Below are 69107 nucleotides of genomic sequence, written 5' to 3' on the forward strand. Positions count from 1 at the left end.
GTTCTGATGATGATGATGATTTTAGCATAATTATTACTAGTTGAGCGCGACTGCTGCGTGCCGATGAGCCTCTGTGAAGACAGCAGCACTCGCTCTTCGCTCGAGGCCAACTCCATGCAAGTGAAGAGGAGACTTGAGATGGTTCAGCAGGATCTTTATTTCCAAGGCAACTCACACCGTACTTCCACTCATCATCGAAAACCAACCCCGAACCCTCCAAATCCTCTCCCTTATATAGTCCCCCCCCACCCTTGTTTAACACTCATTCCCTTCTCGGGCTCTCCGTCCTTGTGAACCCTCCCGGGCTTCTCTCCCCTTGCCAATCCTTCTCGGGGTTTCCCCACTGCTAATTCTCCTGGGGCCAATCCGAACAGAGTGTCCCCCACTCAACAATCGGATTGCGTGTCGCACACGGCAGCGCTCCTGTGACCCTTGACCCGTGGTTGTGTGGTGTTTGTGTGTGAGGATGTCCCGAACATCCTCTACACAAGCAATGCGGTGGGGGTGCTCGGTGTCTCGTCCATCTCTTAACGCCGTCGTTCTCAGCTGTGTGAGACTGAGAGTCTCTGTGCGAGTCTACGGGTCTCTGTGCAAGTCTATGGGTCTCAGCGCGGGTCTATGGGTCTCTGTGCGAGTCTATGGGTCTCTGTGCGAGTTCATGGGTGTCTGTTCGAGTCTATGGCTGTCTATGCGAGTCTATGGGTCTCTGTGTGGGTATGTGGGTCTCTATATCAGTCTGTGTATCTTTCTGTAAGCCCATGGGTCTCTACGTAAGTCTGTTGTTGTTGGTGGTGGTGTTGGTAGCAGCCCTGTAGGAAACGGTCGTTGTAGCGTCTAGCGCGCTGCGCTACGAACCCGTGACGATTATCTGAACTGGTCCTGGGCCTCTCCTAGGTCGACTCAGCCTCAACTGAGTACCGAGTGCGATGCTTACAAAACGTTGCCACTAGGGATACAAAGGCGTTCGGACGTGGTGCTGGCCACCCACCCCCTCGTGTGCCATTCCGGCCTTCATAGGTGCTCGGTACCGGCACTTGCCCCAACAATCTGTTGAGGCTATATTGGGAGACCTTTGTCTTTGTCAGTCCTGCAAGTTCCCTCGACTGGAACAACGCCTCCCCAGTTTCTCCCGCTCGCCCCGTGACCCGGCTCCTCCTGTCCAGCCGCGTCTCGCCCCTCGGCCTCCTCCCCGAAACCCACTCCACAGTGGGTTTCGTCTCTCACCTCTCATCAGCTGTTCTCGCGACGCTTCCTGCACCGGTTACACTCGGTTCATTTTTGCTCGAACAATAACAGCAGCATCAGTGACTCTCTGCTCTTGAAAACGAATCTCTTGAGAACTGCTTTTGGTGTTTAGTTTATTGTCCTCCGATTAGCACGGTTGGCTACGTAGCGTGCGAAAGAAGTTCAACATACACACGTAGCGGCCTCATTTCTTCACACCATAAACCCGTCTCTTTCACGCGGGACGTGCTTAACAATCATCGGGCGCGTGCAGCGTGGGGACGAGTAACTTGGTAAACGTGGGAAGACGACGCGTGGTGGTGGTGGTGGTGGCTGGGAACGCCTGGACTCGAGACCGCTCTACCCCTGGCCCAAAGCTCGCACATCAACGCCTCTCCCACACTTTCTCTTCACTGGACGGCGTGGTGAAGTATGGACAGACAGTGGTTTGTTGGTCTCTGTGTTATTATTCTTTTAAAAAAAATATTTACCAAATGAGGCAATGTGTACGATCATTTTACAAAGTGTATTCTTCTCGTGGCCAAGGTGGCAATCGACGCGGCCTTGAGAGTATCGATAACGCGCGGTCTTACGATGCAATAATGCGCTTAAGTGGCCATCAGTGTGAGAAGCTTCAATTTGGCTGTGCCCTGACGGACGAGTTCGCTGTTACTTCGGGTATCCAGGCGTTGTAATTTAGCCTGAACCGTATCACCCAGTCCGATCTTCTCCACTCAATCTCTTGAGCGATGTTTATCATTTTACGGGCCTGCGATTATGGCCTTGTGCGTGTGGGGGTGTGGTGGCGCCGATGCCCTCTGAACCCTGAAAACTTAACTTTGACTGCTGACCCACGGGGATGGATACGTGTCCTGAGACGACCAGGAGAAGAAAGTGCATCGATGGGGATTCTTAAATCCATCTGTGTGAACATTTTTATATTAAACTATTTTTATTTGACCAGGTAAGGCCCACTGAGCTATGTGAAGCGACCTGGCCACAAATGATAACGCAACAAAGTGGCTTATCATCACGTGGACATTTATAGCAGCCAAATACTCCAAACGCGTGATGTTGATTCTAAATGTGGAGGGGAAAACCGGAGGGAATACCGTACTGCCACGCAAACTCCAAATCTACAGCAGGCATCAGGGTCGGGATGGAAGCCACAACCTCCTGTATACCAGGCGAGGGAGTTAACATTTTCGCCACACTTCCTCTCCTGAGTTGTCTACGTCATCATCGTGCAGGCCGTGAATGAGGAAAGTTCAAGTTCGAGTTGACAAGTGTGCGGTGTGGGGTGGCGACCATTTCGCTGGGCTGCCCTGATCCAACAGTGAGGAATTCCGCGTTCCCAAGGCGAGGGTCAGTCTCTCCTGATCCAAGAGTAGGGAATTCCACGTTCTCAGAACGAGTGCCAGTCTCTCCATGGCACGGCCACTCTTCACTTCCTGCAAAGGTAAAAAAAATAAGTAATATAAAAAACTTTTTTAAAAACACGCTTAAATGAAATGTACCGTACTAGTAATGGAAGAACTCCACGACTCCAGGAAGTGGCCCCGAGGCTTGCCATAACGTAAGGGACCGTTGTGATTTACAGCCAACGTGAGTTCACCGTGGACAATTAGACCTAAGGCGAAACATAACGTAAAACAAGATTTCGATTTAAAGCTTCCGTGACTGCAGGGATTCATCTTCTTGGTTCTTTCGGTAAAGTCACGTAGAGTGGAAATAAAATAATAATAATAAAAAACATAATAAAATTAAATTCTCACGACGTTTCGGCCACAACACAAGTAGCCTTCTTCAGGTGAAGAAACAGGTCTGTCCAGAAGACAGCGTTTGAGTGAACACTGCCAAGCAAGGACCGCGTCTTTTAAGCTGTGTGGGCGGAGTTAACATATGAATTAGCATGTTACCCAGCCCCACCCGAGCTATGAAGCTCTTTGTCACCGATGTCCAGTAGGTAGGCATACATCTTGTGAAGAGGTGGGTGCATTCACCTCTTCACCCCACCACGAACGACCTGCCGATCAGCTGGCCGCGGTGTGGACCGACCGGTGGTTCAATGTCCCAGGGGGTACGTGAGCTGATTTATAAACGTGCATGAAATTATATCAGACGTGAGAGTCATCGGTGAATAATCATGTATGCATCTGCCAATATAAAATAACTACGATAACTTTTAAATCTACATGGTAACCTGAAACGATACCTTTCTATACTCATTGATCGTAAACAAAGTGGTTTCCAAGAAATTATATTAAAACAAAAAACAATCACGACGTTTCGATCACAACGCAAGCGATCTTCATCAGGTGTCCAGAACAAATCACGGAGGTAAATACAACAAAAAGATGAGAGACGAAAATTCAACAAACCTGAAAAAGCATTATGTGAAGCACATCCAGTCAGGCCAACAACACAGTTAGACACTTCCTGGCGGACCACGAATTTCAGAAGAGTGTTAAATTTCGTGTTCAACCTTTGGATTGCACATACCAGCATAGATAGAATGAAAAATACGAGGTACACGGTCAGTAGAAATACATATACAAGTCCACCAAGAGGTAAGGAGGGAGGAAAGACGGACAGGGAGGCAGAGAGAGAGGGGGGGGGATGAACAGAAGCTTAAATAGGAAATACGGTTGGAGGGGGTGAGGGGCCATAGCGAGAGCGGCAGCTCAAACACGCACATCTTACACATACAAAACGGCAGCTCAAAAAAGGACCACCTTTTGTAAATACAAAACGGCAGCTCAAAAAAGGGCACATCTTACACATAATTACAACGGTAACTTCCCCGTAGAAGTGTGATAATAAATCTTCTTTGGTTCTTTCGGTAAAGTCACGTAGAATGAGAATAAAATAATAAATTGATAAAATTAAATAACACAATAATATTCTCACGACGTTTCGGCCACAACACAAGCGGCCTTCATCAGGTGAAGGGACGAGACTGTCTGGTAGGACAGCGCTGGAGCTGATTGTTTTTTGTTTTAATATGATTTTATTGTATTTCTACATACGTGACTTTACCGCTGGAGCGCTGTCCTACCAGACAGTCTCGTCCCTTCACCTGATGAAGGCCGCTTGTTTTGTGGCCGAAACGTCGTGAGAATATTATTGTGTTATTTTATTTTATCAATTTATTATTTTATTCTCATTCTACGTGACTTTACCGAAAGAACCAAAGAAGATTAATCATTGCAGTCACGAAAGCTTTAAATCGAAATGTGATAATAAAGTATTAAAGCGTTCGTGACTGCATAAAATTACTCATTGTTTTTTTCGGTAAAGTCACGTATGTAGAAATACAATAAAATTATATTAAAACAAAAAACAATCACGACGTTTCGATCACAACGCAAGCGAGCTTCACCTGATGAAGCGATCTTCACCTGATGAAGCGATCTTCACCTGATGAAGCGATCTTCACCTGATGAAGCGATCTTCACCTGATGAAGCGATCTTCACCTGATGAAGCGATCTTCACCTGATGAAGCGATCTTCACCTGATGAAGCGATCTTCACCTGATGAAGCGATCTTCACCTGATGAAGCGATCTTCACCTGATGAAGCGATCTTCACCTGATGAAGCGATCTTCACCTGATGAAGCGATCTTCACCTGATGAAGCGATCTTCACCTGATGAAGCGATCTTCACCTGATGAAGCGATCTTCACCTGATGAAGCGATCTTCACCTGATGAAGCGATCTTCACCTGATGAAGCGATCTTCACCTGATGAAGCGATCTTCACCTGATGAAGATCGCTTGCGTTGTGATCGAAACGTCGTGATTGTTTTTTGTTTTAATATAATTTTATTGTATTTCTACATACGTGACTTTACCGAAAAAAACAATGAGTAATTTTATGCAGTCACGAAAGCTTTAATACTTTATTGGTTTCCAAGAGTAACGAGCGAACGCGAACAAACGAGGGCACGCATGGAGAGCTTCCTTTGATTTGTTTTCATTCGCTTACGGTAACTGAGCCAGTTAGGATATCTCTCACAACGTGGACAACTGGTTAAAATATCGATGTTCATTGTTCATACATTTGTTTCTCAGAACCGCGTTGGGTCAGGCAAGAGAGTTGCTACTCGGTTGAAACAAAATTCAACAAAGGGGGGGTAACAGCATCCAAACAAGGTTGCGAATAGCCACTGCAGTGTAAACAATGTACACCCATTGCAGTGCCAACAGGGGGTGGCCCATTGCACCGTTACCACCTCCACTTACACAGCAGCACAGGGGCATGCCCAGGATGGCCGTACTGCCATCCTGGGCAGAGGTCCGCAACATGACATTGAACTTGCTCATATTCTTGGTTCTTTCGGTAAAGTCACGTAGATAGAAAACCAAAATCAAAATTAAAAGCAAAAAACCCACGACGTTTCGATCGCAACACAAGCGGCCTTCTGAACTTGTCCGCAGGCCGCAGGACAACTCACAGCTGACGCGCCGAGGTTGGGTCCGGCCGCAGTCCAACACGCGGCGGGGATGCGACGCGCGAGAATTCATTTTTGATGCTGGCAGCCTCCGCTCTCAGCGGCCCACGATTTGGAATCTAATAAGCGCTCGTTATTTGAGTTATTGCCGTGGGCGGCAGCTTGATGGAGCCTCTGTGAAGGCAGCATGGCAGCTGTTAAATCAAAGGCTTTGTGAGGTCGTTTCGTTGCGTTAGAGAGAGAGAGGTGGGGTGGGGAGCCGTGCTATCATTGTGATCTTGCCCATGTCTCGCCTTTTATCTTTAATGTGAACATCACGAACAGCGATTCAAAGGCGCTAACAACAGCATGCAGCAGCAGTAGCCAGTAAGTTCCAGATATCCACTCAGGACAGCATTATTACTGAAGTCGACTGACATGCGACGACGATTCAATAACATCTGGAGAAGCAAGCAAATCAGCCACAAGACCAAACGGAACACCTTAAGAAGATGCGTGTTCAGTAACATCTTCGTATGCCTGGACGTTAAAAAAAGACTGACAGAGATAAGATATTGGAACTCGAAATGTATTGCTACAGAGTGGTTTCTGCTGCTGCAGCATCTAAACTGGACCCAAGAAGTCACCGACGTAGAAGTCAGAAAAATGTTGGACGCATAAGAAGACGACTTCCTGACGATGATGAAGCAGGCAGTGGTGAGAAGGAACCTGTCACTATTTGGACACAAATATAGTAGGATGGACAACAGGACATTATGAGACCTCCTTTGCCAGAAACAAGATATAGGAATAGGTTTTACCCTTTTAACTGGCACAAAAACTGACACTTTTATTCAAGGCATCATGTTTGCAATAACCACAACACAAGCAGTCAAAATGCAAACAAAAAAGACAACTCTGATAATATTGGCACTGTCCTTAAATTTGATTGGTCCACACCCGAGACAGCTTTTCTTAGAGCCTAGTCTCCATTGGTGTTGGACCAGAAGACGCCAAAAGGCGTACAACTCAAAAACAGCGCACTATCAGAGTATTGAGGGCTCGGGGTGAGCATTTACATTATGAGACCTCCTTTGCCAGTAACAAATCGAAGGAAGCGGAGAGGAAGACTCAAACAGAGGATGTCTTGACGACAACATCGTAAGAGAACGGTGCCAGAAAGAAGTGGCCACTTCTTCAGCATGTTGGCACCACAGGACAGAGAGGAGAGTGGAAACAAAATGACGACAGTGGAGTGGGCACCGACTACGCGCTATCTGCCCCACGAATCGTGATGATGATGGATGGTTGTTAAAGTTTCTCGTGCTTATGAAGAGCGGCCTCCTGCAGTACCACTGGCGATCACAAGAGGGCATCTGTGCGCCGGCCGATGACCTCTCGCCCAGTCAAAAATAATAATTTGTTAATTAAATAAATAACACAATGCGGTAAATACGGCTCCTTCACATAGCCGTGTTTCCACGTGAAACAAATTAACAGCATTGCTAACACAACCCATCAGTTGTGAGTGCATCATTTCAGCCGGATTTGGTTCAAGACAAGCAAAATCTGCACCGGTTTCGATATTCAGTGTCTCATCAGCAGAGTCAGGCTGCCTTGAGTCACTGCAGGTGAACTGCCGATCTCACACGAAGTCCCAGTTCTACGCAAAATTCTAGAATGCGCAACTCAAATTAATAATTCGCAGCGTCGTGGAGAATATAAATAACAGAATAAATAATGGCGGCACTCTCCATGTCCTCTTCACATAACTGTCTTGTCCACGTAAAGATCACGCGCTCCCAAAAGGACGTTTGGGCTTAGTGGCTTGTGTAAGAAATACTTTAAAATAAAAAATATATATTTAGAAAGAGAGAGAGAGAGAGTGACGGAAATACGAGGAGGACATTCTCGTCCAGGGGGGCTTCAGTGCGCGGCGCATTCCTCGCATCCCTGCGAGCGAAATCAACAGAGGCAGGTCGCTGCTGCGGCACCAGGGACACGTTGCTCCCATGCAGGAGCAGCAGCAGCAGCAGCTCGCGTGCTTGCGAGCCATTAGCCCAACACTACCACCATCACCACCACCACCACTATCACCACTATCACCACCACCAACACCACCACCACCACCACCACCGACACCACTATCACCACTATCACCACCAACACCACCACCACCACCGACACCACTATCACCACTATCACCACCACCAACACCACCACCACCACCACCGACACCACTATCACCACTATCACCACCAACACCACCACCACCACCGACACCACTATCACCACTATCACCACTATCACCACCACCACCACCAACATCACCACTATCACCACCACCACCACCAACATCACCACTATCACCACTATCACCACCACCAACATCACCACTATCACCACTATCACCACCACCAACATCACCACTATCACCACCACCAACACCACCACCGAGACCACTATCACCACTATCACCACCACCAACATCACCACTATCACCACTATCACCACCACCAACATCACCACTATCACCACCACCAACACCACCACCGACACCACTATCACCACTATCACCACCACCAACATCACCACTATCACCACTATCACCACCACCCACCACCGACACCACCATCACCACCACCACCACCCACCACCGACACCACTATCACCACCACCACCACCACCCACCACCGACACCACCATCACCACCACCACCACCACCCACCACCGACACCACCATCACCACCACCACCACCCACCACCGACACCACTATCACCACCACCACCCACCACCGACACCACCATCACCACCACCACCACCACCACCCACCACCGACACCACCATCACCACCACCTACCACCACATGCGCACGCGGCACGGGGAAGTTTGCCAATTTGTTATTAGAATTGACCACCCACTTTATCCAGTGTGCTACTATTTATATACTCGTGGCCAGGTGGCTCGGTGGGGGCCGTGGGGGGGGCACTGGAAGGAGGGGGGTAGTGGGGGGCTATCCCAGCACATTGCTGAGATCACCCTGGCTGGGAATCGCCACTGCTGGTGGCAGGGCCCTCTGCTTTTGGGAGCTCCAGAGAGCAATAAGTTACACATGTCACATATTACCAACAATTAAGCATATATTTCAATAAATTTAAAGTTTCTACGTATGGATATTTGTGTAAATTAAACATTAAGGGGCAAACATAGCAACAAATGTCATGCCATAGCTGTGCCCCCGAGTTTGTGCGTGTGAACAGGGGGCTTTCAGTGTTATGGGGTCCAGAGATCATGCGTCTCAAGATCCAGCAGATGGCCAAGAATCCAAACAAAGCAGCAGCCATCGCTGACGCAACGATGGACACGGCCCAGCGCTGCCACTCGCCGCAACAGCAGCCAGCAGTGAAACACAGCGGCCTCGCATCCTCAGGCGCGTGTGGTGTGTCCAACGCCTTGGTTGTCTTATTGGTTTTGCGTGCGTTGTGTGTGTGGTGTGTGTGTGGTGGTGTGTGTGTGTGGTGTGTGTTGTGTGTGTGTGGTGCGTGTGTTGTGTGTGTGTGGTGGTGTGTGTGTGTGGTGTGTGTGTGGTGGTGTGTGTGTGATGTGTGTGTTATGTGTGTGTTGTGTGGTGTGTGTTGTGTGTGTATGGTGTGTGTGTTGTGTGTATGGTGTGTGTGTGTGGTGTGTGTTGTGTGTGTGGTGTGTGTGCTGTGTGGTGTGTGTGTGTGTTGTGCGTGTGTTGTGTGTGGTGGTGTGTGTGGCGTGTGTTGTGTGTGTGTGGTGTGTGTGTTGTGTGTGTGTGGTGTGTGTGTGTGTGTTGTGCGTGTGTTGTGTGTGTGTGTTGTGTGTGGTGGTGTGTGTGTGTGGTGTGTGTGTGTTGTGTGTGTGTGGTGGTGTGTGTGTGTGTTGTGTGTGTGGTGTGTGTGTAGTGTGTGTGGTGGTGTGTGTGTGTTGTGTGGTGTGTGTTGTGTGTGTGGTGTGTGTGTGGTGTGTGTGTTGTGTGGTGGTGTGTGTGGTGTGTGTGTGTTGTGCGTGTGTTGTGTTGTGTGTGGTGGTGTGTGTGTGTGGTGGTGTGTGTGGTGTGTGTGTTGTGTGTGTGATGTGTGTGTTGTGTGGTGTGTGTTGTGTGTGTTGTGTGGTGTGTGTGTGATGTGTGTGTTGTGTGTGTTATGTGTGTGTTGTGTGTGTGTTGTGTGTGTGTGGTGTATGTGTGTGGTGTGTGTGTTGTGTGTGTGTTGTGTGTGTGTTGTACGTGTGTTGTGTGTGTTGTGTGGTGTGTGTGTGTGTTGTGCGTGTGTGGTGTGTGTGTGTGTGTGTTGTGTGTGTTGTATGTGTGTGGTGTGTGTTGTGTGTGTTGTGGGGAGCGGTAGTGTAGCGATTAGACCGCCGCGCAAAGGGAGCTGGCGACCCAAGTTCGAGTCTCGCTCACGGCCACCAATACCAGTGACGATGATCTGAGCCGGTCTTGGGCCTCCTCAAGTAGGTCGACTCAGCCCCAAATGAGTACCTACTATGGAGACAAAGGCGGTCGAGCGTGGTGCTGGCCACCCACCCTCTCGTGTGCTGCGCTACTCGCTAACAGCACTTGCCCCAACAGTCTGTTGAAGGCTACACGGCGCAACCTTTGTCTTTGTGCACACTATTCAGCTCATGTGTCGATCCACTGCTGGACGAGGCTCTCCCCACGCCGTGTGGGGTTCCTGGCCATGACGGCCACTTCACCGCGAAGATCACAGCGTGGGTTTGGCAAATCCAGCGAACGGAGACGCGGGGCGGGGGGGGATGGAAGCCCAGCACAACTGTGGACGTCACTGGCTGGCGTCGCCACGTGCCGACCTGTGCCTTGTGCACAGGTGGCGCGTTCGAGGGACACGACAGCCCCCCACAGCCCCTGTTGAGCTCAACGAGACCGGGCGGGTCCAGGCGCATTCCGGCCCATTGGGCTCATCGGCGACACGATCTGCGATCGTCAAAAAACTAAAACTGTGAAATAATTTAAATAAGCGAGGTATGCGTCAGATCCAATGCCTGCTTTTAATAAAGAACTGAACCACCACGATCATTCTGTCATAATTAATTCGTGTTTGTAACTCGATATAGACCAACAAGGTATGCCAGCGGGTTTGTTTTTTCTCCCCTTAAATGGGCCGCTGTCATTAATCCCGGGTTCGTCGAGTGTCCCTGAGTTGTTGGGTTTCAGACCACTCACCAACGACCACCGCACACACAGCAACACAGTCGTGACAAACACTTGGCTCTGCGCCCGAGTTCGGATACAATTCCCGCTCTTGAGAATGTTAATGGGTTTGGTTTGACTGTCACGTGACGATGAACGTGAACACTTCCAACCAGCCCTGCTCATTGCTGCTGGCTGGAAGTTGGCCGCTTCCCTTTCACCTATTGAGTTCACCACGAGAAGAGATGAATCCCCTGAGACGCCTTCAACAACATCGCCTGTTGAATGCGTCGAGTTTATTCTCAAAATTGTGCTGCAGTTTCCTGCAGTAAAGTTCAACACCCGAACACAGCGCCAATTCCCAGAGTGTACTGGTCAAATATTGGACAGGTGGTACAGTGAGGGAAAAAAGTATTTGATCCCCTGCTGATTTTGTACGTTTGCCCACTGACAAAGAAATGATCGATCTATAATTTTAATGGTAGGTTTATTTGAACAGTGAGAGACAGAATAACAACCAAAAAAATCCAGAAAAAACGCACGTCAAAAATGTTATAAATTGATTTGCATTTTAATGAGGGAAATAAGTATTTGACCCCTCTGCAAAACATGACTTAGTACTTGGTGGCAAAACCCTTGTTGGGAATCACAGAGGTCAGACGTTTCTTGTAGTTGGCCACCAGGTTTGCACACATCTCAGGAGGGATTTTGTCCCACTCCTCTTTGCAGATCTTCTCCAAGTCATTAAGGTTTCGAGGCTGACGTTTGGCAACTCGAACCTTCAGCTCCCTCCACAGATGTTCTATGGGATTAAGGTCTGGAGACTGGCTAGGCCACTCCAAGACCTTAATGTGCTTCTTCTTGAGCCACTCCTTTGTTGCCTTGGCCGTGTGTTTTGGGTCATTGTCATGCTGGAATACCCATCCACGACCCATTTTCAATGCCCTGGCTGAGGGAAGGAGGTTCTCACCCAAGATTTGACGGTACATGGCCCCGTCCATCGTCCCTTTGATGCGGTGAAGTTGTCCTGTCCCCTTAGCAGAAAAACACCCCCAAAGCATAATGTTTCCACCTCCATGTTTGACGGTGGGGATGGTGTTCTTGGGGTCATAGGCAGCATTCCTCCTCCTCCAAACACGGCGAGTTGAGTTGATGCCAAAGAGCTCCATTTTGGTCTCATCTGACAACAGCACTTTCACCCAGTTGTCCTCTGAATCATTCAGATGTTCATTGGCAAACTTCAGACGGCCATGTATATGTGCTTTCTTGAGCAGGAGGACCTTGCGGGCGCTGCAGGATTTCAGTCCTTCACAGCGTAGTGTGTTACCAATTGTTTTCTTGGTGACTATGGTCCCAGCTGCCTTCAGATCATTAACAAGATCCTCCCGTGTAGTTATGGGCTGATTCCTCACCGTTCTCATGATCATTGCAACTCTACGAGGTGAGATCTTGCATGGAGCCCCAGGCCGAGGGAGATTGACAGATCTTTTGTGTTTCTTCCATTTGCGAATAATCGCACCAACTGTTGTCACCTTCTCACCAAGCTGCTTAGCAATGGTCTTGTAGCCCATTCCAGCCTTGTGTAGGCCTACAATCTTGTCCCTGACATCCTTGGAGAGCTCTTTGGTCTTGGCCATGGTGGAGAGTTTGGAATCTGATTGATTGATTGCTTCTGTGGACAGGTGTCTTTTATACAGGTAACAAGCTGAGATCAAGAGCACTCCCTTTAAGAGTGTGCTCCTAATCTCAGCTCGTTACCTGTATAAAGGACAACTGGCAGCCAGAAATCTTTCTGATTGAGAGGGGGTCAAATACTTATTTCCCTCATTAAAATGCAAATCAATCTATAACATTTTTGACATGCGTTTTTCGGGATTTTGTTGTTGTTATTCTGTCTCTCACTGTTCAAATTAACCTACCATTAAAATTATACACTGATCATTTCTATGTCAGTGGGCAAACGTACAAAATTAGCAGGGGATCAAATACTTTTTTCCCTCACTGTAACCCTAGTAGGTGGCGAGTGGGTGAGTGAGTGAGTAAGTGGGTGAATGGGTGAGTGAGTTGGTGAGTGAGTGGGTGAATGGGTGAGTGAGTAAGTGGGTGAGTGAGTGGGTGAGTGAGTGGGTGAATGGGTGAGTGAGTGGGTGAGTGAGTGGGTGAATAAGTGGATGAGTGAGTGGGTGAGTGAGTGGGTGAGTGAGTGGGTGAGTGAATGGATGAGTGAGTAAGTGGGTGAGTGAGTGAGTGGGTGAGTGAGTGAGTGGGTGAGTGAGTGGGTGAATGAGTGAGTGAGTTGGTGAGTGGATGAGTGAGTGAGTGGATGAGTGAGTGAGTGGGTGAGTGAGTGGGTGGGTGAGTAAGTGGATGAGTGAGTGGGTGAGTGAGTGGTTGAGTGAGTGGGTGAGTTACTGTCTTGGTAAATGAGTGAGTCAGCCTTAGGTATATTATCAGAAGTGTGCTGCGGTTTCCTGCAGTAAAGTTCAACACAGCAATGCCGGCACCAGATCTCGGTACAAATACATTCCTGTCACGCGATCACCGGTGCCAATTCTCCGAATGTCCGAGTCAAACCAGGACAGGTAGAACCTTATATTCTTGGGTCTTTCGGTAAATGAATTAATTAACCTCAGTTAATCGTTTTAAGTACACAGTAAATCTTACTCATAATACAACCATTTGAATACGGCTCAGTAAGGGAAGTATATTGCACCTTCAACTTCAAAACAGCCTCATGCCATTTCTGGAAAGGAAGGTGGCTCGATTTCGGTCGATAAGAGGAAATGAAGCAAGGTGGCACAAACACTGCGATGGAATGTAAACAAATTGGCTTCAGGGAAACCACATTGAACACAATCGCGCTCTGATTGACAACATGTGCGGGCGGAAAGTGACGGAAAAAAAACCCGACTCCAGGCCGCCGTGCTCTGGTGCTGCACTTGCAGCGGGCAGGAAACACGCTGGCAGGGCGGCGCGCGTGCAGCCCAGTGTTCCCGCGTGAAATCGGCTGAGCCATGCCAAGCGCAGGCTTGGCATGGGTCGGAGCAGCACGGCATTCCTCGCACGTTTGTGTTCACCAGGGGACGTTTAGTCCAAGCGGAGTTTTAAAATAAGCATTACTCGCTCGCCCCTCCGTCAAAATTGAAACGCCTGCTGTTGTTCATTTAAAATTTCCAATTTTTATCACAACACTGTTCTTGTCACTTTCTCTGGTTGTATGCGGATCGTGATCGCCGGCGTCACGCGGCGATCCTGCGACGAAGAATCCATTGGTGGATCTCCCGCAGTTCAATGCGGCTCCAGTCTGAGAGAGCGGCCCACGGAAGCGGACACCACTGAGCCGCCTCCGAGATTCCTGCACGTGACCTCTGGAAGCGCATGGTGAATGCGGGGAGCACTCTCCCGTCCACTGTGCGTACGAAAGCGATGCGTGTCGCATGAAGGTCAAACACGACGTTTAATTCTCACGAGTTGAAGAATTCGCCAAATCGCACTTGAGAGAAGTTCACGTGATGTTGTTTTTGTTGTTGTCTCTCTGTGTGTGTGTGAGAACCCGGTGGCTTAATCGCGGGCGACTGAGGCCTGGATCCGAACTCAGAGTCTCTCAGCGCTACCAGCTCAGCGCTGTGACCTCTGAGCCACTCGGGGGCGCCTTCGGGAATAACCTGAATTAGATTTCCCGACCACGACTAACATCAGTGGCGAGTGATATCTGAACCCGTTGTGTGACAACTGCCTTTTCACCGACCTACCGAGCCACACCACGGACCAGAATCCAGCAACGGAAGTGAGAAGAGGGCTGTAAATGATTACTTCAATCGGATTGCAGAATCATATTTTGGGTTTATGATAGACAGAGAGACAGCGAATCCTCAACTTTTATTTAACAATCTACCAACAGTGATTAATTTCAGCCACAACGCTCTGGAATGCTGTCCTGAGATTGTGGGCTATGCCACATCCAACAGAAGCGAAGTGGCTTATCGCGTGGCAATTAAAAGCAGCCAATACTTTAAACGCGTGATGTTGATTCTAAATATGGGGGGGGGGGGTGTTAACATCTCCTCGCCACCGTGACACGGGTCCATCATCCACGTCACAAATTAAATAAAACTTTTAAAAAATCCCTCCAAACAATGAATTATGTCCGGGTTAAATATAGGACAATGACCCATGCATTCCACACAGGTCACCGTTTGGCTGACATTTGCGTGTTGGAGCACGCGTGCGCATTGCGTATTGTTCGCGGAGTCATGCGTATGCATGACTCTGTAAGTTGAGCATGTGTTTGTATATTTGTGAGTCATTGCATTGTGCGTATGTGTACGTATATGCGTGGGATTATACATATGGAGAACGGTAGTGTAGCGGTTAGCGCGCTGCTCTAAGAATCCGACAACCCGAGTTTAATTCCCGCTCATGGCCAACGCCAGTGACGATTATCTAAACCGGTCCACAGGCTGCCCAAGGTAGACTCAGCCTTAATTTAGTAAATGGTGCGGTGTGTAAACATCGCCACTGGGGAAACAAAGGCGGCCGGGCGTGGTGCTGGCCACCCACCCCCTCATGTGCCGTTACGGCCTTCATAGGTGCTGCTCGTTATCAGCACTTGCCCCAACAGTCTGTTTACGCTCTACGGGGAAGATCTTTGTCTTTGTGCTGCTGTGAGCTGCAGTGTTGGTGCCAGGTAGACGGAGTCATCAACATGGATGGAGAAATGAATGAGTGAAGTTCAGTCACCACAGGAGTCGAACAGTAATCTGGGTATAGTAGCGACAGGAGGCGATTACAGAGTGTGTGCGTACGCAAGTTCCTATACTCACGTGTATTCAGTGTGTGTACCGTGCGCAGTATGACGCGTACATGTCGTGTCTGCGTAACTATCTAATTGTACGTGCATGTGCGAGCGAGCGAGTGAACGAGTGGAGTGCGACTCTGCGACTCTGCGCGTTATGCGACTTAGGAGGGAGGAGGCGCGCACACCACCACGCACCGCGCATTCCTTACACAAATTGAAGGCCGATCATTCCATTGCGCAATTACGACCGCCGCTCGCTCTGTAAACGCGAACGCTGACTGCGGGACAAGGAATGCTGCTAAAAGTGTTTTGACTCCATTGCTCCATCCATAATTATGACGTTCTGGCAACGACTGGCCACCCCCTCTTAGCGACCAGAGCCCTTCTATTTGACGACTATTTCACTACTATTTTACTACTATTTTACTACTATTTTACTACTATTTCACTACTATTTTACTACAATTTTACTGCTATTTTACTACAATTTTACTGCTATTTTACTACTATTTTACTACAATTTTACTACTATTTTACTACTATTTTACTACTATTTTACTACTATTTTACTACTATTTCACTACTATTTTACTACTATTTCACTACTATTTTACTACAATTTCACTACTGTTTTACTACAACTTTACTGCTATTTTACTACTATTTTACTACTATTTTACTGCTATTTTACTACTATTTTATTACAATTTTACTACTATTTCACTACTATTTTACTACTATTTTACTACAATTTTACTACTATTTTACTACTATTTTACTACTATTTTACTACTATTTTACTACTATTTTACTACTATTTTACTACTGTTTTACTGCTATTTCACTACTATTTTACTACTATTTTACTGCTATTTCACTGCTATTTTACTACTATTTTACTACTATTTTACTACTATTTTACTCTTCTTTGGTTCTTTTGGTAAAGTCACGTAGAATGAGAATAAAATAATGAATTAAAATAACACAATAAAATTCTCACGACGTTTCGACCACAACACAAGTGGCCTTTTTCAGGTGAAAAGAACAAACCTGTCGGGACGACAGAGCTTATTTTATTTTGTTATTTTATTCTTATTCTACGTGACTTTACCGAAAGAACCAAAGAAGATGAATCCTTGCAGTCACGAAAGCTTTAAATCAAAATGCAATTTTACTGCTATTTGACTACTATTTAACTACTATTTTACTGCTATTTGACTACGATTTTACTACTATTTTACTGCTATTTGACTACGATTTGGCTACTATTTTACTGCTATTTGACTACTAGTTTACCACAATTTTACTGCTATTTTACTACTATTTTACTACTATTTGACTACTATTTTACTGCTATTTGACTACTCTTTGACTACTATTTTTATTTTACCAGGAAAGGCCCACTGGGCTATGTAGCTCTTTTTCAGATGATAACCCAACGAAGTGGCTTATCATGTGGACATTTAAAGCAGCAGGCAAATACTCTAAAGGCGCGATGTCGATTATAAATGTGGAGAAAAAAACCGAAGGACCCTGAGAAAAATCCACGCGGGCAAAGGGAAGAGATCCATGCACACTTAAAATATACAACAGGCGTCGTCAGGGTCGGGATCGAACCCACGACCTCCTGTATACCAGGCGAGGTAGTTAACATCTCCGCGGCACCCGTTCTCTGCACACGAGGCCGAGTGCTGAAGCCAGCCTATCGTACGCGAACAATTAATGGTAAATATTCATGAAGAGTCATCATCTTAATGCTCAACGTTTCTAACGGGATTTATCGTCGAGTCGGTGTTCAGTGCGGTATTGTCAAATCGGGCTATGCACAACTCCATGACCCAAACGAAATGAGAGTTGTCACGTGGGACACATGTGCCGATTTGAGTTTTGTTCGTTCGCTTCTCAATCCGCTTGTCCTGGCGAGAGTCGCGGCGGCAGCATATTGAGTAGGGCGGTCGAGACCTCCCTTTCCCTGTCGACGGACCCTCACTCTTTCAGGGGAATTCCCAGGCGTTCTCAGGCCAGCCGAGTGACATCGTCCCGCCAGCGTTGCCTGGGCTGGCCCCGGGGTCTTTGCCCAGTGGGACGTGCTGCCCGGTAGAGTTCCAGGAGGAATCTACCGGGGGGCATCCTTACCAGGTGCCCGAACCACCTCAACTGGCTCCCCTCGATCTGGAGGAGCAGCGGCTCGACTCAGAGGCTCTCCCAGATTACCGAGCTCCTCGCCCCATCACAGGGAGTGAGCCCGACAACCCTGCGGAGAAATTTCATTTTGGCCCCTTGTCCCAGCGAACTCATCCTTTCGGTCATTACCCAAAGCTCATGACCATAGGTGAGGGTGGGAACGTAGATCGACGCGTAAACCGAGAGCTCTGTTCGAGAACATCGCCTCCCGCTTCACTACCACACTCTCCCGCTCCCACTCATCCATCACTCGCGAAAGAGATCCCGAGGTACTTAAACTCCTCCACTAAGGGCAGCAGTTACCCCTCACCTGTAGAGCACACTCCACCATCTCCCGGGAGTGAACCACGACCTCAGATTTGTAGGTGCTGATCCTCATCTCAGCCGCTTAACACTCCGCATCAAACCATTCAATTGCATGCTGGAGATTACAGATTGACGAGGCAAAGAGGGCAACGTCATTTGAAAAAAGCAGCGAAGCTATCTCCATGCCCCCGTACAGGATACTCTCCATACCTCGGCTGCACCTTGATATCCTGTCCATGGAAATCACAAACAGGAGTGGAGATAAGACGCACCCTTGGCGGAGTCCAACACCCACAGTGAACGACTTTAATTTAACACCAAGAATACTGGCACACCTCTCACTCCAGGAATAGAGGGACTGGATAGCACACAAAAGCAGCAGCGGTACATCCTACTACCACAGCACCTCCCACAAGACGTTCCGGGGAACACGGTCATATCCTTCTCCAAGTCTACAAAGCAGAGATAGACTGGAGAAGCATACTCACATGACCCCTCAAATATCTGTGAGAGGGAAAAGAGCTGGGCCATTGTTCCACGACCCTGATAGAATCTGCCTTGTTCCTCCTGAATCTGAGGCTCGACCACTGGGTGCAGCCTCCTCTCCAGCCCTCTGGCATTGGCTTTACCTGGGATGCTGAGGAGTGTGATCCCTTTGTAGTTGGAGCACACCCTCTGGTCCCCTTTATTAAAAATGGGGACCACGACTCCAGTTTGCCAATCCAGAGGTACTTGCAACATTAGAGAGACGCGTTAACCACGACACCCCTACACCGTCAAGTACTTTCAACAACTCTGGGCGAAGCTCGTCCACCGCCGCAACTTTGCCGGTACGACGGCCCTCAACCGCCACAGCGGCTTCAGCAGCTGTGATGGATCCGACCCCCCCCCCCCAGCTGTTTCCAGGGCTGCCTCCTGAGAGGAGGGCATGTCCAGCGGGTTGAGCTGCTGCTCAAAGTGTTCCTTCCACCCCTCAACTATCTCCTTAGTTGAGGTAAATGTTACGCCGCCCGTACTGAGAACAGCTTGGGCCATGTCCGGTCGACCGCTCCTCAGGCGTCGGATAGTTTGCCAGAACATATTTAAGGCTGCCCAGTAGTTCCTCTCCATGGCCTCTCCAAACTCCGCGCATGCCCCGGGGCTTTCGCTTCAGCAACTGCTCCGCTGCTGCCCTCTTAGCAAGCTGATACCTCTTAATTGAGTTGGGAGGTCGTTTTCCGAGCATATCTCGGAAAGCCTCCTTCTTCAACTTGACAGCTTCCCTCATCACTGGTGTCCACCAGCGGGTCCTGGGGTTGCTGCCGTGACAGGCACCAACTGCCTTCAGGCCACAGCTTCTTGCAGCTGCATCGACAAGCGGCGTCCTGGACATCGTCCACTCGGACTCAATGTCCATGACCTCCCCTAGAGTGTAGGAGACGTTTTCCTGGAGGTGGAAGTTGAAATATTTCTGCACTGAGTCTCCCACCAGACGTTCCCAGAAAACCCACAGCATTTGTTTGGGCCTTCCACGTCTATCTGGCCGGTGCCCCAAGCGTCGGATCCAACTTACCATCAGGTGGTGATCAGTTGACAGCTCTGCCCCTTTCTTCATCAGAACATATGGACTTAGATCCGATGATACAACTATAAAGCCAATCATTGACCTTCGGCCCAAGGTGCTCTGGCACCAAGTACACTTATGGGCATCATTGTGTTTGAACATGGTGTTTGTTTTTGACATTCCGTGACTGCAGGGATTCATATTCTTGGTTCTTTTGGTAAAGTCACGTGACTTTACCAAAAGAACCAAGAATTTGGTGTTTGTTATTGACATTCCATAACTCGTGCAGAATTCCAATAAAATCTCCCCATTTTGATTCAGATCAGGGGAACCATTCCTCCCAATCACGTCTCTCCAGGTTTCTCCATCGTTTCCCACGTGAGCATTGAAGTCGCCCAGTAAGACTGTGGAGTCGGTAGGTGGCACTTTGTCGAGCACTGCACCCACCGTCTTCAAGAAGGCTGGATACTCTGAATTGCTGTTTGGTGCATAAGCACAGACAACAGTTAGAGTTTTCTTTTCTGAGACCCGAAGTCTTATTGATGCGACCCTCTCATCCACTGGGACAAACTTCAACTGAACAGCACCCGACCGGGGGCCTGTGAGTATCCCCACACCCGCCCGGGGCCTCTCACTGGGGGTTACTCCAGAAGAGGAGAAAGACCACTCCCCGATGGAGAAGTTTGGTTCCAGTGCCAATGCTGTGTGTGGAGGTGAGAGCGATTATATCTAGTCGGTAAATTCCACCTCCTCCACCAACTCCGGCTCTTTCCCCCCCAGTGACGTGACATTCCACATCCCAATAGCGAGTGTCCATCGCCAAGGTCCAGCCCGTCCGAGACCATATCTCTCCCTGACATATTGGCATCGCAAACACCCCTCGCTCTTCGATCTGCGGTCAGTGGGCCCAAAGGACGGCGCCACGTAGCCATTTGGGGTTGGGCCCGACCGGGTTATGTGGGGATCACTCGGGCCACCAGGCGCTTGCCGGAGACACACCACCCCCAGGCCTGGCTCCAGGAGCGTGTCCCGATATCCCTTGTCCGGGCGAGGTTTTCTGATTTTACTATTTCTGAACCATTCAAAAGGGGCTTTTCTTTGGACTGTTATTTGTCTGGAACCTCGCCCCAAACCTGTTTGCCAAGGGAGACCCTGCCAGGAGTACAAAACTCCAGGTGACGTAGCTCTGAGGGTCATTGGAACACACAAACCCCACCACCACGGTAAGGTTATGATCTTTTGGTGGGGAATTGAGTTTTGTGTTACAGCAAATAGCCATAATCGGAGTTGCCTAATGATGAAGTCTGCTATACACACCGACGGATATGAACTGCGTGTACAGGGAATGAACAAATAATAATGCATTCAAGGTTTAGCTTAGGATCTGTGGCATAGTAACTACATTATCAGTGGCGTAGTAACGACTATCAGTGGCGTATTAACGACATTGTTATTGGTGTAGTAACTACATTTTCAGTGGCATAGTAACTACATTATCAGTGACGTAGTGACTACATTATCACTGGCGTAGTAACTACATTATCAGTGGTGTAGTGACTACATTATCAGTGGTATAGTCACTACATTATCAGTGGCATAGTAACTAAATTAAGAGATGCGTAGTGACTACATTATCAGTGGCATAGTGACTACATTATCAGTGGCGTAGTGACTACATTATCAGTGACGTAGTAACTACATTATCAGTGAAGTAGTAACTACATTATTAGTGGCGTAGTAACTACATTATCAGTGGCGTAGTGACTACATGATCAGTGGCGTAGTCACTACATTATCAGTGGTATAGTCACTGCATTATCAGTGGTATAGTCACTACGTTATCAGTGGTATAGTCACTACATTCTCAGTGGTATAGTCACTACATTCTCAGTGGTATAGTCACTACATTATCAGTGGTACAGTCACTACATTATCAGTGGTATAGTCACTACATTATCAGTGGTATAGTCACTACATTATCAGTGGTATAGTCACTACATTATCAGTGGTATAGTCACTACATTATCAGTGGTATAGTCACTACATTATCAGTGGTATAGTCACTACATTATCAGTGGCGTAGTAACGAGATAGATCGATGACAATTCCGGCAGGAAACTGGAGCACCCGGAGAAACCCCACGCGTGCTAGGGGGAAACGCTCGATCCCACACAAACTGAATAGATGGAGTCCCCATTCGCTGTGCCAAATTCTTCTGGCGAGGCCACGGGAAGGGAGTTTCACACCATCTGTGTAGTGATCCACCAACCCCCGCCTTTACGGCGCTGGATTGCAGGCCACGCGCGTCGCTACCACCCACCCGGCTACACTGAAGTCACGAGCCGTGTCCAGCCCACGGGCTCTTAGTTTCCTCTCCCCTGATCTCGATGAAGGCTCACTCCATGTGGCTTTGTATTCTAGAAAGAATGAATGAATGCATGCATGGGACATCCATAGGAAATGGCTTTTTGAAAAACAATTCTTTATCGCGAGATCAAAGGACACAGGCGAGCGCACACCCTGACTCTCTCCCCAGTGCTGGTGTCTCTCTCGCCACTGCGACTCATTTAAGGGCAAGCCGTGGCCAGTGATAGAACTGGGTTTGCAGGCTGAGTCCACCTCGAGAAGAGCGAAGACGTTCAGATACCACTCTCCACCGTCATTATTTATTCGCGCTGAGAAATTACAGCAGGCGTCAGGGTCGGAGTCGAACCCATGACCTCCTGTAAACCGGGCGAGGTAGTTAACATCTTGCTACAGTGACGAACAGTCCTATCGCTACGTTGGGGTTTTGTTATGTTGATACGTTTTCAGCCAATGCTAAAAATGAGGGGAGGCCCCGTGGGGAGCCGGTTCGGATATTGGTGGCCGTGAGCAGGAATCGAAGTCGGGTCGTTGGGTTCGTAACGCAAAACGCTAACCGCTGCGCCACCGCTCTCCAAGCACACACACACTCACACGCTCTCTCACACACACGGTGGTGTGTGTTGAGTAATTACCGCGCATTACTAATGACCTCACCCTGGGTGTGACGAGAAACAAAAGGCAGTGGCTTCGGCATTCCGCACTGAATTACCATTCTTATCAACTTCCTGCGAACCAGTCAATGCCTTCCTCTAAGTCCACTCACCATCAAAAGGGCACTTAGCGTCCCGCGGCTCCTGATTAGACGACCTCGCTCACAATGCGCGTCCTGGCCATTGTGAGCCTCGCACGTTTGTGTAATGTACGTGAGGGGCTACCCTTCGTCTTCTCCTCCTTCTTGTCGTTTGGCTGCTGCTGCTGCGGGGGGCAGAGCAACAGCTACAATGTCACGTTCACGCGGTCAAGCAGGCAACTGTGTCAGGGGCAAGCGGAGTCGTGTATCACCATCGCTGTGATGTCTTCTTCTTCTTCGTATTTGTGGTGTCGTATTTACGGTGTCTGTTCTGGATGACCACAGTCGCATCATCATCAGCTATCCGCACCATCTACTGCCATGGGTTGTGCAGTGGATGCGGTTGAGGGTGGACCATGAGCCGCTTTGTGGGACATCAAACACCGGGATCGTCCGCATTTGTCAATGCGCTGTTGCTTGGGTGAAGTGAGGCCTCCCCACGCCGTGAGCGTCGTGGGAGGGTAACATTGACCATACTTCACCACTCTGGTCGGCACTGTGGTTTGCTTGCAGGCTGTATGGGCACCACGGTGGCTATGAGATGTTAACTACCTCGCCTGGTATGCAGGAGGTCGTGGGTTCGATCCCGACCCTGACGCCTGCTGCTGCTGTATATCTTGAGTTTGCGTGTCTCTGTTACCCCGTGATCGCGTGGATTTTTCTCTGGCTCCTCCGAGTTTTCCCTCCACATTTAGAATCAACATCGCGCGTTTAGAGTATGTGGCTGCTGTACATTTCCACGCGATGATAAGCCGCTTCGTTGAGCTATCATTTGTGCAAGGTCGCTTCTGAAAAATAGCCACGTATCTCAGTGGGCCTTACCTGGTTATATAAACAATAAACAACAGTTTGTCGTTGTTTTGTTTTTAGTTTTCTTCTCCAAGGGGTGACATCTCTGGTTCTCGAGTGTTCGTGGTCGCAACCCGAGCATTCACAGGTGACTGGGTTTAGTTTAATCAATTTCAGATTTAAATCATTAAAGTAATCGACTGGTACATGCCGAGAAATGTTATGTCACACACAGCGAATGCAGTTTTGATCCCGGATTACCGGTTCCTGCATTTAGTAATCCGATTACATTCACACGTTACCTCCCCGTAAAATATGGATTTGGTTTAAAGCGAATTCATCACGACACGCGAAGCAATGGCAAAGACCCCCCGTATAGACTGCACGGGCTGTTGGGGCAAGTGCTGTGAGCCAGTAGCGCCTTTGAAGGCCGGGCATGGTGCAGCTATGAGCGGGGTGGTGTGGCAAAGCACCACGCCCGGTCGCCTTTGTCTTCCCCAGTGAGTGATGACACGTCCACACCGCACCAGGCACGCATTTAAGATTGAGTCGACCGTTACCACGAGGGGGTGGGTGGCCCAGTACCCAAACAATCACGAAGACAAAGATCCTTCGTATAGCCTTAACAGACTGTTGAGGCAAGTGCTGTTAGCGAGCACCTTTCAGGGCCGGCACGGCACACGAGGGGGTGGGTTACCAGCACCATGCCCGATCACCTTTGTCTCCCCAGTGGCGATGTTTACACACCGCACCATGCTCTCATTTGAGGCTGAGTCGACCTAGGGGAGGCCCAGGACCGATTCAGATAATCATCACTGGTGTTGGCCGTGAGCGGGAATTGAACTCACTCGCATACACATCACACGCGCACACACACAAAGAGATGCATACATCTTCACGATGCACTTCAAACAGAGCAATAATATTTGATTCCAAGTTATCTGACGTTGCTAATCTGATTGCTCCCTGACACTGCCCCCGTAACCCAAACCTAACCGGCCACAATTCCTCAATGACAATGAGGCCATCTGGCCAGCCCGCAGACTCCACCACATTCCAGTCCGCCTCGCCTCCTCTTGGCTGCGTTCGGGAACGACAGCTTAGATAATGGCCCTGGCGCTAGGGGGTAGACATCTGGTGGTGTCTTACGGGTGACTGGGAAACGCTGTTAAATAAATAATGAAGGACAGTGGCGCAGCTGCCTTCCTCTCGAGAGCCCGGTAAGTTATGATGATTATTTGTCTTTGTTGGAACACCTGTCCCATTGAGAGGGGGGGAGAGGCTGGCAGAGCCAGGACTTTAGCACACACACACACAATGGCCTGGAGCCAGCGGCGTCGCTCTCGAGGGAGGGTACAGGCGGTGCAACTGCGCTGGGGACCCACGGGCCACAATGGGGGTGGGGGGCTTCTTATTCCCGTGACAAACCACGCTACCCAGATGGCCTGCGAAGAGGAACAGAGACGTCGCCGAGACACTCAGAGACTCAGAGAATGGAATTGCGTAGCTCGGCACCCACAGTCTCACGTAGAGACCATCTACAGAAGAAGGGCCATTGCCCGAATCGTTGATTATTATATATTTATTTTAAGGCAGTGTTATTGACAAATGTGTTGGATTTTTTTCGTAGCAGAGACTCATAGTCTTACATAAACACCCATAACAGAAACTTACATAGAGACCCATAGACTTAGATGAAGACCCATAAACAGACTTACATGGAGACCCATAGACTTAGATGAAGACCCATAGACAGAGACTTACATAGAGACCCATAGACTTAGATGAAGACCCATAGACAGAGACTTACATAGAGACCCATAAACTTAGATGAAGACCCGTAGACTGAGACTTACATAGAGACCCATAGACTTAGATGAAGACCCATAGACAGAGACTTACATAGAGACCCATAGACTTAGATGAAGACCCATAAACTGAGACTTACATAGAGACCCATAAACTTAGATGAAGACCCATAAACTGAGACTTACATAGAGACCCATAGACTTAGATGAAGACCCATAGACTGAGACTTACATAGAGACCCATAGACTTAGATGAAGACCCATAGACTGAAACTTACATAGAGACCCATAGACTTAGATGAAGACCCATAAACAGACTTACATGGAGACCCATAGACTTAGATGAAGACCCATAGACAGAGACTTACATAGAGACCCATAGACTTAGATGAAGACCCATAGACAGAGACTTACATAGAGACCCATAGACTTAGATGAAGACCCGTAGACTGAGACTTACATAGAGACCCATAGACTTAGATGAAGACCCATAGACAGAGACTTACATAGAGACCCATAGACTTATATGAAGACCCATAAACTGAGACTTACATAGAGACCCATAAACTTAGATGAAGACCCATAAACTGAGACTTACATAGAGACCCATAGACTTAGATGAAGACCCATAGACTGAGACTTACATAGAGACCCATAGACTTAGATGAAGACCCATAGACTGAGACTTACATAGAGACCCATAGACTTAGATGAAGACCCATAGACTGAGACTTACATAGAGACCCATAGACTTAGATGAAGACCCATAGACAGAGACTTACATAGAGACTCATAGACTTAGATGAAGACCCATAGACTGAGACTTACATAGAGACCCATAGACTTATATGAAGACCCATAGACTGAGACTTACATAGAGACCCATAGACTTAGATGAAGACCCATAGACAGAGACTTACATAGAGACCCATAGACTTAGATGAAGACCTATAGACTGAGACTTACATAGAGACCCATAGACTTAGATGAAGACCCATAGACTGAGACTTACATAGAGACACATAGACTTAGATGAAGACCCATAGACTGAGACTTACATAGAGACCCATAGACTTAGATGAAGACCCATAGACAGAGACTTACATAGAGACCCATAGACTTAGATGAAGACCCATAGACAGAGACTTACATAGAGACCCATAGACTTAGATGAAGACCCATAGACTGAGACTTACATAGAGACCCATAGACAGAGACTTACATAGAGACCCATAGACTTACATAGAGACCCATAGACAGAGACTTACACAGAGACCCATAGACAGAGACTTACATAGAGACCCGTAAAAAAAAAGAAGACAACCTGATGATGATGATGCAGGCAGTGGTGAGAAGGAACCTGTCACTGTTTGATGTAGTAGGATGGACAACAAAAGGAACATTAAAAAGTGTGTTGTTGTTGTTCGGAAAAATGGAAGGAATCGGAAAGAGAGGAAGAATGAAACAGATAAATGCTTGACAACAGCGACATCGTAAGGGATTAGTGCCAGAGAGATGTCGCCACTTCTTGAGCACGTTGGCACTACAAGACAGAGGGAGAATGGAAACAAATTACGAAATGTGCAGGAGGTTACTACGGGCTACCTTCCCATGGACGGTGATGATTATGATCACTTGAGTTATCAAAATGCTGTTCTGTATTCACAAAGGAGTTGGCAAAATATCCCCGTGTAGCAGCACCCTCCTGAAGACTTTCCTGGAAACATGATTGACATTACTCTTTTGAATACAATTTCAGACGTTGTTTTTAATATTATATATATAGCTGGGTAGTGGTGGCTATGCACGTGACATATAACCCGGCACTGTGGAGGTAGATCACACAGAGATGCCGTAAAACTCCCTTGCCGTGGGGGGGGGGGGGGTCGAGAAGGTGCCGTACCCAGGCTCGCCAGCAAGTGTGGACCCCACCCGCTCCATCTGTGTAGGATAGAGCGTTTCCCCCTCGCACGTGTCAGGTTTGTTTTTTTCCGGGTGTTACCGGACTCAATAATTGGACGAAAGCATCTTAATCTATAGAGGAGCACAGAGCTTGGGGGAGGGGAAAATTGACGCAGGCTCAGTGCCGGGCTGCCGCTGCGTTCCCCCCCCCCCCCCCCCCACGTGCCGGTGGCTCATCGCGACCCCCTGCGAGTGAGCGAGCGAGCGAGCTCTGTGCGGCGCCAGCTGATGAACTATTTCACGTTCATCGATCATTTCGTGAAGTGGCACCCCGCTCTTTGCCCGCACCATGGATCGACCGTACGACCAGATTAATGTGTGTGCGTGTTAAGTTTGGTGTCCTTCCCCCGCACCTACGATTAGTACGGTTGGCTACTAACGGGGCAAAAAAGAAGTTCCGCTTTCATCCTTACATACAATAGCGGGGACACTCGAACACAATCTGAATTTTCACAAACGCCTTCGGGACTCCTGCGGGACGCAGGCTTTCTCAAATCACCGTCGGGAATGTTCCTTTCCAAACAGGGAAGAGTTTCGCAGCCATCCGCACAACGAAAACAACATTTGGAATGACGGCACGCGACTTCTCCGCTGCGGTTCTCGTGATGAATGCTACGGAATGCGCCGGATGATTGATCGGAGTGCCGTGTATCATCGCTGTGCACTCTCGAGCTGGCATTTGCTTTACAACATTTCTCTGCGCATGCATGGAGGATTGCCCTCTCTCTCTCTCGAATTTTTTTTTCAGCCACCACAGCGTTCGGTTCACGATGAACGCACACGGGGAATCTTGCCCCCGCACCCCCCCCAAATCTGATGATTCGTTTCTCAGCACCAGCACAGCTGACTGCTGCTGCTGCTGCCGCTGCGCCTTGCGAAAGTGGCCTCCTGCTTTCTAGCGACCGCAACGAACGGTTGGCAAAGAGCCCGGCGCAAGGGCAGAGCGCAGTTCCATTTCTTCCCCATCCAGCCCGACACCCACCCACCCAAAGACAAAGATCCTCAGTATAGCCTTAACAAACTGTTGGGGCAAGTGCTGTTAGCGAGCACCTATGAAGGCCGGAAGGGTACACGATGGGATGGGTGTCTAGGTACTCATATGAGGCTGAGTCGATCTAGGAGAGGCCCAGGACCGGTTCAAATAATTGTCACTGGTTTTGGCCGTGAGCAGGAATCAAACTCGGATCGTCGGGTTCATAGTGCAGCGCACTAACCACTACACTACCGCTCCCCCCCACCCCCCGCCTCCCCATCACCCCCAACCCCCCTCACCTCTTCAAATCCCGGAGCCTGGGCCCCTTTGGCTCATGGATCTGGGTGCAATTGCACCGCCTGCACACTCGACAGCTAAGCCACTTGCATACAAGGTAGAGATAATGACCATAATGAAATGAGAGACGGGGCAGGGTGGATGATGAAGAAGAAGAAGATGACACTAACGCTGGTTGGTGGTGATGATGTTGATATCTTTATGATGATGATGTTGTTGATGTTGATATGATTGACGATGATTGAGGACGGTGCCCTGAGTTGAACTCACGGACCAGGATATGAACTCCCACCCCTTGGTCACAACTGTGAGCCTACCACAGTGGCCAGTGGCACTAATATGGGCGTCGCTACAATGTTTCCCTTAGTATCCTAGTGGAGTGTTTTTGTTTAAACCACACCGATAATCCGGAGATTTAGATCGCCTAATTGAATCGGAATTTTGCTGTTTTCCTCGTGAAAGTAAGTATTATTATAGACGGAAATATCCCCCTCTCACCCTCCCCTCGACCCCGGGTAGGGACCGAACAAATGATTAAAGTAACACACAAAAAACTGGAACGCATAGTTCGTTCTATTTTTGGTGATGTTCTATGAACGAGAAAAAAATGCACTGTTTGGAATACCTTGCGGCTACAAATGGAGGGAAAAAAGCGGCACACGGACACACGTGCTGAGCACAAAGCCAAAGATCCCCCGTAGAGCCTGCGCGGGCTCTTGGGGCAAGTGCTGTTGACGAGTAGCGCCTTTGAACGCCGGGCGCGGGGGCACCTATGGAGCGGGGTGGTGTGGTCAGACACCACGCGCGGCCACCTTTGTCTCCCCGAGTGAGTGATGATACGTAGACACCGCATCGGGTACATACACTAAGAGTGAGTCGACCGAGAAGGAATCTCGGGACCGGTTCAGGTGTTCACCACCGATGTTGGGCCCTGAGCGGGAGGCGAACTCGGGTCGCCGGGTTCGTAGCTCAGTGCGCTAACGACTGCACCACCCCACCACCTAAACCTTACTGTGCACACGTCAAGGACAAAGGCGCAGCCCAGCAATTGCTTCCTCACGCCACTTATGACATATGGCCTCCAGCTAGAAGGTCTTTAGGTTTACTCCTCTATAAACTATTATTTATCTTACAAAGTAAGGTCCACTGAGCTGCATAGCGCTTTTTCAGAAGCAACCTGGCTAACACAAATAATAGCTCAACGAAGTGGCTTATCGTCAAGTGGACAATTATAGCAGCATACAAATATTCAAAACGCGTGATGTTGATTTTAAATGTGGAGGGGAAACCCGGAGGACCCGGAGAGAAATCCACGCGACCACGTGGGGAGAGACACGCAGACTCCAAATATACAGCAGCAGGCGTCAGGGTTGGGATCGATCCCAGAACCTTCTGTAAACCAAACGAGGTAGTTAACATCTCATAGCCACCGCGGCCCCCATACTGGCCACACCACTCCATCGCACTCACACTTTACCCCACCACACAGAGGGATGGACAGAGGGGTCGATTAAAAAAACTTGCCCCATTGGATCAACTGGCGCGCCAGAAAATCGAACCGAGAAGACAAATTAAGGAGTGCTCGCCATGAGCACTCTGTGCACTGTTGAGGCCATCGCGTTAAAAGTGTCGAAGGCGCGCTGCTGGAGGCCACGGGACAGACCCAGGTTGTATGGGTTCACCGAGTTTCATCTGCCCGGCGCTCTGCTCATTGTTGTGAGCGTCGCTCCTCTGCCCGTCGCTGTTGTTGTTGGAGGGCGACTGCCTCCAACTAACAATTACAAAGATCCCCCGTATAGTCGTGACAGACTGTTGGGGCAAGTGCTGTTAGCGAGCACCTACGAAGGCCAGCACGGCACACGAGGGAGTCGGTGGCCAGCACCACGCCCGGCCGCCTTTACACACCGCATTAGGTACTCATTTGAGGCTGAGTCGACTTAGGGGAGACCCAGGACCGGTTCAACTAATCATCACTGGTGTTGGCCGTGATCGGGAATCGAACTCCTCGCACACCGCGCTAACCGCTATACTAACCACACCCAACAAAGAAAAAGAGACACAAGCACACAGACACGCACACACAGAGAGACACGCACACACAGAGAGACACGCACACAGAGAGACACGCACACACAGACACGCACACACACGGAGATACGCACACACAGAGAGACACACACATATGCGCTCACCCACACAGACAGGCACACACACACACAGACACGCGCGCACATACACACAAACACACACACAGACACACACACGCCACGCGAGGTCACACGGGGAGGGACATAGGGATGGAGAGAGAGAGAGTGACGTGGTGTTTTGAAGACGACTCGGTTCCCCGGGAGACTCTCTGAAAGCAAAGCAGCCGCTAGGAATGCGCAGCATCGACGTGGCCAGACAGGAGGTCAGCGAGCAACGCGTGGGGAATTGTGCTGAAGGACATTAAGATGCGTGCCGTTGTCACGGGGCGGGAGCAACGAATCGCCACTACCCGGCACGGTCACTATCCACGGCGTGGTCCCCGTTTTAACTCTTGACATTTTTTATGAGTTTATTTTCCCCAAGATGTGAACCCAATTGCACTGCGAGTCTCGTGGACTATAATCAGATGCAGGATCTCGAGCAGGGGGTCGGCGACCTGCGGCTTTCTTAAGGAAATGCTTCGTGAGACGCGTTCTCTATCATGGACCACCACCGAAACGGTGGTGGTCCATGATACATTGCATTGAAATATTGATGGGGTTTATACAGAATGAGAAAAAAAATGTCTCTTCTTGTTATTTAGGTTGCCGAGCCCTGGTCTAGACTCTTCCCATGGGGGGTAGTTAAACTAAACTTTGAACTATTTTTTTTTATTTGAGCAATTAAGGCCCACTGAACTCTCCAGCTATTTTTTAGAACCGACCTGGCTATCGCAAATGATAGCCCAACGACGAAGTGTTGTACCGTCACGGTGGAAATTTATAGCAGCCAAATACTCTAAACGCGTGATGTTGATTCTTAATGTGGAGAGAAAAATCCACGCGACCACTGGGAGTGAGACACGCAAACTCCAAATACACAGCAGGCGTCAGGGTCGGGATCGAACCCACGACCTCCTTGTATACCAGGCGAGGTAGTTAACATATCCTAGCCACCGTGGCGCCCCCAGAACAGAGTGGCCCAAAGGTTATCCCTGTACGAGTATATTTGTTAAACTTTGGCCCTCTACTGCCGTCAATGGTTGTCATGGTTGACATAGGCACCGGTGTGAGGAATGGTGCCCCCCACCCCCCCCGTGTAACCCAGCACCTGGGCCTTCTGGTGCAGGTTGCCACCCGTCCCGGTTTTCCTAGTAGCGCCCCCTGATCGAGGCCGGAGCCACCGACATCCTGGGAAGTCTCTAAAGCTCCCATGGACATCAAAAAAATATCTCCGTTTAATGTCGGTTGCGTAAACGGACGACTGTAATAATGATGCACATCTCAAGACGGACGTTCTTCTTCTCCTCCTTCTTCCCACGATATTTCGGAGCGGTGAAATGGCTCATTGGCAACGTGCTGGCTGCTTGTTGCAGAGGTTCGCGGTTCGAATCCGGTCGCCTGCCCTGGTTAATGTACTGTATGTACAGTTTGTACGCGTGTGTGTATCATATGTATACATAACAGATGTTTTTTGGGTCAGATTACGTAAATATATAAAAGTGTCGTTATGTATGCACGTACGAAGGTTGAACTTCTTTCGCACCATACGTAGCCAACTGTGCCAATCGAGGTGTGGATGTATGAATACTGCGGGTGTATAACAAGTGGACGTTAACAATAACATCATTTTGAAGAAGAGTAGGCCATCGTGTGCCGGTGACATGGTTCAAATTTGCCAAAAATGTGAAAAATTTCCCTGCAATCGAGGCGATTTGGAAAGGCGCCGAGGCTCGCCACCCATCCCCTTCTGCCAACACGTGAAGGTGGACCCTCCAGAAAACGAGGAGTCTTGAGCCTGGGCGAAGCTCTCCTTGATACACAAGTGTAACGAAATATCACGGTGCTTTAATTCCTATAGAGGAGTTCATTAACCCCCCTTTCTCTCGGGTCCCTGGTACCCCCCCCCCCCCCCCCAGCAAAGCTGCACCGCCTGCACTCCCGACAGCGACTCCGCCCCTAAATGACTCCTTGTCCTCCCTGGCGGGACAGCAGCCGCTGGGGTGGTCTCGTGGAGACCATCGTCGTGATCATCATCGTCGTCGATGACGAGAACAATATCGTCATTGTCGTCGTCGATGATATTGTCGTTGCCATTGTCGTCATAATCGTCGTCATCATCATCGTCGTCGTCGTCATAATCGTCATCGTCGTCACACACACACACACGCGCGTTACAAGGGTGCATCAATCACACTTCACCTTGTTGTTTCTTCAATAATAAATAATTTATTGATAGCCGTAACGGACAAACGAACGGACGCCTCTGCCCCGTACAGCGGGGCCAGAGCGTGGCCACGCGGTTGGGGCCCGCGGCCACGAAGCAAGCGGACAGCGAATTAAATACTGCACTCGGAGAAGCCGACGGCTTCGACGCCGCGGTTCGCGACGCGACTTTCACGCACGAAGCACTCGCACGCTCGCGGGGCAATCGTGCGCGACGGACAGGGAGCCGTCACTCTCACGCACGGCAGCGGCGATTATTGCGACGCTTGCGACGAAGTGGCCCCTGAGCGTTCGTTCCCCGCTGCTGCCACGGTGAACCTGGCATGTCGCTGCAGCGGAGCGCGAGGACCGGCGCTGTGACCAGCCAAGTCGACTCGGCCCTGTGACGCAGCCCCTCGTTGTCCTCCCCCCCGCACGGTTGGCTACGTGCAGTGTGGTTGCGAAGCAAGTTCAACGTAGGCGCTGCAAGCACAGAGGCTACGTCGCAAAAGCCAAATACACGCGAGCATTGTCCAAGTTTGGTTGTAAATACGAAAGTTCAACTTGATGTGACTGCATGGCCAGCCTGAAAAACAATAAAACACATTGAAATGCTTTTTGTTCTTAGACTAAAACTTAGGACTATAAAATAGCGTTCCAATCATAACAAGGAGCAATAGATAAATAGGTTAAACATGATTACACGGTAAGATCAACAAGCTCGCACGTACAACACGAACATCAAAGTTTACTGCGATGGGTTTCTTTGAAGGAAACATTTATGAAGTGAAGTGCTGACGAAACACGCCAATCGTCTGGTCGTTTTCCCTCTCTCGTGCTGAACTCCCAACGACGACAGAAGGGCTCGCGGCTTCTGCACAGCGGAGATTTGACCGATGCTTTGGAACGTGGGCCATGGACTATTTAAATCACCACCCCCTCCCTATCACCACCACCACCACCCTTGCGTTATCATTGTTTAAAACACCGAGGAGGTACACATAACGACAGTGCGCTCGTTACGACGTTTTAAAACATTTGGAACGTTTCAATGTACGATGATGACGACGTGAGCCTCGCCTCTCGTATTCCCGATGTCGTTGACGAGAGGCAAAGAAGAGTAATTCGAAGTTGTCGGTTACTCCCACCTCGTCTTCCAAGACGCGGCCCGACCGGCGTGGAAGAGTAGACCAAGGACAACAGCCACGGGACGGGGCCCTTTTGCAGAGGGCCGCCTTCTCTCACTGGAGCCCCCCGTCTGCCAGCAGTGTGATGGCTGTCGAGCGACATAACCTAAACTACTCAACTCGTTGTATTTTACCAGCTAAGGTACGCTGAGCTATGTCGCTTGTTTGCAACCTGGCTACCACCACGAATGACAGCTCAACGAAGTGGCTTATCACTGTGTGGACATTTATAGCAGTAGTCAAATACTCTAAACGCGTGATGTTGATTCTAAATGTGAGGGAAAAACCGGAGTTCCCGGAGGAAAATTCACGCGACCGTGGGCAGAGAGAAACGCAAACTCCAAAAATACAGCAGAAGGTATTCAGTGTCGGGATCGAACCCGCGACCTCCTGTATACCAGGCGAGGTAGTGAACATCTCATAGCCACCCTGTGGCGTGAACCACGCGGGCCACACTCGCGAGCCATTTGAACCGCGCGTCGCCCCCGGCCGTCAATCCCCCGAGCCACGCGGTCGGCACACGACGACGGTGGTGGTAGAGACACCGCAGGGCCAACCCGGCCGTGCCGAGGCTCGCATGGTGGGGGTGGGGGGGGAGAGAAATGTTCGCGTTGTCAAGCTCGGAACAAGAGAAAGCGGTCGTGATTATCGGGCTGGCGGTGGGTGAGTGGTGGTGGTGGTGGGAGGCGGCGGTGGAGAAATAATCACTTGGAATACAAATACGGCACGTGTACATAAATATGCAAAAAACTAAAATTTGAATAGGAATACAAAATATATAGAGAGAATGCGACGCCGCTGTAAATATTACCGACACGGCCGCCTTAGGCTGTACAAGCGTTACGATAATCTATCGGCCACGCAATGGATTAGCCCCAACATCAATTACTAAATGACAAACACTTTTACATGTGACAAGTGAGCCAACAACAATAATTCCTAGTCTACTTAAAGCCTTCAAAACACAAGTTGGGATAGCGCCGCCACAAAAGCGTCGTCTCTTTGGTTCTCATAAATATGCCGTCGATTGGAAGCATCACCTCCAACACAACCTCATCGAAAGTGTCATCAGCAACGCACGCGCCCCCGCGCGCAGCAGAGCGTGACGCCTCGCAGGGCTCCCACCGGACACCGCACCCGCGGTCCCGTGGAACGAGTCGATGCGTTAAACCGACATTGATTAAGCGACAAATGCGTACATTAAACAATATAAATAACCTTGCTGAAATTGTAATGTTTTGTTTTTTTCTTCTTGGCCGAAACAACAAATAGGTGTCGCAAATCGTCTGGCCCACAATTCCCATTTTCGAGTTCCGGGCCGGGACGCTGAGGCTGAGTAACTCATCCAACTACCATCGTCAACCGACGGTACTTTACCCACTGCCGACGTCACCATCAGCTCCCCGTCCAGCGAGACTCGACCGCTCCCCTCTCACCATCTTCGTGCCATTTGACAAGTAGCAGTAAATCTGAGCAGATAATCGTGAAGCGTAATCGATTTCTGATACAAATCGGATATCGAGGCAATGAAAATATGATCAACAGACGGGCGTTCAACACCAAGCGGCGGCGACGTCACCATGGCACTTGGGCCAGGCCAGGTGCACTTTGGGGCCATGTGAAGCGTCGAAGGCTCGCTGACAGGTCTCGGAACAAACCCAGCAGGTGCCGTAGGTTGACCGACTGAGACGGCTGGTAGATGCACACCAGCTGTACCCCCTGACTGTGCCTACTTGCTGTGTTTGAGCCACTCGGTGCTCCGCTCGTTGTTGCGAGCGTCACTCCTCCGGCCTCCATTGCTGCTGGAGGGCGACTGCCTCCAATCGCTCAGCAGCAGCAGCGTCCTTCGCATTCACATATTGACACGTGCACGAGGGCGCTTTGAATTTCGAAAGCGCGGTCCACGCGCCCACAAACACACAGACGGATGCGATCCTTTTTTCATCAGGCCAGCTGAGGAATCGGGGTTGTTCGCAAATGTGAGCGACTGGCAAAGATATTTCTACAATGTTATGAATCTCTTTTAAACTCTCTTTGTGCGTGTTTTTTTGCGATGTAAATCAGGGATGTAAATCAGGGATGTAAATCAGGAACTTCCAAATGAGTTCAGTCCATGGTGTCTCCCTGCTTACACGAGCGCAGGCAAGTGCCCTTCTCCATTGGTGCGAAATTCCACATTCCTATGGTGAGACCCAGTCGATCCTCTGAACAAATACTGTTGACAAAACGCAGCAGATGAAACTCATGGTGTGGCTGCTGCTGCTGCTGCTGAAGATGTTAACAACCTAAGAAAGGTTGTGAACTCATCACTGGAGTCCGAATTGCGAAGTGGGCCATAATCCTGACATAAAACACATCCTCACGCAAGGCTAAAAACATTACGAGAGTTTAAATGCACACTAAAGTTCACATGGCGTCGATATATAAACGCAAGAAAACAAAACGCACAAACGGACCCAAATAATCTCTATAATCGTTCATCAGCCACATTTTCTTCCTCCCAAAATAATAATAATCATCATCATCATAATAATACATTCTGACCACGAGTCACCGGAGGACAGATTGAACATAAATAGTTAAATACGACGCAAATAACTGCAGCATCGAGGACAACTGCAACAAAGACATTGTTGTTGTTGTTATTGCCAACCGTGCGGTGTCATGACCCGGACTTTGTGGTCAACCATCGGTGCCGAGCGGCCTGGAGTCCTCTCACCGTTCTGCAACCTCCCGACGTGCTTCACGGTTTTTGGGCTCTGGCGCGGCCGTCCGACGTTTCGCTCCCAAGTGCTGGGAGCCTTCTTCAGGAAACCGAATATAGGTTCGGTCTCCCAGTTCAGGCGTTGGCGATGCTTATCCCCTCCCCCCCAAAGCACGTGGGGGGAAGGGAGACGAAACGTCGGACGCCGTTTCCACGCGGCACGGTCGAACGACACGCTGGAGAGGCTCGACGTTCAACTCGCAATGCTCAGCAAACTCATTCGGTGACCATTGCGTTGGTGCTGTTGGTTGGTTGGTGGTGGTGGTGGTGGTGAGCGGTGGCGTGGCGGTTAGCGCTACGCCGCGCTCTGAACCCGGCCGCCCGAGTTCGACTCCCGCCCATGGCCGCCGTCGCCCAGCGACGATTATCTGAACCGGTCCTGGGCCTCCCCTGGGTCGACTGGGCCTCAAATTAGCGCTGCACGTGGTGCGATGCGTAAACGTCGCGTGGCGCTGGCCACCCACCCCGTTCGTGCGCCGTGCCGGCCCTTCCTAGCTGCTCGCCGACGGCAACAGTGATCTTTGTCCTCTTTTTGTTTGATTAAACAGCGAGCGAAGTAAAAAGAGCCCCGACGTGCTTCCACACTCGGCCGAAAGGCAGAACAGGAGCGAGCTCTCCACGGCGGAGGCCCCTTTTCCACCAGCGGTGGCGTGACTCAAGCGACTCCAGGGATGCCCCTTCGCCTTCCACTGTTCACACATTTAGGCGGGAGAGAGGCCCCGTTCACACCACAGCCGTAGGTAGCAAAAATTAACAGTCGCTTATTCGTTCGGGTTTTAACGAGTTCAAATCCCCACCAGGAGGTCGACTCGACCCATCATCTTCTTCTTTCCTCCGGATCGGCTAAAATTAAGTACTGCTTAGAGTGAGAGGCCAGCAGCGGTCGTTCTTTTGGAAAGACCGGCGGGCCCCGCCCGCCCGCCCGTAGGAATGAGGAACTTCCGCTGCTGGCCGAGTGCCGTCAACGGCGACGGTTATGCACACCGCCGTGTTTATTTTGACCTTTGGCCTTCGCCTTTCCGAGGGCCCCCTAAGGCGGGGCGAAGCCGCTGGGTGCCTCAGATGAGGATTTCCACGGTGTCCGATGCACGAGCCTGAGGCCTGTCCTGCGCCACCCCCTTGTCCGTTTGCGTGCCGGCGTTTGACCGGTAGCGGGACTGCAGCGACGACAACGAAGACGATGACGACGACGACGACGACGACGTCATCGCAGCCGCCACACCTTGCGACCGCCCCTCGCTCTCGTCCACGTCGCCGTCACCGATCAGAATTCCCGAGTCGCGTGACGGCTCTCGACCAATCAGCATCTTGGGGCAGAGGGACGACGACGGTGATGGCGATGACGATGGCGACGACGATGATGGCGATGATGCGGATGGGGCCGAGGGCGCGAGTTCACTCCGCGTGCAGTGCTCCTGCCGTTCCCGGTTGAATCGCTCCATGGACAGATCCGCGAGGCAGTAGCCGGCCCATTCGGGCTCCTGGCCAATCAGGATTCCAGAATCTCGCGATGCTTCTCGGCCAATTGTGACTCCCATCATTCCGTCGTCGCGACCGCTCGGAGCTCCGGGTTCTTCGTGACCCCCTGGAATATGGAGAGTACACGCACACACGCACACAGTTATTAGAATTGATCGTCTCACGCGTTACGCCGCGCGGCCGTTCGTGGTGCTTCTGCGGCATGCCGATCGACACAGTGTCCGATGTTTCCTCAAGAACCCCCCTGGCACAGCACATGGAGCAAAAGGTCGGACCTCGTGCCGAACAACGCGGAGCAGGACGACCCGAATCCGTATCGACAGAGAGCCGTCATGTTTCATCCTCGCAGCAGCAGCGGCTTCTGACGAACCATCGTTGGAGGGGGGAAAATTTTATCCTAAATAATTTCCTGGCTCAATTGAGCATCTCCTGTTTACTGCCCTGCACAGAGCCAGTGGTGGAAATTCAACAGGATCATAGTTGAATTCCTCTCAAAGTAGTACTCATTTTATCGATGTTTATCGACCCCCAGAGGATGATGGGCTAAGTGATCTCCCAACCAGGATTTTGGAACCCGATTGCCAGCCGCCTCCTCAACCGGCGAGCCACCCGGCCGGATTTAACCGTGAACCAATCACCGCAGCTCTATCACAAACATGACTCTTGTGGAATTCCTGTCTGGTCGTTACATTTTGACCACCGACTTCCTGACTTAAAGCTTCCGTGACTGTAGGAATCCATATTCTTAGATTCAAAGAAAATAACTAAAACTGAGCAATCAATGGAAGGACGTTATCAACCAGTTTAAGTCATAACTGGCTGTGATGTTCCCATCCTACCACCTTTCGATTTTTGCTATTATTTTCGGCTTTCTGATTTTACATTAACAGGTTAAATTTCCCACACTAACACAGCCACCTCGCTCGCCTAGCTCGACATTGCTGCTCTGCGATCTCACATTAACATGCTCATCTCTCACATTAACATGCTCATCTCTCACATTAACATGCTCATCTCTCACATTAACATGCTCATCTCTCAAATTAACATGCTCATCTCTCACATTAACATGCTCATCTCTCACATTAACATGCTCATCTCTCACATTAACATGCTCATCTCTCACATTAACATGCTCATCTCTCACATTAACATGCTCATCTCTCACATTAACATACTCATCTCTCACATTAACATGCTCATCTCTCACATTAACATGCTCATGTCTCACATTAACATGCTCATCTCTCACGTTAACATGCTCATCTCTCACATTAACATGCTCATCTCTCACATTAACATGCTCATCTCTCACATTAACATGCTAATTTATCACATTAACATTACAAGCTCCGCCCACTTCTTTCGGTAAAGTGACGTAGGTAGAAATAAAATAAAATAAAACAAATCACGACGTTCCGATTGCAACAAGAGCAATCCTCATCAGGTCGGACAGCAAGAAAATGCTGAATCTTTAAAACAGTCTGCCTCAGCAGCTTTCCCCCTGTTTCGTCTTCCTAATGATGATGAACGCTTGTTGCGTTGCGATCGAAACGTCATAGTTTTATAATTTTTTGGATATTTTTTGTTATTTTCTTTGAACCTATCTACGTGACTTTACCGAAAGACCCAAAGAACAAAGCGACTTCCTGTCCGTTTGTAACGTCATCCGCCGAAGGGTTACCTGTGCCATTGAGTTGAGCTTGGCTGTGAGCTGTTGCCGCTGCTGATGGTGACGATGGTGACGATGGTGAGGAGGTTGGACGAGGGTTCGAGTCCAGGTCTCTTGCCGTGCCTGGACCCGTCGGCTCGGAGCAGACTCCGGCTCGCGAGTGCAGAACACGGATCACGGCATCACGCTCCAGCAGCTGGGAGTGAAGTCCTCGCAGCCTACGGTGCATCAACATCGTCATTAGTATCATCAACATCAACATCATCATTAGTATCATCATGAACATCATCAGTATCAACATTATCAGTATCATCATCAACATCATAACTATAATCATCATCAGTATCATCACCACCAGCAGCAGGATCAACATATACATCATCGTTTTCATCATCAGCAGCAACAGCATTATCATAATCAGCATCATGCTTATCATCAGCATCCTTATCATCACCGCCACCACCACCGTAATCACCATCGTCACGACCGCCACACACACATACATACACACACACACACACCACACACCACACCACACACACACACCACACACACCACACACACACACAAACCACACACACCACACACACACACCACACACATCGGGGGATGCGAGTGAAGGTGATGCATGCACACACGCCCCGTGCGTATGTTTGTATTTATAACTTTTTCTGGACTGTACGTAACCAACCGTGCTAATCGGTGGTGTGGGAGGACAACAAAATAAACACACAAAAAGCAGCGTTAAAAACATGAGTTGTTCAATCTAAATGATGATTTAAAAGTGTGTAGCTCGAGTAGCTTCATAATTTTGGAAGGAAGAGCATTCCAGACGGCTGCAAAATAGCATCCAAAAGCGCCACACGATGCCGTGACCATCTTTGTTGGACAGCCAGTCAAAAGCCGCTGCTGCTGCTCCTGCGAGAATGATGACGGTTTACGCCCCTTGCTGACGAGATGGGCGAGGAGGCATAGCTGTTCATTTGTGGCGAGCGCTTTGCCGAGCGTCGACCTTCCAACGTGATCGTTTCTCTTCACCTGTTCTCCATTTCGGCGCAGCGCCGTTGAGCCGCGTTGAAGTCGGCGCTGTTGTCGCTCACCGGGCTCGCCCGATCTTCCCACAGGATAGACGATGTGTCCCTGCGCGTCGAAGAGGCATAAAGGGAGGGAAGGGCAGAAGTGCTCAGGGTCATGGGGGGGTCACGGATCACGCGAGTGTGGAGTCGACTCGCCCGCGCGCTGCGAACGGCTCTCTCTCTCTCGAGTCGTGCCGTCGCGTCGATTCGGCACGACGCTGTCCCGACGTTTAGCTCCCACTTGCAGCATGCGCATCGATCGGCACCAGTCGCTCACCGGCGGTCGGTCGCCTCCTCGTCCCTCTACTATTGCTACCACCGTGGTCACTGTTTACGCGAACTTCACCCGCTAATTCCTCCACCTGAATTGCGGAAGGCTCCTCTCCCCCCTTCCCGCCACCCCCTCGGCCCCCCGTCCCCTCACCCCCCCGCCCGCCCGTGCGACACCCTGGCAACCCCGAACCCTCCGTCCCAACCCCACCGACGAAGTGGCCATAGGAGGGAGCCGCCGGCGCTCTCACCGGTGAGTGGCGGCGGTGGCGGCGGCCTCGGTGGTGAACTGGCGCAGCGCCCGCTCCTCCAGGTAGCGCTGCTCCCAGCGCGTCGACTCCGCCTGCAGCTGCAGCAGGCGCGACTCCTGCTCCTCCAGCGCTCGCCGCAGCCGGGGGAGGTCGTCCTCCGCAGGGCCCGGGGCGCCGGCTCCCTGCGCCGCCGAGGGCGACGACGGTGTCGCCGCCGTGGGGTCCGCTCCGGGCGCCGGGCGCTGGGCGGTGGGGAGGGACGGTGCGAGGACGTGAGTGGCGGTGTCGGCGGTTGGTGATCAGTCGGTTGGTCGGTCGCTCACTTGGTTAGTTGCTCGGTTGGTGAGTTAGTTGGTTAGTTGGTGAGTTAGTTGGTGAGTTAGTTGGTGAGTTAGTTGGTGAGTTAGTTGGTGAGTTGGTTAGTTGGTGAGTTAGTTGGTGAGTTAGTTGGTTAGTTGGTGAGTTAGTTGGTCGGTCGAGTGAACTCTGTGGCGAGGGACTGAGCTGAGGTGTTGTGTGACGCGGAAGGTGATGGGAGTTGTGTCTCGTTGTGACCGCAGGCACGCAACGCTCCTCGGAAGAACACCGGCGTGGTCTTAGTGGTAGCAGCGGCAGGAGAAACGAATTCTTTAGGTAGCGAGTGAGTGAGTGGGGCAGTTATTGAGTGAGTGAATAGGCCAGAGTGTTTGAGCAGCAAGAGAGCGAATCGTCAAGCGAGCGAATTCGCGCGGCTCATTGGGCGACCGAGCGAGTAGTGAGGAGCAGTCACACGCCGTACCTGCTGCAACTTGAGCCTCTGCACTTCCTTCTCCAGGTGGCTTCTGAGCCTCTGCTCCATGACGTCTCGTTTTCCCGCTGCTGCCTGCAGCTGAGCCAGGGCTGCCTGGAGAGTCTCCACCCTGTGCTCACAGGCAACCTTCCGCTGCAGCTGCAGGAGGGGCGACACAGACGCAAACATGGCACCCATTTAGCGGGCGGCTGTTGAGGTCGGCACGGCATACGAGCGAGTGAGGCGAGTGCAGTTAGGAACGAGTGAGTGGAGTGAGTGAGTAAGTGAGGAGTGAGTAAGAAGTGTGCGAGTGCCTTCGCCTTCCCGGCGCTGATGTTTTACGGAACGCGATGGCCGAATTTTTATGTATACTGGAGAAATCCGATGAGCTAGCCAGTTGACCTACGGCAGGAGTTCAGATTTGCCATTTGCCACCGATGTTAGGCACCAAAATGCATCACACGATTGGCAGGCGTCCGAAACGTCGTGCGTCTGACTTGAATGCGCACGGTACGATAGACGACCACTGGCGGGTGTGAAAGTGGCTCCAGATGCATCCGAGACGTGGTTTTGCTTTTGCTCCGATCTCTATTTTTGTTCCATTGCTGCGCTGCGTTTGTTGTTGCCTTCGTCATGTCGACGACCCAGGTGTTTCTTGCAACGAGTCATCACCCGGTTAAGCAAATTAAACTTTTTTACAACTTATTTTTCACTCCGGTTGGATCGTCAAAATATAAGAAGTGGGGGGCAAAACTAGGGGGGGGGTTCCTTCAAGTGAATTTTGTTGAACCAGGGTGAGAACCCAAGTGGTGAGGATAGAGTCTGAGTCGCAAGACTCACCCGGGTCACCAAAATAACAAAAGCAACAGTATCTAAACAATGTTCAAGTATGTTACTGTACATTGAACTTATTTGGCACTGTACGTAGCCAACCGTGCTAATCAGAGGTGCGGGAATGGACAACAAACTAAACACAACAACAAGCAGTTCTAAATAAATTAGTTTTGAATTTAGAATCACAATGAAGAAAATGGAAATCGAAGCAATCGCGTTACATGAGAAGTCAAATACACCCCAAAACCCGACATCAATATTTTAAAGAATTTATTTTATCGTGAAAAAGTTGGCTCAGACAATTTTTTTTGTTTAAACTTTGGGAGTAAAATTAAGTTACGCAAACGTCCGCATGGATGGTGGATGCAGGCGGGTGTAGACAGACGACTGTTTAGTGTCCAACAACGCAGTGCACAATGGGGAGGCCTCACCTCTTCCTGCAGCCGACTGTTCTTCTCCCGGGCCATGCCAAGAGCCTCCTCCAGATCCCTCACGCGGCCTTCAAACTCCGCGGCGCATCTATCGCTCGTGAGCGCCTCCCCACCTTCACGCACACGTACAGAGCACACACGACAAAAGGTTACCATATAGCTCTATGGATTATTGTCGGGGAATGTGCTGTTAGCAAGCGTCTATTAAGGTCGGCACGGCTGCGAGGCACGGAAGAGCGTTCCAGACGGCCCCAGAAGTACACCTGAAAGCGCAGCGCGATGCGGTGACCATCTTTGACCTTGGAGAGTCCCAGGAGCAGTTCTGAGATGTTGCTTGCCGCTGACGTTAGCCTTGGCTAAGAATCAAACTCAGGTTCGCTGGGTTCATGGCGTGGTACAATACCCGCCGAGCTACCGCTCTCCACACGCATGTACACACAGACAGGGACAAAGACCCCCCCGTATAGCTCTAACAGACTGTAGGGGCAAGTGCTGTTAGCGAGTGGCACCTAGGAGGCCGGAACGGTACGCACAGGGGGTGGGGTGGCTAGCATCAAGCCCGGCCGCCTTTGTCTCCCCAGTGGCGACGATGTTGAGTGAGCATTGTTCTATGAACCCGACGGACCGAGTTCGATTCCCGGTCACAGCTAAGCAACCTGCACCAGTGAAGAGCAACGATTGACGGAGGCCGGCACTTTGTTCTTCGTTTGTGTTGTTAACCAACTTCTCTACGGCAGGACTACACCGAGCGATTTGATGAAAACAAAACCCCCCCTTCAGCTGTGGGTAAATCCAAACGTGGCCCACCCCCTTTCTCCGCCAGAGTCGGCTGCGAGAGTCCATTCCATGCAACGTGGATTGGCGAGTCGCCGGAACGCCTTTCGCGCACGTAAACCGTTGTTCGTCCCGGCCATGCCGGGCCGTGCCAGGCCGTGCCGGCTATGCCGGGTTGGGAGGGTGTCCGAACGACAACACGAACCTCACCGGGCCATCGACGTGGTGGGCTAACCACCCTACGTTAAAAAATAAAACCCCACAAACACGAGTCGTGTTTTTTTCTTCCGCGATAGCCGATAGCCGCGCGTGGCGAGAACACTCACCCATCAGTTGGCGGTTGAGCTCAGATAGCCGCTTGATCTCCGCTTCCATCTTTCTGCGCATCGACTTCTCAAGCGCCTCCCGCTTGTTGGAGGACTCCACCATGGTGTGGTAGGCGGATGACAGCCGGCAAATCTCGCTCTCCAACTGCAGAGGGAGGGTGGGGGTGGGTGGATGGGGGGCAGAGAAGCGGTGAGGGGAGAGTGGTGATGGCAAAAGAGAGAGAGAGAGACATCGAGAGAGAGGGAGAAGTGCAAAAGATCGAGGTGAAGCCACCCTGTCTCTGTGGTGAAGGAAGCTTCTGTCTGCTCGAGGTGTCCGTGTGGCCAAGGAGCAGTAAGTTTATTAACCAGGTGACAACTCAAAAGATCAGGATGGGTCTCATTTGCATGAGAGACTCTGGACATCCGTCTACTGCTGCTGGCAGGGGCTGACGATTGCTGCTGTGTCATAATCCCAAGTGAGTAATTTGCGATGTCATTTTCGAGATTGGAAATATTTGGACCCCCCAATGCCGGTGCACGTTTTGCTCAAACCGCGCTATCGGGCGTCGCACGTCACCCTTCATTAAAGAACGGTCTGCGGAAGAAGATATCACCCAACTCTAAAACTATAGTCCACTGAGCTCTATGGCTCTTTTTCATAAGCAACCTGGCCACAAGCGATAGCTCAACAAAGTGGCTTATCACGCGGAAATGTATAGAAGCCAACCACTCTAAACGTGCGATGTTGATTCTACATGTGGAGGAAAAAACTGGAGAACCCGGCGGAAAATCCACGCGACCACAGGGAGAACAGGGAGAACATACAGTGGTCAGGGTTGGGATCGAACCCACAACCTCCTCCATACCAGGCGAGTTAGTTAACATCTTGCCACCATGGCACCCCAACTACTTCCGAGATCCCGTCAATTGACCACCAATTGACCACTGATCCATGTTAGGGGCGTTGCAGTTTCCCACGCTCCCTTTGCTGCAGAGGCGGTGATGTCCATCACGTGGTTTTTGCGTGTGTTAACTCCCAGAGCTGGAATTTTTCCAGATTACATCAGAAACCAAATGTATTTAACGCGATGGGGATTTTGGTGCGAGTCATCGGTTACCAGGCTGAGATCATCACCTCGCCTACACACTCAAGAAAGTCAGCTTAGTCACGTGCGCTTGAAACTCGGGACTCGAACTTCATCGCATCGGCTCAGTGGCTCTAACCCCGGCGCTCCGCGAGCCACCTGCGTGCCGACGCGTTCGTCCTTTAACTTTTGAGTTTGTATTAATGGGGGGGGGGGGGCGCTATATGATGGAAGAGACGACGGTCTGTAAGGGGCTCCTGAAAATTCACTAAAAAAAACTACGTGGTCACATTCCACGCTCCAGCTACGCTGCACCCATCCCATAACCACAGGAATGTCACATTGCAATAGAAGCCACGTCACCTCAGCCACCACCACGACGCTCCCTTTATTTAACCCTCTATTTAACCGTGTGAACACCCGTCGGTATCCATCGTCTCTCGCCGAGCAAAGACCCGTGCGAGCCTTGAGCAGCACAACTCTAAATGTAACCACGAATGAGAGGGATTTTAATAAAATATAAAGTAACCAGTTCCTGATTCCTGTAATCAGTTTCCTCATTGGGAGGTTTAGAAGTAACGTAATCCTGTCGTATTTTTCAAGTAACACAATCTGATAACACTGATGAAATGGAACCGTCCACCCATCCCGATGCGGAATGATCGTGATGTTGAATGTTGAGAGTTTGTGAAGAAGCCCTGTGGATAATTAAAGGGCAGGCGATGTTATGACTGCCGTAGTAAACTATTCCAGTTTTCATTGGCTGCTGCTCTCCTCACGTTTACCCAAGCTATTAACAATAATTTTCCTTTTGAAACTCAAATTTCGTCAGTAATTTTCTAACTTTTATAGAGCAAAATAAGCTCAAAAGCAATAGATTTAATTATGGAAATCTTTTAATGGTAATTGTAGCTGAAACTTATAATTACAGCCGCTTATAACCGTTTACTCGCCAACTCTGCCAAAAGTGAACCTAATTAAAACCGAAACCTTTGAAAATGTTTACAATGATTGTCTCTCTCTCTGTGCCACGTCCTTTGTCAAAGACTGTTGGCGAACACAGCCTTACTCACACTTAGCTCTGTCCGTGATATTTACTCAAGAGGTTGTGCATTGGAAACTTCCAGTTGTATCCAATTATTAGCATTGCTTACGTTGCAACTTGATCCCCCGTTTTCCTCAGATTTTTTTGTGGAACTTAAATCATTCATCTTGTTTTCTTATTGTATGTCCGTGCACCCTGCTGCTTTCCATCACACATTTGTGGTTCACCCATCTCATGTCTCTCCATGCAACGTTTAACGTCTTTCTTAAAACCCACTTCTCTGTTGCTTCTAGTATTTCACTGTAGGGTTGTTGTAATTGTCCAGATTTCACATCCATATAGGAGAACAGAACCGCATATTGAACATGACCATATTCTAAAACTTGTTGTCATTATTAATCTATTTTTTATAGATCCCACTTTCTGAAATATTTCTTTGGGCAGTGCTATTCAGTGATGTTCACTTCATTGTAAGGCCACCTTTTTTTTCCATTGCGACATACCTTTTCCAAGCGGCACATCTTATCTTTCTGCTCCTCCAACTGAGCTCGCAAAAGTCTGTTCTCCTGGGCCAAGGCTTCGCCTAGCCGCTGGGCCCGAACCTCCGCTAGGCCGAGGCTTGGCTGCTGCTGCTGCGGTGGAATTTGGGCCGGAGGTGCCTGGAAATTCTGGTGCAAGGTTGGCATCGACGCAGGCGTGGGCAGAGGCCTGTGGCGGAGAAACAAAGGACAATCGTGAAAATACATCAAACATTGACGAGTTTAGCAGCAATGCAAATAATTAAAAACAATAATGAATGCACGGTAGCCATCATTATAATGCACCCCAGCACTTGAATACGTGGAATGCTTCTGCGGTGTATCGGTTTCGCATACTGGACTTGTAATGGCAGGGGTCGACCCGTTCAATATCCTGGCGTGGCAGCTAAAGATAGATCTCACTCCTGTGGAGTCATTTCAACAGAGGCGTGAATCCGCTTACTTTAATTTTCTCTTGTTTACCCAGGAAAGCCTCACTGAGTCTCAAGACTCTAATTTCAGGAGGATCCTGCTAAGTTTTTACAGTCGTGGACGATGCAGCTGCTGTGTAATCCCAATTGAGTAATTTCCAGGTAATGTTTCAGCATTGGGATGTTTTGGCCAATGTTTTTTTTATTATGGTAGGAAACCGGAGAACTCGGAGGAAACCCATTCAGAACAGCGAGGAAACCGATGCAGAACAGGGAGGAGAACATGCACATTCCATACAGGAAGGCGCCCAAGTCTGAAATCGAACCCAGGTTCTTCTTGTTGTTAGGCGCAAGTGCTACACACTGCGCCACTCTACTGCCCGGTTGATGAGAACCAGAGGGTCAATGCCGATAGGGACGCTGCTCGCTTAAACAAACGCTGCTGGATAGCATTAGTCTGGATGGCCTCAGAGGCTGATGGCCAAAAACGTATCTCTTATTTTGTTGCGCTGAGAGCCGCACGGACGGACCAAAGTCGGGTTTTTATTTATTTCTGGACACTGTACGCACAAAAAAATCTGAAAGTGGGTGCCAAGTGTCTCCACGCTCCCAACAAACATGGGGAGGCATTAATCTCGAGTGGAGGCCCCAGAGTCGGCCGCGGCAATTTTTTACATTCCTACGCCTGTGGTCAGTTCCTCCAGAGGACACACGGTGGGGGTGGGGTGGGGGTGGGGTGGGTGATGGTACTGAGGGGGTAGGGGAGCAGCGGTTAGCAACACCGAGTTCGATTCCTGCTCACGGCCACCACCTCCAGTCACGATCATCTGAACCGGTCATGGGCCTCCTCCACTAGGGCGACTCAGCTTCAAACGAGCACCTCGTGTGGTGTGCAAACATTGCCACTGAGGAGACAAAGGCGGCCGGGCATGGTGTATAGCTCCCAGTGGCTTCCTAGTATCAGAAGGGAGAGCGTTCCAGACGGCCGCAGAAGCGCATATGAACGCGCGCGATGCGGTGACCGTCTTTGTTCGATGCCAGCCAAAAGCCGTGAATGTGAAAGAAACGTTAAGCGAACGCTAAAACGATGCAACTTGTCCTTTGTCTGTCGTGCATTCTGCTCTGGCTGTCGCCTCGTGTGTATTACCCCCGTGTCACCTGAACAGGCTGGAGGGGCAAGTGCTGTGAGCGAGCACCACCTATGAAGGCTGGCACGGCACACAAGAGGGTCGGTGGCCAGCACCACACCCGGCCGTCTTTGTCTCCACCAGTGGAAATGTTTACACACCGCACCAGGTACTCATTTGAGGCTGAGCCGACCTATGGAATCGAACCCGCGTCACCGGGTTGGTAGCATTGTGTGCTAACTGCTACACCACCACTACAGCGGTACACATAGGAGGCGCGGACAATAGTAACACATTCACGCAGTCCAGTACTCCAAACAGATTTGTAAAATTCGTGTGAATGTGAGTTTGCACCTCTCGCATCTCTCTGATAGCATCTCCCCTACATCATCTCCCCTAAAACATCTCCCCTACAGCATCTCCCCTACAGCATCTCCCCTACAGCATCTCCCCTAAAACATCTCCCCTACAGCATCTCCCCTACACCATCTCCCCTGCAGCATCTCCCCTGCAGCATCTCCCCTACAACATCTACCCTACAGCATCTCCCCTATAGCATCTCCCCTACAACATCTCCCCTATAGCCCACCCGCCGTCCCGGCCCCCGGCAGCCCCAAGACAACCCGTGTGGTGGACGGTGGTCGCCCATCCAAACACCGCGCGTGCTGCAGCAGCAGCAGCCGGCCTCGCTTCCTTGAGATGAGACGCGACGAGACTGACCGCATTCCGCGCGAGTTGGTCACAGGCGAGAAGGCGCGGACCGCGCGCGCGTGCCGGTGTCTTTGTCTGCGTGGGTGTCAAGTGGCAGAGACGTCGAGTGAACATTCGCGAATGCGGTCTCGACAGGGCCGTTCAAGAGTCTGACGACCTCGTGGTTGCCAGAGTTTCAGAGCTTCGAGGACTGAGTTTGTACGGCGATCTGCGGCCACCACCTAGTCTCCCTTGCCGTAGATCCAGACGCGTATCCGCTTCTCGGTCGGCAGCCACGCGTACGATGCAATCGGGTTCGTTTGAAAACGAATTTCTTTAGAACGGCCTTTTGTGTTTAATTTTTTGTCCTTCTTCTGACGCACCTCCGATTAGCACGGTTGGCGCTGTACGGTGCGAAAGAAATGCGACATATGGTACACCCATACAACACACAACGCCACTACCACGTCTCGATGCAAAGCAAATCTCGTCACCCAAATGCAAATGAAGCAGATTCTCAGATAGGCAAGGTCCAAGCGGGACGGGTGGAAACCCCGACTTTGTGTGGGTCTCTGTTGTCCTTCCCAAGACCTCCGTGGCGCCACGGTGGCTAGGAGATGTAAACTACCTCGCTCGGTATACAGGAGGTCGTGTTTTCTATCCCAGCCCGAACGCCGGCTGTATATTTGGAGTTTGCGTGTCTCTCCTTCCACGTGTAGAATCAACATCGCCACGCGGTTCGGGTCTTTGGCTGCTATCAATTTCGACTCGCGAAACCAGACAGGTCGCTTCTGAAAAAGAACTACACAGCTCAGTGGGCCTTACACTGGTAAAATAAAATAGTTTTCATATTCTTAGCTCTTTCGGTGAAGTCACGTTGAAGGGAAACAATCAAATAATAAAATATATAAACAATAAAAATTCTCACGACGTTTCGACCATAACGCAAACGGTCGTCATCAGGTGTGAATAACCAACGGCATGATGATGACCGTTTGCGTTATGGTCGAAACGTCGTGAGAATTTTTATTGTTTTATATTTTTTTTATTATTTTATTGTTTTCCTTCAACGTGACTTTACCGAAAGAGCTAAGAATATGAATTACTGCAGTCACGAAAGCTTTAAATCAAAATTTATAGTTTTCATAGTTTAGCTTAGATTATCACGGTTGGCTACGTACAGTGCGAAAGAAGTTCAACACACACGCGTACACAGGGGGCCATGTGCCTGGAGTTAACCAACCGCGGATACCACAAGAGAGAGTCTTCTGTCCCCTACTGTTGCAATGCGGGTTCAATCATAACACTTCTTGTTTCTGTTTAACGAAATTCCACACCCCGGAGTTCATTCATCATTGATCCACTGCTGGATGCACGCGGGGGCCTCGCCAGTAGCCGCACGGTTTTTGTCGCGGTTAATCGACCATACTTCACCATGGCCGGCGTGGGTTTGGTGAAGGCGGTGCGTGGTTGTGTGTATGGCTGGGAGTCACGCGCACAACGTAACCCCGCGAGACCGCCACTGGTGACCCTGCCTGTCACGTGCCGAGATCGAGCGCATTACTCCTGGAGGTGTGGTCACATGCGTACGTATGTCACATATATTCGTTATGCATGTACGTTGAACTTCTTTTCGCACCGTACGTAGCCAACCGTGCTAATCGAAGGTTGCGATAGGGAAGGATAACAAACGCAACGCAACAACAAGCGGTTTTAAAGAAATTAGTTTTAAATCTACCGCAACCCCACTCCTAACATACCCACTTGACAAAGATCCCCCGTATTGCATTTAACAGAATAGAGTGGCAAGTGCTGTTAGCAAGCACCTATGAAGGCCCGGAATAGGACACGACACCTTTGTCTCCCCAGTAGATATGCTTACACCGCCGCACCAGGTACTCATTTGAGGCTGAGTCAACCTAGGGGAGGCCCAGGACATGGCTCAGGTTATCGTCACTGGTGTTGGCTATGAGCGGAAATCTGGTTCCTAATGCAGCGCGCTAACCATTACATTACCGCTCCCCACACAATACAAACACCCACGCTCATGTATATACACACAGCCGCTATTCACCACTTCATAGTAGTAGCGGTGGTGTCGCCACAGTGCAGGTGCCAAGCTAGGTGCTCTTTGAGGCCACATAAATGTGACAAAATCTCGCCTATACGCCATCACAGGCGAGACCCAGGCGTTATAGGTTCGTGCCATTCACACGATCACACGATGGTGCTGACTGTGAGAACCTGCGCCAAGCGACTCACCTGGCTGAACCCGAGGACACTGGTGTAATGACTAATGAGAGATAATGATGCAATGTGAATTGCCCCTTGCTCACACATTTTTTAGCTATAAACTCCGTTGTTTTACGACCTTATGTAACAACGGCACAGACCCCGTGGGCCAGACAAGACCCCATAACTTCACCTCGCAGTGGCCTCGCGGTCGCACCAGGGAGGGCCTGCCACTTCAAAACGGCCCGCGAGACGACAGTTCGTTCATCAGACGGTCACCGCGTCGCTTCTGTGGCCATCTGGAACGCTCTTCCACTCCGATATTCGGCAGTCACCGGAGCTATGCACTTTTAAATCATCCAGATTGATAAAGTCATTTATTTTGAACTACTTTTTTGTGTTTTAGTTTGTTGTACTTCTGCCGTACCTCGGATGAGCACGATGTGGCTTTGCACGGTGCGAAAGACGTTCAACGTGCACGCATCCTAGCCATACCGATCGGGCACCAAATGGCGACGCCGTCGACCTGGCGACACCGGCGGATCTGTCGTTCCGGCGCGAGGCGATCCGGTCGCCCTCGAAGGCGAATTGGTGATTTATCCGCTTTAGACCTCGCAAGCAAGGAAGCGCTGGCGTCGTCGAATTATCCCGTCTTGCGTTGCGGAGACAGAAAGGCGTCTTCAGCAGCGAGCGGTGACGTTCACGCGACTTGTTGCGCTGTATGCGACGAAGTGGCTTATCATTCAAGTGAAAATTTATAGCAGCAGAATATTCTAAACGCATGATATTTATTATAAATTTGGAGGGGAAAACCGGAGGACCAAGAGAAAAATCCACGCAACCACGGGGAGAGAGGCATGCAAACTCAAAATATACAGCAGGTGTAAGGATCGAAATCGAACCCACGACCTCCTGTGTACCAGGCGAGGTAGTTAGCATCTCCTAGCCACCGCAGCGCCCCACGGGATGTGCCGCGCATTGTTTTTTGGCACGTCTAACGTTTCACTCAACGCACCGGGAGCGAGGAATTCTCTTTCTGTTGCTGAAGCTCTTCCTGTCGAGTATGTACGTATGTCTCCCCAGTGGCGGTGTATACACAACACACCAGGTACTCATTTGAGGCCGAGTCAACCGATAGCAGGCACTGGACGGTTCAAATAATCGTCACTGGTGTTGGCCATGAGCAGGGATCGAACTCGGGTCACTGGGTTAGTAGCACAGTACGCTAACCACGACACTACCACTACAGTGGTACACGTTGTATGTGTGTATGTTGATCTTCTTTCGTACCGTACGTAGCCAACTTGCTAATTGAAGGTGCGGCGGAAGGACAACAATCTCAATCAGTTTTAAATCTAAATAAGGATTTAAAAGTGCATAGCTCGAGCGGCTTCCTAATATCGGAAGGAAGAGCATTCCAGACGGCCACAGGAGCACATCTGAAAGCGCAGTGCGATGCGGTGACCGCCTTTGTTCGATGGCCCAGCCAAAAAGCCACCACTGCGAGGATGAGCTGAGTTTGCGCCATGATGGCTCACGCTCCTTGACGAGCTCCTTCAGAAACGATGTCCATCGTACCAGCGAACCACGTGGCACATCCCATTGGAGCGCCATCAACCCAAAGTTGCAGCCACGAGCTGAGTTTGTGTGAACCAGGTGAGAGAAGTCAAGAGGCCAGGATATGAGTCTCACTCGCGAGAGAGTGACGCGGGTCACCGAAAGGGGACAACAACAACAACAGCCAAAAGACAAGCAAAGCACGACCCTGAAGCGAATAGAAATCGGTACAAAAGCAAAACCGTGTCGACGCGTCTCGCTCACGCTCCTTACCGGGCTTGCTGCGGCGTGAACTGCGAGGGGGGGTCCGCCCCCCGGAGCCAGGCCGTGTCGGCCGGCGCCCGCGGGGGGCAACGCGCCTCGCGCGGCGCTCCGTCTCCGCGGGCGACGTCCCCCTGCTCCTCCCAGCGCTCCCTGGAGCTGGGGTCGCTGTAGCAGGCCCTGTGCGTCATCCGGCTCCAGCCTACGGCCTGGCGGCTGCACAGCTGTGACGCGGCGCGACTCAAACCGCCCTGGCGGCCCTTGGCCACCGCCGTGCCCCTCTGCTGCTGCTGCTGCTGACGCTGCTGCTGCAGACGCTGCTGCTGCTGCTGAAAATGCTGCTGTTGAATATGCTGCTGCAGATGCTGCTGCTGTTGTAGATGCTGTAGATGGTGCTGCTGCTGTTGTTGTTGCTGTTGTAGATGCTGTAAATGTTGCTGCTGCTGGTGGGGCTGTGCGTACGCAATCTCCTGGGTGAAAGAGGCAACTTCGCCCAGCGATCGCAGGTTCCCATTCGCCGCCGCCGCCGCATCCTCGCACAGCGACGACGACGGAGCGCCATTCGCCAGCCAGACGCGGGAGCTCGCACAGAGCTCCGCTTCCGGTAGTGCACGCTGGTAGTCCTCCACCAGCAGGCAGGCACCGCCACCGCCGCCAGCAGCAGCTGCCACAGCCGCGGCAGCGTTGGCCTGGCGGCTCATCGCGAGGGCCTTGGCCTCGGCATAGGACGGCGGCAGCGGCTCCGTCTCGCCATCCTCCTCCTGCCCTTGGGGATCCTGGCGATCGGCGGGCGACGACGCGGACGACGAAGGCGACGCGGCGGCCGCCTTGGCGGCCTGCTGCTGTAGGGCGAGGAGGAGGCGCGCCTCGTTGGGGTCCCCGTGGCGCAGCTGCTCCTGGATCAGGCGCTGGATGAAGGGGCTGCACGAGCCCGCGTCGCTCGCCTCCATGGGAGGGCAGGGCTTCATGCCGCGGGCGCGTCTCTCGGCGCGCTTCTCTCCCCGCGTGTCTCTCCACCGGTCGCCCGACGAGGGAGGGAGGAGCGGCCCCCTTAGGTAGCCGTGGCTGTCCCGCCGGCCTCCTGTGGTATCGGTCCTTCGCCTGTCGGTCGACACGAAACAGAACCAGAATATACTGAACTATAAAGCTCTTTTATCACAGATGTCCAGTTAGGGCACGGGGTCAGAATGTTACAACAACAAACGGCACACAAACACGATCGGAGTGCAAAGTACAGGCAAAACAAATCACCCAAAAACATCCAAATACAACATGAAACCATCCGCATCCTACCAGGCAAAGTCCACTAAGGTATTCACTTTTTCAGAAAGCGACTTGGCCATCACAAACGATCGCTCAACAAAGCGTCTCCTCGAGCGGGGATTTATATTTGCTAAATTAATCAAAATAATCTCAACGCGCGTTTCTGAATGTGGAGGTGCAGACAAGGGTGGGCGGGAGGTCAACGTTTGGCAGCAGCAGCGGCAGCAGCAGCGGCTGCTGGACATCTCGTGGAAGACGAGTGGCCTTGCCAGGCCAACGGGGCCGTCCAGAATAGACCCCCAGCGTAATGCAACAGCGGTTACCAATTCCAAACCACGGCACAGAGTCAACTTACAGTGACCGCTTCCATCATTATTCCTATGGGTCTGTGTGTGTGTTTCTATGGATCTGTACGCGAGTCTGTGAACCTCCATGCAAGTCTGGGTCACTGTTGTAAACTTTCACAGCTCCATCTCAAGCCACGGACCACATTCATGTAACACGACATCGTCATCACCATTATCAATGTGCCATGCGTACTACCATCGCAATAATTTGTTATTATGTACAGCTCTTTGCCAATCCACGTCTGGACAAAGGCGTCCCATGTTGTTCATGGGGGCTGTGTGCCCATACTTCACCACGCTGGTCAGTATGGGTTGGTGAAGGAGGGGGTTAAGAAGATCGGTTCATGTTAGCCTTGGCTGGGAATCGAGCTCAGCTTGCCAGGTTCATAGCACAGTGCGCTAACCACTGCGCCACCGCTCACATCATCATCTATCATCATACAATAACTCCCCATAATGTTCATTATCTGTCACTAACATCATCGCCTTCATCACATCATATGATACCAACATCTGAACTAAAACTAACCTATTTTTTTATCTTACCAGGTAAGGCTCACTGAGCTATGTCGCTCTTTCTCAGAGGCAACCCGGCAACCACAAATTATAACTCATTGATGAGGCTTGTCATCATCACGTGGCAATGTATAGCAGCTAATCACTCTAAACGCGTGATGTTGATTATAAATGGAGGGAAAAACCGGAGGACCTGGAGAAAAATCCACGCGACCACAGGGAGAACATGCAACCTCCAAATGTACAGGAATCAGTCAGGGTTGAGATCGAGCCCACGACCTCCTGCATACCAGGCGAGGTAGGTAACATCTCCAAGCCACCGTGGTGACCATTACTAATCCCATCATCAACATCATCATTATCAACATCAACAAGCACAACACCACCGTCCGCTGCCATCATTCGCCAAAAACGCCATCACTATCACCATCATCATCACCATCAGCAAACATCATCTGACACCAGTAAGCCTCATCACAACCATCACCAGCAGCAGTATCACCGTCATCTTCGGACATAAATGTTCTAGTTCAACAGTGAACATGCATGGTTTGCCCATGCTAAGAAAACACATTTAAGATTGCAGAACCACCATCATCACAATCATCAAGTGCCTATTTTTGTTGTATATTTATGTTGTATATGTATGTTGTAATGTATATTTCAGACGGAGGATCCCTTGAGAAGGGGACGCTTCGTTTTGTCAGCGGGTGACCAAGGCGAGGAATTGACACACACAGACGCGTGGCAAACAACGGCGCAATGACGACACCACGCTCACATACACACATTTTAAATCTTTGGCTCTTACTTTATGCGCTGATACAATGCACCTGACAGAGTTGTTTTTGTTGTTGTTGGGTTCGATCGCATCAACGTGAACGTGTCGAACACCCACCTCGATCCGACAGGTTGGAACAGCACACGCCGCTTTCCTTACCACTTCAGCATCACCGGTGGTGTGTTAGAGAGAAAGCCCACAACACGTTTTCTTAAACTATTTTAGTTTACTACTTAAAACTGTTTACACTTGTTGAGGTGCACTACAGGGTACAACGTGTCGCTGGTGATTACAACACGCGCCACAGTAGCGAGATGTTAACTCCCTCGCCTAGTCTACAGGAGGTCGTGGGTTCGATCCCGACCCTGACCCCTGATGACTAAACATTTGGAGTCTGCGGTGTCTCTCTTCCCCGTGCTCGCGTGGACTTTTCTCCGGGTCCTCCGGTTTTCCCCTCCACATTTAGGATCGACAGCACGTGCTGAGAGTATTCCGTTGCTTTAAATGTCCACGTGATGAAAAGCCGCTTCATTGGGATTCTCATTTGTGATAGCCAGCTCGCTTCTGAAAAATAACTATACAGCTCAGTGGGCCTTACCTGGTCAAAATAAAAATAGTTGTAGTTTCGTAGTTTAGTTCACAGCATCATCAGGCGATTGTGAGAAGTGTCAATATTGTGGGTTCTGCTCTCTGACACACAGCCGACGTGTTCACGCAGTAGCACATCGGCACGGTTTGTTCACGTGACAAACCCCGCTAATTGGCCGTGTCGGGTGGCGGTGGGTGAACAACACTCATATTTACGCGATCTAACCGAACATTTGTTTTTGTAATCATCAGTAACCTGCGTGTTAAAATGTAACGCGTTGTGTTGTGGGGGCGTGGGGTTTCTATGGATTACCCCCCCCCCCTCCGTTTCCTCTCTCACGGCATTTGCCAAACACCCAAAGCCAGAACCCTGCTGAATATTTGTATGGAGGAAGCCTCAGTGGCCACCCATGTGGCGATAATGCTGCGAGCGAGCACCTATTAAGGCCGGCATGTGCATACGAACACTCACGCACTCGTGTCAAAGGGTCGTCAACGCAAGTTCTGAACCAGGAGTGGAAATTCCTCATTCCTATGACGAGGGAAAGTTAACCCAAACGACAATCACAATTCACTTCTGACAAAGTGGTCTTGATTCTATCGACCGCGGATACACGATGATTGTGGTGATGCTCACAATGGCAATGATGATGTGTTTGTTGACCCATATCAGTTCCCGTGCTGGCTGATCTCTAAACAAACGCACATTCATATTCTTAGCTCTTTCGGTAAAGTCACGTTGAAGGGAAACAATAAAATAATAAAATATATATAAAACAATAAAAATTCTCACGACGTTTCGACCATAACACAAACGGTCATCATCAGGTGTGATGATGACCGTTGGTTGTCGCACCTGATGATGACCGTTTGTGTTATGGTCGAAACGTCGTGAGAATTTTTATTGTTTTATATATTTTTATTATTTAATTGTTTCCCTTCAACGTGACTTTACCGAAAGAGCTAAGAATATGAATTAGTGCAGTCACGAAAGCTTTAAATCAAAATTCAAACGCACATTCTGAGGTTGAATGCACTGCTGGATGAAGACCGCCTTCCGCCGTGTCGGTCGTGGGGGTCGTTTAACCATACTTCACCACGCTGGTCAGTGCACAATTGGTGAATGTGGAGATGGGGGGAGGCAGGATCGGTTCAGATATCACTCGCGCGCCGATGTTAGCGAGCCCGTGATCGGGGAATTGAACTAGCGTCACTGCGCTAACCACTGCGCCACCGCTCATCGATTACACTTTATATTTCATTACACTTTATATTTCATTACACTTATATTTCATTACACTTCATATTTCATTACACTTCATATTTCATTACACTTCATATTTCATTACACTTTATATTTCATTACACTTTATATTTCATTACACTTTATATTTCATTACACTTCATATTTCATTACACTTCATATTTCATTATACTTTATATTTCATTACACTTTATATTTCATTACACTTCATATTTCATTACACTTTATATTTCATTACACTTCATATTTCATTACACTTTATATTTCATTACACTTTATATTTCATTACACTTTATATTTCATTACACTTCATATTTCATTACACTTTATATTTCATTACACTTTATATTTCATTACACTTTATATTTCATTACACTTGATATTTCATTACACTTTATATTTCATTACACTTCATATTTCATTACACTTTATATTTCATTACACTTTATATTTGAACCGCGTGCTTTGTCCGGTACACGAATTTCGAGTTGTCATAGAGAGACGGACACGCCGACTTGGGAAGAATTTCCTCCAGCAATGGATCGTTCATGACTCATGATACAAACACCACGTAGAGTAGTTATATTGTCGCGACCCAACCCGAGCGATGTCAGTAAACTCACCGTGGTGGGCTGCGCTTATTTCAACAGCAGCAGCAGCAAAGCCTCGACACTGGCATCTAGCGCCGGAACATACTGCCATAGAGCATCATAGAGAATCAGAGAAACCCATAGGGAATCATAGAAACTCACAGATAATCATAGAGACCCATAGGGAATCGTATAGACCCATATAGAATCATAGAGACCCTTAGAGAATCAAAGAGACCCACAAATAATCTTAGATACCCATAGAGTTCGTAGAGGCCCATAGGGGATCATAAAGATCCATTGAGAATCAAGGAAACCCATCGAGAATCACAGACTCAGAGAGCCATAGAAACTCATAGAGACCCATGTAGACTCATAGAGACCCATAGAGAATCAGAGACCCATAACACCCCGAGAATCATAGAGACACGTAGAGAATCATAGAGACCCATAGGGAATCAGAGAACCATAGAGACTCAAGGAGACCCATAGAGAATCAGAGACCCATAGCGACTCATAGAACCCCCATAGAGACTCATAGAGACCCATAGATAATCATATAAATCCATTGAGACTCACATATAATCAGAGACCCGTATAAAATTACAGAGACCCGTAGATAATCGTAGAGACCCAAAGGGAATCAAAGAGATCCATAGAGAATCAAGGAGATCCATAGCAAATCATAGAGACCTATAGAGACTCAGAGACCCATAGAGACTCAGAGACCCATAGAGAATCATAGAGGCCCCTAGAGATACATTAAAGCCATGTATAATAGTGGGATTGTGGCCATACACTACAGCCTACAGACCAAGGAGAGTGAACCACTGCACAGCAGTCGTCTGTGCTCTTTCAATGGAAAAGCAAGCGAGCAACACCTCACGAACGAACTCTCCCGAAGAAGCCCTCTCGTCATGGCCAGCAGAGTTATACACTGACACGTTAGCTTCTGAACATACGTACTACATACATGATGTACTGCTGATGACACCACGCGCAAGGAGAGCATTGCGCCGGTAGGCACGTGTTGTACCTGAGTGGTGAAGGAGAGGCGTAGTCACGATGAATCTTTATCTTTCACACACGAATTGTATTTCAGACGAACTTGATTCTCTGTCGGTCGGTTTCTCCACACGCGGAGCAAAACGCAAAGCCTAACAACTTAAACTTTTTGTTAATGAATCATTAAAGTACCGCCGGTATCCAACAGCGCTAAATACAACACGATTAATGAATATGGCAACTTTGACTCTGACTCTAACGACAAGACACAAAGAGACATGGACGTGGAAAGTCCGCGGGAGCGCTGAGGCTAAACCGCGCACCGAGCGAGCAGCGAACTCTGGCTAATGGTGAAGAATGTTGGTTAGGAATGTGCGTAAAACGCACACACACACACGCTCACACACTCACTCTCCCCTCCCCACCCTGCCTCTCTCTCTCTCTCTCCCTTCCCCCTCCGTCCCTGCCCCCCATCTCAGTTATTTTATTTTCATTGCAATCTCCGCCCCACACCAACCCGAGCGGAACAGAATGCATGGAATGTCACTTTGCAGCCAAGATGTGAGCACGTCGCCGCCGCCTCCTCCTGCTGCTGCCCTCAAACCCCACACGTCTCCCCCCCCCACGAACCCTCACCCCCCACACACATACAAAGACAAAGATTCCCCGTGTAGCCTTAACAGACTGTTGGGGCAAGTACTTCCTCGCCATGGACCTATATCAAGGTCACCAAGGCACCAAAGGGGGTAGGTAGCCGCCTTTGTCTCCCTATAGTAGCGATGTTTACACATCGCACGAGGTTCTTATTTGAGGATTAATGGCCCGAGGAAAGGCTCATAACCGGTTCAGATAATCGCTGTTGTCCGTGATTGAGAATCGAACTTGGGTGGCCGGGTTCGTAGCGCAGTGCACTAAACGCTGTGCTACCGCTCCCCCCCACTCTCACAATCACCACGACAATCGCCGCCTCCTACACAGTCACACAACAAGACAAAGGAACCCCACACCCAAAGTCACACACACACACAAACAGCAGAGCCCCGTGTAGCGGCAACAGACTGTTCTGGCAAGATGCTGCTAGCGAGCACCTATGAAGGCCGGCACAGCACATGAGGGGGTGGTTGGCTAACACCACGCCCGGCCGCCTTTATCTCCCAAGTAGGCGATGTTTACACACCGCACCAGGTACTCATTTGAGGCTCGGCCGACCTAGGGGAGGCCCAGGACCGGTTCAGATAATTGTCACTGATGTTGGCCGTGAGCGGGAATCGAACTCGTGGCGCCGCTAACACGTACATACACACATATATACATATAAACACACATATACATACACACATACATACACATATATACATACACACATATAAATATATATACACACATATATACATACATACACACATATATACATACACATACAGCCTTGCACCTTACACAGACACAATCACCAATACCATCAGCCACGACCATCCGCCAACCCCCACATCACCCCTCGCTCACTCACTCGCCTCTGTCGAGGCTTCAATGCGCAGCGCGTGTCGGTGGCGACGGCGCGGACGGTGTGAGAACTCCCTTCCCGTGAGCCCCGAGGAAGCGCCGTGCCCTGGCTGCTAACCAGGAGAAGGCAGCAGTACAGCAAGTTGACTCATCGCCATCTGTTTCCATCTGTTTCCATCTGTACGGGGTGGGGGACCCCCGCGCGTCTGGGGTTTCTCCGGCTGCTCCGGTTTTAACCCCTCGTGCGTCAACACAACTCCTCGTCACTTCATTGGATAACAACGAAGTGTATAACAACTTATAGAGTATTCTAAATAAATAAATAAACTCGACGCAGCGGCACGACCCTCCTGAAAATAAGCCCTGCGACTCAATGCGACTTTCCTGGAGAAACAAACAATAATAAGTACGACTATGAGTAAGACATTCGTCAGAAACAATAGATGATGCTGATCTATGTGCTAGGAATCTAGGGCAATTACCCCATCAGTCACCTGGTATGTATATATCGTTTTGTTTTCGGGCAACACACTTGTCAACAACACTATGGCCTCAAAATAAAACATGTAATCGTCGACGTTTCGGGTAATGACCTTTCTTCATCTCGCATAAGAAGGGCCGTTGGCCCGAAACGTCGTCTATTATATTTTTTCTTCGCAGGCAGTGTTAGTGAGGCTTGTGTTGGCTTTGTGACGTGAGTCGTTGAAGCGTCTCGTGTATCGCCCGCAACGCATATACACACGCGCACACACAAGCGCACACACACATGCACATACACAACAACAACCGCCACTCGCCACTAAGTGGCGGTGACGTGTACCACGACGCTTGTGCCAGGCCATGTGCACCTTGAGGCCACGTGAAGTATCGAGCGCTCGCTGGCAGGAGGTCACGGGGCAGACCCAAGTGCCACGGGTTGACTGACTGAGACGACTGGCTGATGCACCACCTGTGCCCCCTACTGTGCCAACTTGCTGTGCTTTAGCCACCCGGCGCTCCACTCGTTGTTGTGAGCGTCGCTCCTCCGCCCTCCGTTGTTGTTGGAGGGCGACTGCCTCCAACTGCCAAGTAGCATCCTTCACGAGCCTCCTCCACAGAGGCCGATCTTGACACCACTGGTACTAGTCATCGGCAAGTCCACTCAGCTCCACGTCCTCCTGTACCACATCACTTCATCTCTTCTCTAGCCCGTGCCGCGCCCGTTTAGCCACCACTGGTACTAGTCATCGGCAAGTCCACTCAGCTCCACGTCCTCCTGTACCACATCACTCCATCTCTTCTCTAGCCCGTGCCGCGCCCGTTTAACCCCCTCTATCCGGCCGAACAAAAGCTGTTTAGGCACGCAGTGGCTGGGCATGCGGGCTACATGACCCAGCCAACGCAGCCTTGCCTGCCGGAGGAGCTCACCGATGGGACCTTGCCCAGATCTTTCAAGGATTTGTGAGCTCCTCACACAATCCAGCCTGTTAAACCCAGGATGGATCGTAGGCAGGCCAGTCTAAATGTTTATAACCGGCGAAGATGTTCCATTACGGGGGTCCACGTTTCGCAAGCGTAGAGAAGGGAGGGAATGACCGTGGCCGAGAAGACCTGAAGCTTAGTGCGGAGCGACAGACTAGGTAGCTTCCACACAGCGTTACGCAACCGATTAAAAGATAATGCTGCTCGACTGATTCAGATTGAGACCTCTGCTGCTAAACCGGTGTCGGTCATGAGCACACTGCCAAGGTATGGGAAACTCTCCACTCTCTCCACAACTGCCCTATCACCAATTGGGAGTTGTGGGGGTGGAGTGTCCGATGGTACAAAATACCCAGGCAGGTGCTTAGTTTTGGTGGGGCTGATGGTAAGGCCCCACCTCTTAGTAGCAAGCTCCAGATTCAGCAGCAGCGCCTCCAACTCCTCCTCTGAGTGAGCTGCAATTACCACGTCGTCGGCATACATAACGTGGTTGAGCAATAGGGAGCCATCCCTTGACCGCACCCGGGCATCGATCAGCCTCCAATTATATCTGTACCAAATGGAAATTCCTCCGGTACAGCTATTGAAGGCTTCATGAACTACGTGGTCAAAATAGATGTTAAATAATGTGGGAGCCAGAGGACATCCTTGTCGCACCCGAAGGTCTACAGGGAATAGATCTGATTCCCGGCCACGTAGTTTTACCCGGGCCCGCTCACCATCATGAAAGTCCTTAATGAGCGTGAGCAGATGACCAGGGACTGCGAAAGCACGAAGAACAACCCAGAGCCCAGGCCTACTGATGGTATCATAGGCCTTCTTGACCAGGTCAATGATACCATCAGTAGGCCTGGGCTCTGGGTTGCTCTTCACACACAAACACGCACACACACCGCGTGTGGGTCGACACGAATCTGTCGCGGCATGGAGCTCGTGGATCCCGGCGTGGAGACGCCGTCGCAGTATCGCGGTTTGGGTTTCAGCGACGTTTTTGGGCGCCAAGGTGGCTATGAGATGTTAACTACCTCGCCAGGTGTAAAGGAGGTCGTGGGTTCGAGCCCAAACCTGACGCCTGGTGCTGTATATTTGGAGTCTACGCGTATCTATTCCCATGGTCGCGTGGGATTTTATCCCGGTCCTCCGGTTTTTCCCTCCACATTTAGAACCAACATCACGCATTTTGAGCATTTGACTGCGAACATGTCCACGTGATGATAAGCCGCTTTGTTGAACGATCCTTTTTGGCCAGGTCGATTTTGAAAAAAAGAGCGACATCGCTCAGCGGGCCTTACCTGGTAAAAAAAAATCAAGTCTGGGTTTTAGTTTTAGTTTAAACGCAGATTTTTATTTTAACAAAGAAGTTGAACGTTAAGAGCCGCGTGGCGTTGAGGAAACCCCCGAATGGCTCGTTGTCGGGGGCCGTTGTGTCGTGATCGACCGGCCAGCCGAGTTCGATTCCCTCTCACGCGGCTAACATGAGTGACGAACTTCTGAACTGACCGGTTGAGCCTAAAATGAGCACCTGTTGCGGTGTGTACACATCACCTGGTGCGGTGTGTACACACCACGTGGTGCGGTGTGTACACACCACGACTGACAATAGGCGTGGAACCGGCCAACCACCCAATCCCCTTGGCAGCCTTAATGGGTGCTGCTCGCTCACAGCACTTCGCCCCAGCAAGTTTCTTGTTGGAGGCTACACGGGGGGGGGGGGGATATTTTGTCTCTGAACGTCTCGACGGGCGGAGCTGCGACTCGAGTTCTGTTCCCGGCCAGGGCCACACGCGTCAGGGGCGAGCCCGATCGGAACCGGCCTCGCGACTTCCATGCACCTCGCCACGGTGGCCAGCCCACGAGGTTTGGTCAAACACACCCGATGGCCGACACGGCGTGGGGGCGGCCTTCATCCAGCAGTGGATTGTTCACGACTCGTGTTGATGATATTTAACACGTAGTGGTCAGGCTTTCGCGATCAATATTAGCCATAATAGAGGAGTTTTTGGGTTAGATCGCGTAAATATAAATGTGTTGTTAGACCCGCCACCACCCCGACACAGCCAACTAGTAAGGTTTGTCACGTAAACAAAACGTGCCAATTCGTCACTAGTACAGCACACCGGTTGTGTGTTGGCAGAGTAAACCCACGACATGTACAAATCGAGTACGACGTTTCGCTGGTAATTACAACCAGCCTCATCGGGCGACAGCCACAATTGTGGAGACATCCTCCTCCTGTTTTGATGACATGAATACAATTATTTAAAGGCCGTGCTCACGACGCAAGTTTTTGTTCCCACTGCACATCTGTGGAAAAAAAGAGCTTTACAGCACATCGGACTCCTCCTGCGGTATGAATACAATATTCTGATTCCTATTCTGTTCATCTCAACCGTCAAGTTTCTTTGGTTTGCCCGCAGGATGTTTGGAGGGCACACACCCATCCACGCCGGGCCGATCGCGGGTGTCACGGCTGATCCGTCGACCATACTTCACCACTCGCGTTGCTTTAGTTCGCACTGCGCTGCTGCTGCTGCTAACCAACCAGCCCTCCGGCGAGCCGGTGTCTCCACTGTGCTTACCCATCCCAGTCGTGTACCGCTGATCCGGACTCAAACCTTGCCCTCTGATGAGGTTGATGTTCACGAAGGGCTGCGGGCGTGGGGAGTTCGTCTCTTGAACTTCTATCGCACCGTACGTAGCCAACCGTGCAAAGCGCAGGTGCGGGTGCTGTGTGTGTTGAACTTCTATCGCACCGTACGTAGCCAATCGTGCGGGAAGGACACCAATACTAAAACATTAAAATCAGTTTACAAGTTTATATTGCCGCTTTAAAACGCAGTCGCCTCTCCCATGGATTTCAAATGGCCGAGCGTGAAATTATTTTTCAAGAAATTGCAGTGGCATCTGAAAGGTTACAAAGTACGCGATGTCTAGATTGCGACAGGAGGGCAATCTCTCGGTTCGGATCACGCGATCAAATGCAGCGTTAGCAAAGGAGAACAAATGGATAATTGTTTTATAACTAAAACGTCTTAGATCGTCGAGACGAGAGGGTGGCCGTGCCAGACAGACACGTGGACAGACACACACGAACAGATCGATAATTAATCAGACACAGAAAACCGACACGGACAGATCGACGGAGAGACAGAAGAACGGATGGACAAAGTGACGGACAGATAATCAGAGCATGCACTGTGCCGTATACTCTTTGTATGTGTACACGAACATGTGTGTTCATATCCTGTATGAACTGTCATTGATTAAGCCCGACAACCTGAGTTTGACTCTCGGCTCACATCAGTGGCGAGTGATATCCGAACCAGTCGGCCCCGGGACCACATTTCACCAATCCGCACTTGACCAGCGTGGTGAAGTATGGTTAGACGGCCATCACTATTGGCACGGCGTCAGGGAGACCATCCAGCAGTGTATTGACACGAGGAACTGTTTCATATGTTCCCGATATGTCCTGGAGACGGATCAAGACGGGCTCGACAAATATGAATATATCGCGTGGCCGTGAGAGGTGGCGACGGCTCGGGGAGGCCTTCATCCAGCAGAGGATTGATCAGGGCTGCCGATGATGGTGATGTGGATCATAGGCAGTGTTAATGGAGAGCGGTGGGCCCAGTGGTTAGCGCACTGCGCGCCACTAACCCCAAAGAAGCGGATTCGATTCCCGCTCACGGCCAACGCCAGTGACGGAATATTTCAACCGTTCCTGGGCATCCTCTGTGTCTGTTCTGCCTCAAATTAAGTACCTGGCGCGGTGTATAAACATCAGCACTGGGGAGACAAAGGCGGCCGGGTGTGGTGTTGGCCACCCACTTCCTCGTGCGCCGTGCCGGCTGTAATGGGTGCTTGCGAACATAACTTTTCCATCCAACCTGTTGAAGGGCATCTTTATCTATGTATTATATCTCTCCATGTACATCTTAACCATAACATGAGGGCACCACGGTGTGGAGATTTTGACGACCTCGCCTGTTCTACAGGAGCTCGTGGGTTCGATTCCGCGTCCTTATCGCTGTGGTGCCGTGGATTTTTCTCCGGGTCCTCCGGTTTTTCCCTCCACATTTAGAATCAACAACATCACCACGCGTTTAGAGTAAATGGCTGCTGCTATAAATGTCCACATGATGATGATGGTGATAAGCCACTTCGTTGAGCTATCATTTTTGATAGCCAGGTCGCTTCTGAAAAAGAGCGATATAGCTCAGTGAGCCTTATCTGGTAAAATATAGAACAAAGCTTAGTTTATATGCAGCCCTTTTTAAAATTAATTCCACTGCCGGATGCCCCCCCTCCTCCTCCCACACACGTCAGGTTGGACAGTGCGGGCTGTACATGTACTGAACACGCTTGTAGTACCACAACTCACATGCGTATACACATGTAGTGTACGTACATCCGTATGTGCGGCTGTGTGTGTGTGTTTGCGCGTGTGAAAACCGGTCCTGGGCCTCCCCTAATTCGACCCGACCTCCAATGAGCATGCCTTGCGCGCGTGTAGACACCAGCAGCGGAGAGACAAAGGCGAATGGGCGTGGGGTGCTTGCCACCCACCCCCCGTCGCTTGCCGTGGCGGCCTTTACATAGGTGCCACTCGCTAACAGCACTTGTCCATGCCGTCTTCTGAAGGCTATACGGGGGACCTTTGTCTGGCTGCGGGAACACACAATGATCGGAATGTGCGTGATTCCACTCCGGGCTCAGAGCGAAGTCCACGCCGGTGCTTCGAGGCAGCCGTCCGGAATGCGGGGGTTGGCCGTGTACACATGGCAGGAGGGGTCGCGGTGGTGATGGGGGTGGTGATGGCTTGGGCTGTCGACCGAGGCACGCACTGGGCTGGGGGTAGAGGGTTGGGGTCGTTGTGTGCGGATTGTGTGCGCGGTAAATGAGTAACCAGGTGATTGGCCTGGCAGCCAGGGAATGGGCCACGTACGCCGGGGAGACGGAGCGATGGATGGAGTCGACTCTTTATTGCGTTATGGCCCAAGATGAATAATGAATAAGCGGGTGGCCACGTCAAGCGAATGGAATTTCTTACAGAGGTCTCTCCGCTTTACACGGCGTGCGCGATTATTTATATACTCAGCAAGCAGACCCGCTCAGAACGCTCAGAAATAGCCCGTCAAGTGATCCCTGGAGTGGCCCGCACCACGCCCGACCGCCTTTGTCTCCCCGGTGCTGATGTTTACACCCCGCACGGAAGGCATCTCAACCCATTCATTGTTAAACCGAGTCGACTTGGAAAGCCAAGGTCGCCCTTCAGAAGATCGCCACTGACGTTCGCCGTGAGCCAAAAATCTGGTTCGATTCCTGGCACTCGATGACTTTTATACACACTCGTCGTACACGGACAAGTATACACGCATTGGCCGCATGGGACAAATGCTGTTAGCGACCACTTGTTACGGCTGGCACGGTATACGTGACCACTCGCGCGCACGTGGCAAAGTGTCTCGAGCATCATCAAAAGGAAGAGTTTGATGCGGACGAGGCGAAGTTCGATCGAAGGCGGTGATGCACAGGACGAGGGTGGCGAGGAAGCGATGCAGGTGGGCAGAGGGTCATAATGTGTAAGGTAGAAGCCTTCATTGGTTAGAGATGATCGTGCATACTGTTGTTTATTGTGACGGTTGGAAGGGACGTCGACACTTGAGTCTCGTCAAGTGTTGACGGCTGGCTACGTACGGTGCGAAAGAAGTTCAACATCACACACACCGATGACAATATCGGCTCGCATCCGTCTGGGTGGCCGCGTTGCAAGGCAAAGAGTCAATCGAAAAACGCGTTTTATTTTGGTTTAACACGAAGGCTTTCGCGACCAAAATTATCCATAATCGAGGTCTTTTGGGTTAGATAGCGTGTTAAAACCGCCACCACCCGACACAGCCAACTAGTAAGGGTTGTCATGTAAACAGAACGTGGCCAATTCGTCACTAGTACAGCACACCGGTTGTGTGTTGGAGAGCCAATCCACA

At 50.3% G+C, this 69107-nt stretch overlaps 1 protein-coding gene across 1 annotated transcript; it reads right to left on the reverse strand.

The window, feature by feature from the left end:
* Positions 1-33012: 33012 nt before the first annotated feature.
* Positions 33013-60570, reverse strand: LOC116954465 (uncharacterized). The gene is made up of 10 exons (XM_032974998.2): positions 60188-60570; positions 53815-54903; positions 47490-47694; positions 44875-45019; positions 43775-43887; positions 42519-42668; positions 41741-41982; positions 41182-41283; positions 40156-40361; positions 33013-38577 (listed from the first exon to the last, which is right to left on the reverse strand). Exons 2-10 carry the CDS (start codon positions 54768-54770, stop codon positions 38051-38053), a joined length of 2646 nt encoding a protein of 881 aa, XP_032830889.2. The 5' UTR covers positions 54771-54903; positions 60188-60570; the 3' UTR covers positions 33013-38050.
* Between the last annotated feature and the right edge of the window lie 8537 nt (positions 60571-69107).

Source organism: Petromyzon marinus, chromosome 55 (assembly GCF_048934315.1).
Source record: "Petromyzon marinus isolate PM22_M1 ecotype Great Lakes invasive population chromosome 55, UKy_Petmar_22M1.pri1.0, whole genome shotgun sequence".
NCBI classification, from domain to species: domain Eukaryota; kingdom Metazoa; phylum Chordata; class Hyperoartia; order Petromyzontiformes; family Petromyzontidae; genus Petromyzon; species Petromyzon marinus.

Excerpts from the sequence above, each read along its gene's own strand:
- LOC116954465 (XM_032974998.2), bottom strand. The coding sequence starts at position 54,770 with ATGAAGCCCTGCCCTCCCATGGAGGCGAGCGACGCGGGCTCGTGCAGC. Across the intron at positions 45,020-47,489 it reads AGATGTGCCGCTTGGAAAAG|TTGGAGAGCGAGATTTGCCG; the intron begins GTATGTCGCAAT and ends CTCCCTCTGCAG. Across the intron at positions 42,669-43,774 it reads ACAGTCGGCTGCAGGAAGAG|CTGCAGCGGAAGGTTGCCTG; the intron begins GTGAGGCCTCCC and ends CCCCTCCTGCAG.